General features: G+C 35.5%; 6 protein-coding genes and 1 pseudogene across 7 annotated transcripts in view; 3 read left to right on the top strand and 4 right to left on the bottom strand.

The window, feature by feature from the left end:
* The window catches only part of LOC132186917 (N-(5'-phosphoribosyl)anthranilate isomerase 1, chloroplastic), a 3,170-nt gene extending 549 nt beyond the window's left edge, over window positions 1-2,621 (bottom strand). The window contains exons 1-4 of the mRNA XM_059601035.2: window positions 2,400-2,621; window positions 1,218-1,280; window positions 733-1,097; window positions 488-651 (exon numbers count right to left, since the gene is read on the bottom strand). Of these exons, the coding sequence (XP_059457018.1) occupies window positions 488-651; window positions 733-1,097; window positions 1,218-1,280; window positions 2,400-2,409 (602 nt within the window). The 5' untranslated portion in view covers window positions 2,410-2,621. The remainder of the gene's footprint in view (window positions 1-487; window positions 652-732; window positions 1,098-1,217; window positions 1,281-2,399) is intronic.
* A 3,381-nt stretch (window positions 2,622-6,002) lies between these two features.
* Window positions 6,003-9,187, bottom strand: LOC148585168 (zinc finger CCCH domain-containing protein 29 pseudogene; annotated as a pseudogene). Its single transcript, XR_015912750.1, has 2 exons — window positions 8,987-9,187; window positions 6,003-8,405 (listed from the first exon to the last, which is right to left on the bottom strand). The product of XR_015912750.1 is annotated as a zinc finger CCCH domain-containing protein 29 pseudogene (transcript).
* A 15,197-nt stretch (window positions 9,188-24,384) lies between these two features.
* LOC132187671 (2-oxoglutarate (2OG) and Fe(II)-dependent oxygenase superfamily protein) lies at window positions 24,385-26,770 on the top strand. Its single transcript, XM_088517736.1, has 3 exons — window positions 24,385-25,121; window positions 25,237-25,567; window positions 26,397-26,770. Exons 1-3 carry the CDS (start codon window positions 24,580-24,582, stop codon window positions 26,640-26,642), a joined length of 1,119 nt encoding a protein of 372 aa, XP_088373862.1. The 5' UTR covers window positions 24,385-24,579; the 3' UTR covers window positions 26,643-26,770.
* Window positions 26,771-31,429: 4,659 nt separating this feature from the next.
* Window positions 31,430-36,406, bottom strand: AL1 (alfin-like 1). Its single transcript, XM_059601008.2, has 5 exons — window positions 36,186-36,406; window positions 36,012-36,044; window positions 35,348-35,570; window positions 31,940-32,060; window positions 31,430-31,812 (listed from the first exon to the last, which is right to left on the bottom strand). The coding sequence occupies exons 1-5, from the start codon at window positions 36,277-36,279 to the stop codon at window positions 31,561-31,563; spliced, it is 723 nt and encodes a 240-aa protein (XP_059456991.1). The 5' UTR covers window positions 36,280-36,406; the 3' UTR covers window positions 31,430-31,560.
* Window positions 36,407-37,123: 717 nt separating this feature from the next.
* Window positions 37,124-42,864, bottom strand: LOC132186996 (protein SMAX1-LIKE 8). The gene is made up of 3 exons (XM_059601136.2): window positions 41,521-42,864; window positions 39,928-40,171; window positions 37,124-39,291 (listed from the first exon to the last, which is right to left on the bottom strand). Exons 1-3 carry the CDS (start codon window positions 42,711-42,713, stop codon window positions 37,396-37,398), a joined length of 3,333 nt encoding a protein of 1,110 aa, XP_059457119.1. The 5' UTR covers window positions 42,714-42,864; the 3' UTR covers window positions 37,124-37,395.
* A 15,471-nt stretch (window positions 42,865-58,335) lies between these two features.
* Window positions 58,336-63,711, top strand: LOC132187584 (Protein kinase superfamily protein). Its single transcript, XM_059601937.2, has 7 exons — window positions 58,336-58,781; window positions 59,778-60,615; window positions 60,900-61,179; window positions 61,456-61,563; window positions 61,857-62,135; window positions 62,332-62,475; window positions 63,343-63,711. Exons 1-7 carry the CDS (start codon window positions 58,505-58,507, stop codon window positions 63,514-63,516), a joined length of 2,100 nt encoding a protein of 699 aa, XP_059457920.2. The 5' UTR covers window positions 58,336-58,504; the 3' UTR covers window positions 63,517-63,711.
* A 3,339-nt stretch (window positions 63,712-67,050) lies between these two features.
* LOC132186786 (Haloacid dehalogenase-like hydrolase (HAD) superfamily protein) lies at window positions 67,051-70,294 on the top strand. Its single transcript, XM_059600848.2, has 6 exons — window positions 67,051-67,563; window positions 68,742-68,870; window positions 68,963-69,083; window positions 69,176-69,257; window positions 69,608-69,761; window positions 69,841-70,294. The coding sequence occupies exons 1-6, from the start codon at window positions 67,270-67,272 to the stop codon at window positions 69,973-69,975; spliced, it is 915 nt and encodes a 304-aa protein (XP_059456831.1). The 5' UTR covers window positions 67,051-67,269; the 3' UTR covers window positions 69,976-70,294.
* Window positions 70,295-71,295: the final 1,001 nt, after the last annotated feature.

The raw sequence follows: 71,295 nt of genomic DNA, 5'->3' as shown, positions 1-71,295 counted from the left end.
TATATGTTATGATCAAGCAAAACCAAAAGTTTATATTATATTCTTGCGCAGAAAGAAAGATTTAAAATAACATTTATCTATTTTAAGTTGCTAAGAAGTAGGCATGTTAAGCAAGTTGACAGTCAGAACAGAGCAGAAGGATCTCTTAGGGTGGCAGGTAATAATAACTATTCAATTTGAAATTTACTTTCTGACTAGACACACCAGACAATTTCTTGTTTTGTTTTAACTATATCTCCATATTATATCTGCAAAAACTGTCCCAACTATATGCCCAAAAGCAGCCAACTCTCAAAACATGGATATTTTTTGGTCGGTTAGAGATGACAAATCAAAACCAATGAATCAGGAACTAGAATAATTGCATGATATAATTCAATCATCTATGCATATACCTTAAGATGATAAACAGTGCCAACATATAAATGCATGATCATACAAAATGAAGTGCAATAATCGAACCGGATGAAGAGACAATATTTCTTACCTGCCACCCTTTGCACTATCCACAAGAATCCAATCGACTAGAGAGCATTCGTCATCAGAAATTTGGTTTAGAAGGTCTCCATCTTCATTTGCATGAAGAACATATATTATTCGTTTTTCTTGCACTAAAACTGGAAAAGCAGCTCGAGAACCATTTCCATGAAGCTGCATCATCTCAAAGCATTACAATGCTAACTAATTTATTATACTATATGCAAGGTGATGCAGATCAGACAAATTTTATACCTGCACATATTCAAGATTTGAAGAATCAGAAGCTCTTAATATGGTGTCTGTGTCGTCATCCACAAACACTCCAACAGGCTTTGCCCCATATTCCCTTGCAACTTTCGAAATCTCCTTGGCAACCGAAAGTGAAACAGAGCGTTTTGAGTTGGGCCAAATAATCATCCCAATGAAATCAGCACCAGCTTCTGCTGCCATTGCAGCATCTTTAGCTGATGTAATCCCACACATTTTAACCAAATGCCTCTTCTTTTCATGTTCCTCAGGACTGAAGGAGACATTTTCTGACTGGCAAAACTTGCAACTAATTTTATTCTTTGGATATAACCTAATTCTTGACAAGTTCAGTTCTCCCTGCTTTACACCTGCAAGTACAGTTGAGAGATAATCATATTTTCAACATCCATGAAGCCACTCATATTAACAAACACTTATCTTGTATATGCCGTAAAGCAAACATAAGGAATGAGAAAATAAAATAGTACCAGTGATTTGCCTTCTGTGCAAATTTACAACCTTCGGCTGAAAGTGGCTTCCAATAGTTAGCCCTGCAAACATAAGATTCTTAAGGTGAAGACCTCAGGTCAAATGTATTCCAGCCACCATCATACAGATTATGTAAAGCAAAATGATTACGGTTGCTTGACTGAATTCTAATAATGCAACTTACTTACATCTTTCATCACATAAAAACTACAATGCTTTAGTTAGCTATTATAAACGACGACTGAGATCAACATAGATATATGAATTTACACAAAGCAGTCAACTACACGTCTGGGTAGCCTTACCTTAAACACCAGAGGTCCCCAACCTAATGAAGTGGGGATAGATAAGCCGTAATTAGACTAAACAACAATGTATTACCAAAAAACATAAAGGGTAAGCAACAAATAAGCCAGTGATCCATCATGGTTATGGAAATATAAGATAGCTTATTTTGCCGAGGACTAGCAGGAGGCCTCCCTGCTCCTTAAGCGCATCTATGGGTCCATAAGAGTCCCCAGCATAGCCCAGTGTTAAGGCAGGAGACTTTGATGTTGGAAAGCCGATATTGCAAGTTGCAACTGAGAGTCGAGATTCTGACCACCATAAAATATGGTGAAAGTCATGGACTCATTGGTAACTGGATACGTGAGACATATATGGATATTTCCAAGGAAAAAAGACACAACCAAGAAAAAAAGATTTGAAAGAAAGAAGAGTCAAAAGCCAAAAAGATCAATGATCAATGATCCTGGCAGTCACAATGTTTAAACTACAACTAAAAAGCCATCAACAACTAGCAAAGTTCTTCTTTTACAGAAAAGCAACCCATCTCACTATCCATTGATGTAATCATACAGAGAAGGAAAAAAAAAAAAAAAAATTATCCCAACGAAAAAAATGCCTTCAACATATTCACCACCTAGAACAGATTGAAGAGTGAGACTACTACGAATCTACGACCAAGAATATCATCGAAAATGCCTTTGGAACAGTATAATATATAGCGAGAGCTTGACATCAAACTTATGGATATCTTGAAGGTTCAATGAAACATAAAGAACTCGAGTTACCAAACAGCATTATAAACTATATAAAATATCTCTCTGAGGAAATTCACCAAGTAGTTAACGTGCAATGCAATAACACACACACATGAAGAGAGAGAGAGAGAGAGAGACCTGAAAGCATATTCTTTTCCGAGCAAATTGCAACGTGCTTTCAGGAGGCGCCGGTGCCGAGAGCTTGGAAGTAGAAGAAGAAAGGAGCAAAGATAGCTGAAAAGGAAGGCGATGGTCGATTTTTGTCTCAATGCACCCAATCGACCACTTGTGACGTGCGCATACATTACCAGAAAAGGAAAACAGAACACCTTTGGTTGGGCTGGCTCAAATACAACGTTACATAATCAGGTTTGCTTTGGCGCCCCCCAGGCCCCAGATATTCGGGAACCATTTCAATGGGTTTTTAGTTAGGCTGTGGGCTAAACTTTTGGCCCAAAACTTAAAGTTGCTAATACGATATGTTCTCCCCAACCCCATACACCAAATTTATCCAAAGCACTTCGATTTGTACCGAAAACCTAATTAATTAGCAGTATTACACGTCAGACTAATCAATTAAGTTCTCATTTAACATGACATGTGTCAATTGTATGTGTCATATGACATAGGTACTTCAAATTACAAATATAAATAAAAATTAAAAACGAGTAAAATAATTATTTTTTTAAGTAATTGTACCCTGTGGCAAATAGAGTTGGAACATAACATATCAATTCAACATATTGAATTGACATGTGTTTAAAATAAATATAATTTTCATATATATTTTTAATTCCCATATACATTTTTACTATAATATATAATTCTTGTATATTCTAAACACATTAATTTAATAAATTAGACTAGAAAAAATCTGTTCAATTTATAATAAGGGTCAGTTCAACCTATCCCTTCAACAAGAATCTCTTTCAGCATGTTGAATTGTTGATAATGTTGTGTTGGGGGCATCACAAACGCCAGGGGTACACGTTGACAGCAAGAAGCTTGAAAGAAGCTTCTTTCCAAGTGCAATCATATGATATTTTAATAATTGTATACCTCAAAAAAAAAAAAAAAAAAATATCATAGGTTACCGTATGGTCGAGAATTAACCTCGTGGGCGGCTCAATCATAAACCCCAGCTCATGCTTGTAACATATTCTCTCGTGGAGCGACTAAAGAAAGACGGGGGTCAAAAAGTTTGGGCCCACGCGCTATTTCATGTTCGGAGATAGATATAGAATACGACATAGGCTATTATAGTCACGTTCAAATAAATTAATTATTTCAAATATTAATTTTTTACATTTTTTTGAATTAACAAATAAAAGGTTAGACCCTTCTTGTCTTATACGACCCTCTAATTCTCGGAAGAAGATTCTCTTTATTTCACTTATATGTTATTTGTGTTGTCATATTATTTAATAAAATTTAAATAATGTGATATTATATATACCGTTAAATACTCTAAAATATAATTTAAATTATAAAATAATTTCTCTTTATTAAACTAGGATCAACTGTCCACCAAACAAATAGTACAATGTTTTTTTTATTTTTTTATTCAAATAGAGTACAATATATATATATATATATATATATATTTTTTTTTTTTTTTTTTTTCTAATTTAAGAAGGGAAAAGGGACTACAAGGGAGGGTCCTTCCCACTCTGGATCCGGATGGAAGAGAGAATGGGAGAACCTAAGGGAATGCTACCAAAAATAAGATGGGTAGCGGCCCATTTGGCTAACGCATGTGCACGATAATTGGCACATCTAGACACTTTCGCAGCATACCAACTACGAAAGGGGGTAAGTTCAATACAAATATCAGAAATAACAGAAATAAAATGCCAAGAAGAAAACAGAGCTGGCTGATTCACTGCTAAGATCACCAGGAGAGCATCACCTTCAAGAGAAAAAACATCCAAACCAAAGGACCGAGCCAGCCTAGTAGCAAGAAGAGCAGCCATGGCTTCTCCCAAAAGGGCATCTGAGGAATGGAGCTTCAGGGTGGCAGCAGCTAAAATCTCCCCAGAAGAGTCACTAATAACTGCTGCAGCAACAGCAAAATTGCCTTTAATGGCAACATCAAAATTCCCCTTTAAGCAACCCACAAGAGGAGGAATCCACAAGGAGGGAAGAGAAGCCTTCTTCCAAGCCGAAAGATGAAAGCCCAAATTTGAGTGAAGATGCTGCGTAACCTTAGCCAGATCAGGGAGGAGAGCCTCATGAACCAATTTATTTCTGGACAGCCAAATTAAATCCAAGGAGAGAGCAGCAAAAAGCTGAAATTGACGAACCTCAGCACAAGGAATAGCCAACTTTTCAGCTGGATACACAACAGCAATAATCCACTCGTGAATAGGCTTGGACGAAAAGGCGGAAATAACATTTGGCCAAGAAGAGCTACTCCAAAGAGAACAAGCCAGATTACACTCCAAGAAAATATGGGTCAAGGTCTCTAGAGGACCTTTACAGAAGGGGCACACCCATGCATTAGAATCATCAGAGACAACAAACCTACCAATATTAGCCCTTGAAGGAAGCAAATCCCAAGCAATCTTCCAAAGAAGATGCTTCAAACGAGCTTGAAGCTTGAGGCCCCAAAGAGCCTGCCAATTTGCCGGAGAAAGAGGAGAAATTCTGCTAGATGGAGTCAAAGAAACTTCACGGGCAGATTTCACAGAGAAAAGACCAGAAGGAGATGGCGCCCAAGACCATCTATCTGCTGAGCTAACCTGAGAGATATGAATGCTGAGGATGCTTGAAACCGTAGAAGGAGAGAAAAGATCTCTCAAAAGATACAATATATGAAGACAAGTCGAAAAGGTTATGTAAATTAGACTCCGTGATAGAATTTGTCCGGGTTAACAAAAGTATTGTTAGGAATATTATTGCTTTTATTACAATTTTTTTATGTATTTTATATAAATTATTAAACAATTAAATTTATCTATCAAATTTTGTTGCTTATTTTTATAAATAGTTGTGCAGTTACTTGTACAAAAACAAGAACTTTAGTCGTTTGCCTAATGATACTTCTGGCAGCTAGGGAGTTGGTAGAGACTAAGGGTAATGCTAACTACAAAACACATTTATTCTGTAATTTGTACCAAGAACGACTAATGTAAGATGTAGGTGAAATCTGCATTAGGTGTTTGTTAATGTCTTTTCTTAAGGTTTGATAGACATATATGCAGTGTTGTTTTTGATGGGACAACAAATTCATACAAAATTTGGCCATCAGTGCCCACTAAATTTCAGTGCGCCATTGGCTTGGTTATCTCCCACTGTCCTTCAATGGTGTAAAGTAACAAAAAGTAAGCAGGTTTGGAGCCAAACTCGACAAAATTTCATGATCTAGTAATCAGCATTTCCAGACTTTGGCTTTGGAAGTGCAGTGAGCTAGGAGCTACGAACCAATCACTATTTTTACCTTTATCAGTGTCTTGTACCCAAAAACAATTTCTTCGGAATTTTTAAGAGATAAGTAAGAGATGAAAAGAATCTGTTTTGTTTTTGAAGTAGATACGTTAGAAAGCACAAAGAGGCGCAATCACAGTATACATGGAAGTGTATAAGAAAAAATACCAGCAAAGATGTTAGCATTCAAACAAAGATTTAAGAAAACCATAAGAGTCTATCAGAACGAAATAAGGCACGAAGAAAGGTATACATACATTTTCCAAATGAATGTTCACAATTTGATCATGGATACACAAACTACTTTCTTGCCACTGATTCGTGTATCATTTCAATATTAATAAATAGACCCTCAAAGGAGAGGGTAAAAAATACAAGAATATGATATAAATAAATAAAAAATCACCATCTTTGCTCCATCGATCTTTCTCAATATTCTAACTAACCTAGCAGGAACAGGTTTTTCCTGCACAAATTTATAGGCCTTGATTGACCTGAAATTCGTTTCTCTATGGCCTTTCTCACTTCTCCTATCTCTAATTCAATTATTGAATACTAAATAGACAAAAATAAATAAATTCAAAGAATATCAAGCTTCGTCAATATAATGTAGGAGCAAATTAGGCAGAGATGTTTTCCTTATGCCACCATCTGCTCCTGCTCTATGTACAGCTGCTCGACCCACGGTGGAATCATCTCATGACCCCCTTTAACATGATTATACTGCTGCTGCTCTTTGCGAAACAGCCCAGAACTGTCATGAGAAACATCTTTAACCAGGGAATTAACCCAAGAGACGTCTGGCTCATCAACTGCAGATGGCATGAAGGTTCTAGTTGTTGCCACATTGTTGTCTCGGAACCCAAAAGAAGCAGACTTCTTGAGCTTGCTCAGCTCATCTCCTTGAATGCCCCAATCCAATTTCCCAGTGGGTGAGCTCCAATCTGAAAGACCAGAGGACACGGTAGATACAGAGTTGCCAGCAGCAGTGCCAGCAGCAGTAAACCCACGATGGTTCCCTGCTCCACGATCAACAAAACTCTGGCTTCGCTTTGCAAAGGCTGCAGACCTGGAATTCATCACTGCTGCTGCAACTGCAGCAGATGAGTCAAACCCAAAGGATGAGGGTTTTCTCACCGGAGAGGAAGAGAGATTGGTTGGGTAGCTTGCACGAAGTTGGTTCATGTTCTGGCGATTGTAACTGGGTTGTGGAGATTGCAACTGGGTTGGTGTCGAGGATTTTAGTGAAAGTCCTTGCAATTGGGACAACATGGAAGAATCGAGAGATCCAAAAACATCATCAAGGTTGTTAGGTTTCAAATCTCCAATCCTGCTGAACTCCTTATTCCAGGGGGACGGCGACGAGAGACGATTTATCTCGTCAATCAATTGTTGCTGCTGCTGCTGGTGGCTAGCATAACTTTCTAGCCCAAGCAATTCCATCTCCAAATCCAAATCCCGAGCACTCAAAGCAGTCTTTAGCCGGCTACCTGGGAGCTGCAAGGCAGGAGGAGTGAGATTAATTTTGTTTTGCCACAAGTTCCCACTCTTGGGAGATGAAGCAGCTGCCAGGGGAGACATGGGTGGTGTTGAAGTGGTAGGCATCGGCGAAGATGACGAACTGAGAGCCAATGGACTCATCATTGTCATGTCTATTGCACCAGCTGAATGGGACTTTGGTGAAGGCATCGCTGAACCTGTGGAAGCATATAAGGGGCGCAGTTCTTCAGGCTTGTGAGCAAAGAAGCAGACTTTGCGCGAGCACCCCATCTCATCCTTGCAAAGCCGGGTTCGGTATTGCGCAGGATGAAGCCAGGATTCAAAAACACCATGTGCATACTCACAAGCATCCGCCTTTTGGCATGTCCCTTTTCGGAATTCTGGGCAAGGAACACAGCTATAGGGGTACTTCCGTGGGTCTCTTCTCCTCGCATTCTCCCCGGGATGGACAAAGGGGCACTCTGTCCAATCATGGGTATATGCCCTTGAGCAAGGCTTCACCTTGAAAGTATACATCCTAAACTCATCCGTCCCATATATCCCGTTGTTTATGTCGGGCAAGGACACGTCGACAGGGTATTCTTTCTTCTCAGCTCCTTCCTTCGATAACTGAGGCATGGCCATCTTCTGCTGCGCTTCCTCTTGGTTCACAGTTCGATCACCTTCCCCCACTGAATTATCGCCATTTAGCAACAACTCCATCGCCTTCCTTCTTGAATTGGAGGATGACTTCAACGCACGGCCAATCAAATCAACAGGCTTATTTCCATTGGCATTAACACAATTAGCATCAGCTGATGCATCAAGCAAGAGCTTAACAATCAGAAGTGAAGAATTGGTACCACCAGCAACAGCACAGTGGAGCGCAGTGACCTTATCCGAACCACAAACCCTGTTGACATCAACCTTGGTAGTCTCAATTACATACTTCAAAACCTTAGCGCTACCAAACATGGCAGCAATCATAAGAGGTGTCCTCTCTTCAAACGCCATCTTCTTCGACCCAATTCTTCTCCCATACCAAAAGCTTGCATCGTTGACATCGAAACCCTTCTCTTCTACTTCACTCCTGAAGGCCTCGAGATCATCGGTAGCAGACAATTCAAGCAAAACCGAGCAGTCACAGAAAAACCCATCTCTCTGTTTCTGAAATTCGCCTTCCATGGCAACGCTTCTGGAAGAAAGTCTACTCTTTGAACCAGGACACATATCCAAGTCCTGAAAAATTTAACAAAGAGTAATTTAGCATTCCTTACAACAACAAAAAAAGGTAAATTCTTAAAACAAATTCTAGATTATGATAGAAATATCAAGAAAAAGAGCATCCCAACTCGATAACCCCTGCCCAAAACCTATATGCGAAACTTGAAGTAAATTTTCCTCGTTCATAAATCACAAACACAGAAATACTAGTATTACAACAAAATCTTACTTATAACCAAACAAACAGAGACTAAACTAACAAATCGAGAAATTAAAAGCAGAATAACGAAATTCAGAACGTGTCAGCCGTGTTCCAAGTCCAAGCCTGAGAATTGGTCTCCTACAGAATACTCTTTTTCTTTCAAAACCTTTAGGAGAACAAAAAAAAAAAAACTGAAAACTAGAGTACAAAATTCCAAACTAGAACGGTACTGAATCAAAATTCCAAACTTTGGTCCCAAAAACTCGAGCCCCACGATTTTTTTCCGGAAAAAAAAATCCATCAGAACAACCCAAATTCAACAAAACTTCACAGATCAACTTAAACCATCAAAACCAACACTTAATTATTTCACCAAAATCAAACAATAACATACCTTTGACTACGTTGTGCGATCTGGGTGTATGAGAATTGCAGAAAAAACTTCGGTTTTTCTAAGAAGACCTCGCTTGCGAAGCGTGATATACGAGGAGAGACGAGGCGGTCCTTTTTATGTGTTTCTTGAAGGCCAAGGACTCGGAAGGAGAGGGGAAAGTGAGACTTTTCTTCTTCGCTCTTTCCTTGCTTTCCTTACTGGTCAAAGTCAAAGCTCCAACTAGGAGGCTTGGTTTTGTTTATTGAGAAATTAATCCCAAATGAAATTCAAATTCGAGTCAAATTCGCAACGCCTCCTTCAACGTGTATCTGACGGCCTTTACGGGTTTCCCGTCACGTATCCCTATTTCACGCGCGCTGACGGGCGTTTTCTCCTCACCCGTCCATCGGTCAATTTGGTGAATTTGTTCTGTCGAATTTTTTTTATTATTCATAATAAATGTCGAATTTGCTTCCAAAAATATTTGATAATATAGTTTAAGAATTTGAGTATTAAGTCTGATCAAATTTCTTATAGTTTTTTTTAAATTGTCAAATTGCATAATTTAAGCTATTTTTAGGCATTAAAACGCTTAAAAAACTGATATGTTATACTATTTATTTATAATTATAAGGGATCCTAATATTCATTAAGTCCGCTATCATATTTATTTTTAAAGTAGATGCATCTCGCCTCTTATTTTAGCTACTATATTTAATATATTATTCTTTTATTCACTTAATAAGTTGTCTGAAGGTGCATTAGCTCGCTTTGAGCGCGAGTAGAAGATAAGCTTAGAGATGTGGACGAGAGTGGGGGGAAGGGTGAGTCTGGGTGACACCTGACAAGGAGAAAGAGATTTGAAAGTCTTGAGGTTTGAACGCGTTGGCTTTCTGTGTTGGTGGGTGACACCATTTGACACCGCGACAGGATACTCTCTGACTCATCCTTCCACTATGGACGCTCGAAGTTGCCTCTCATCTCATTACCTGTCATCCCATCAAACAGTAACAACGTTTTCTTAAAGGAGGAATTATAGATGTCAATATTTTTTAAAAATTTAATTATTAAATTTGTGAATTTATGTAAATTTTACATAAGTTAATAATAAATCTTATAAATTTAATGATTAATCTATTGAATTTATAAGATAATATAAGTAAATATAAAAAACTTATTGACACTTAGCATTTCATTTTTTTTAAACGAGTAAAAGGATGCTGACGTGGCTGTATAAATAAGTTTTTTTTTTTTTGTTAAAATGACATTTTTATTGTATCACTATTATATCTTCTTCTTCTTTTTTTTGGGTTCTATTCAATGCGAAGAAGAGAAAATGAGAATTACCAAAAACAAAAACAACAGAGGCGACAAAGCCTTCTTGAGAAGAGTTAGAAATTGATTGAATAAATGATCTGGCCTATCAAAGTAATTGATACCACCAACAATAGTGGTTAAGGTAGACAAATTTTTGTAAACGAAACAAAACTCCAAAGAATTAACAGCACAACCATCAATAGTCAGCTTAAACAACCATTCATGACCATAAGTGATCAATGGAAAGAATGAAAGCTCTGTAAAAAAAAAATATTAAAAATTAAAAATTAAAAAAGGTTAGCACAAGATACTAGCTAGAAACATAAATACATAGAAGATAAGATCCCATAATAGAAACCCCAACAAATGGCATGGCGGAGGAAGCAATGGAGACACAGTTGTGGATCGGCATTGTCAGTGTAATTTTTAGCATTATTTTTTTCTTTTTTTCTTTCAATGAATAATACTAAAAATCACACTTTAAATTGATATGTGACATAGTGTTGCTCCTATTTTAAAACACTCCATTATCCTTTTTGATTTTGTGGAATGTGGATAAAGTGGACAAACATATGGACAGTATTTATTTTAATTTATATTTTTATATAATGTGTGATACCATTCCATATTTGTTGGGTTCACATGAAACTTATATAAAGTTCAGGTTCGAGTCAGAGTGATAAAGAATATATTGGGATCAACTCATTGACAGGTCATAGGTAGGCAATCTTTGCAATCTTTCAATGTAAAGGTGCTGTAACCTTTTTGGAAAAAATAAAATAAAAAAAAATCATGTCGGTTTTAACTATTGCCAATTTTCTCTAGTTTATGTAAAAGTGCAATTAAATTAAGGACCTTCAACCTCGTTTTTAAAAATAACATATGTCCATTCATACTTTTTAAATAATATGTGAAAAGTACATGACTTTTTAGTAAATATTCATTCAATTTTGTCCTTGCAATTAAAAAATATATATATTTTTCACAAATAAAGGACACATGTTATTTTTGTAAACTAGGTTAGAGAAATTTTCTCCAGTCTAATTTAGAGGAGAACTTGTCCTTATTAACCAACTTGAAAAAAAAAAAAAAAAGGCAAGCAATCAAGATGTTGTCCTTTTGGTTTGTTTAAGACATTCAAGGGAAATATATTGTTGAAGTCAGATATAATGAAGCAGGCAACGAGACCAACTTGTAGAATAAGTCCAACACCCGTGGGTGTGGATAAGATAAGACCAAGAGTACTTGCAAAGGAATGACTCTTCAACGTGCCTTAGAGATTTTTATTGAGATTGAATTGGAAAATATAGTTCTTTAAAAAGGGGGAATTGAAGGAGACCTAGAAGTTCAATAGAAAAGAATTGCTTTATTTTAGTATTTAGACTATTTCAGTTTATCTATCATTTCAATTGTGAAGTTATTTATACTGGGGAGACACCATAATCATTCTTGGTGCAAAATTGGTGTGGCTCTGATCTTTGCCAAGTTATTTCTTTAATTGTTCTCATTTTTTTTACTTATCTGATCCTGCATCATCCTAGTTTTCCTTTCCCTCTGATTGTTTTAGATGAGTTTTTATTTCAATCATGTTTTAGATTAGTAGCTTCTTTGTTATTCTTATTCTTCTTCTCTGGTTTATTAAATTCTGCCAAAAATTAGTTGGTTTTTGAAAGATGGACATAAATTTCCTACAAATCAAACGAAACCAGTGTGTTTTTCTTAATTAACGTGTGAGAAATATAAATTTTTTAATAAAACTATTAAAAAAAAAAACATGTATTTTTCACATGCTCAAATGACGTACGACAATTGTCCTTAAGGGGTAACTTAATCGATTGTAGACCATGTCTAATAAAGCTGAAGTCACTAGTTTGAATCTCCCTTCCTCCTACCCTTGTGTGGACATGTCAAAAAAATAAATAAATAAACAGTACGACAATTTTATAGAGCAAATTCATGTCCGAGATGAGATTGGGTTAGCACCATTGTTCATTTACAACAGTAGAACTTGTTAGCCCATATGGGCCTAACATTGAGCTTTGCATGAGTTAAGACTAGGCTGGAATGATATGATAATGGGCAAATATTTGTTGGGGATTCCTACTTTGGGCTGATCTGGAGCCACTTCAATATGATCACCGGACTTAGGGACCAACGGGAAGAGCTGGAAAATGGGATCCATGGGTCTTGTCATCTGGATCGGGCTAGTAAGGGCCTTCAGACATATATAACTTAAAGCCTATTCTGGCCCATGGATGATTACGGGTCTTCGCCATTAGACCCACTATCCTTGTCGAATACTGGAAATAATTTTCTAGTTAAAAATAATAATAAAATGAAAAATCAAGTTTTACTTTATTGTTGGAACAGTTTTCGAGATGGGTGACTCAGCGATCAGAGAGATGCAATTTGCAAAATAATGAGAATAGGATAAGAGCTTGTCAGGGGGCTGGCGGGTAGGGGTGTAAAAAAAAACCGAGAAACCGGTTGGGAAAAAATTGGTAACCAAGGTGCCCAATTCAGGTTATCAGTTTTGGGGTTTTTAAATACCCGGTTATAACCGGGTATATATAATAATAATAATAATAATAATATATTTTTAATTTTATATATATTTTCGAATTTAGTATATTTATTATTATTTTTAATTTTTTTGTTTATATACTTGTTTTTATTGTTTTCTTCGGGTTTGTTTTTGACATGTTAATATTTACTATTTACTATTTAGTGTTTAATCTCATAAGAATGAGATTTGTAGTTGAATCGGTTGATATATCATATATGTAGTCTATGTAAGCTTTTAAAATGAAATTTTAGGGCTAAGGCTAATTGTTTTTGTTTTGTTTTGTTTTGTGTCTTTTTTTTTTTTTTTAAGGGCACAAAATGGTTAAATTAAGCCCAAAAAATATGCCTAATACCTAAAATAAGCTCAAAATGCAAATAAAAAAAAAAAAAAAAAAAACCGGTTATCCAAGTACCAACCTGAATTGGCCGGTTATTGTATAACCAGTTAACCAGGTACCCAGTTCCGGTTTTCAAAAATCAAAAACTGGGTGCCCCAGTTCCGGTTGCCCTTTTTGGCCAATAACCGGGACTGGGTTTTCATCCCTACCGGTGGAAAATAGCTCCGATGCCTAAGTCAATCAATGTTTTTCACAGAAAAAGCAAATGAATTCTTTTGAGAGTAATTAACTAGATACTTGGTAAGAGCTTCCCTTTTACAGGCATTAAGTAGTGGTTATGGTCGAGTATGCCCCTGAATTCTTGGCCCCCATGGTCCCGAGGAATCCAGTGTGAACAATGTTGAAATCGTGGATAGTGGCAATCATGGGATCGTTGGATCGTGGGGTCTTGTTGAAGTCTCGGTCTCGTTCATACATAATGTGGGTTGGTGCTCTTAGCTCAGTCACGTTCATTGGTTGGCTTGACACTTTAAGCTCGGCCACGTTCCCTTTGAACATGGCTTTTACCTCTAGATGATTGGACTTCCATTTTTCCCCCGGGCTTGCATAAATACTTGTTCTAGGCCTTTTATCCATGGGTCTGCACCCAACATGTACAAAAGTGGTTTTTTTTCTTCTTTTTTTTACATGTCCACATAGAGAGTGAAAATGGAAGAATGAGATTCTATCTCATAACTTTCACTTCATGAGGTGTCTTTGATTGAGCTACCTTGAAAACATGTACAAAGGTAGCTTTGATTGCTGGGAACAAGTCATTTATGGGTTAGGTTCATGTCTTTGTTGTTTCTTTTTTCTTTTTGTCTTTTTGGAAAATGCCCATGTGCCTTTGTTCTAATTTTGTTCTTATCTACGCTCTTACTTTACATACCCAAAAAAAAAAAAAACAAAAATACAAATACAAATAAAGAAGTCTTACATGTAATGCAAGCGAAAATAAATAAATTAAAAATTAGCAAGACATTTTTTTTTTTTTTATTGTTTAGAATCTTCTAATTAAGTCTTCATTTTAGATCTACAAAAGTGATATTTATTTTTTAGTATTCTTTATCTAAAAAATTCTAAACAAAAAAATGTCTTCTTAATTATAGTTTTACTTTCAAATTAAGTTATGGAGTGCTTGAATCATTGTTGAGGGCCGAACCACTCCCAAAAGAAAGTTAGTTTGGAGGGTAGCCGACCACCCATCTTGGCCCAATTTTTATTTTTTATTTAAATTTGAAAGTGGAATTATAATTTGATAGGGATATATAGATTGAAAAATAATGGAAATTTGTAAGACCAAATCCTTTTTTTTTTTTTTTTTGGAAAAACCAAATCATTTTGTTACCACATGAGGATATTTATTTATAATCTAATTTATATTTATTTACTACAAGGTCAAATCATAACACCAGTTTAGTAATTTACTCATAATCATGATTGAAGTTAGAATAAATATCCATTAATTTTTTATTTTTTTTTAAGGGAATTCTTTCATCTTCATTCCATAATAAGAGATTCAGAGCGTAAACCTCTTACAGAAAAATATAGCCAAAAGTTATGAAAAGTAGAACATAGTAAATACACTGAAAATCTAACAATAAAAAACATATCTACTTCCTCCTATTCAACCCATGTGTGTGCACATTTTATTTTAGGAGTAGATCTGTTCTATGTAGATCGACTAAATCTAAATACATTGATAGGTCTTATGTCTAAATAAACAAACTTTATTGAACAGAAGACCCCACTATCTAAATACATGGGCTCCATGTAATGTTTAATCCGCAAAGTTAGCAAAGAAAGTTTCAACCATTGAACAGAAGAAACATGTGTGGTTAATTAAGGCTCAATAATTTGCTGTACACTCAGCAGGAACACATCCGATTTTGGATTCCCTTTCAACTGAATTATTCGATGAATATCTCCGTCCAATCGTTCCAAGTTTGAGCATAAGAAACATGTGCTCTTTGTGGTTTCGCTTTCAATGTTCAGAGTTGAATCCTCATACGTCGTCGACAGCTAAAACTAAGCGATAGATAATCGGCATGTCTCTGTCGTACGCAGCGCAAGTTGTCATGTCCATATCATGGCGCACAAGTGGCGCACAATGCTCCCCCTCATTTCACATTACACGTACCCACTCGCATTAATTACTATTATATATACCAATTGTTTTTTTTTTCTTAAATAAAAAAGTAAATTAAGCCAATTTAGTCTATTACGACTTTTAAAAACATATATTAATTTAATAGATTAAATTAAAAAATATTCAGAATCGATGATTAGAGATAAATAATTAGGTTTTTTTAGGTTTATTTATGTTATTTGTATTTAGTTTATGTTTTGATTAATTTTATGAGAGTTAAGGGTGTTATTTTGTAGTTCAATAAATGGGTTTACCTCAAAGTTAAATTAGGGTTAGAGTTTAGTCATTGAGTCAGGTCTATATAAGCATGTGTTTTTGTACTCCAATGGGGGTGGACGGAAATTTGATGAAAACAGATTTTGATTTTTTGAGGTATGACTGTTCTTTTTTCGGCTCTCTCTTTCCTGCTGTTCTTTTACTTTATTCTAAATTCTTCTTTCATGATTGAAGAAAATTCATTCAACCTAAACGGTAGAATGATGATTTGAGAATGGTATTAAACTCAAAACAGGAGCCATTATGAATTGGGTTCGAGCATCTACGTCAGGTTAACGAAAACCATGTGCTTGAACGTGTCAAAGCATTACTATTTACTAGTCCCAAAAGAAGCGTATTAAAGAAATATGATTTCCACGATTGCTTATCTCATTGGTATCATGCATGCACCAATTGATATGGTCCCAATCACAGGGTGTGAAACGCAAATTCTGGTCAATGCTTGTGTTTCTTTAATTCCCTTCTTTAATTATGGTTAATGTGACGTTTTTGTATGGTTGTTGTAATTGAAAAGATCGATAGATTACTATATATATTTAAAAAAAAAAAAAAAAAGAAGATACACGACAATATATGCCACATGCTAGCTAGCTAGGCTTGTTCGAATTACCCTAGTGGATAATACAGACTATAAGGTTTACATTTAATCCTATATTGTTTAAGTCTTCAATATGCTCGAGGTTAATTCAATCATGTAAATATTAATGATACATTTTTATCTAACGACATGACCCCTTGATTAGTGTTTTTTTTTAAAAAATAAATAAAAAATTAGCTAAAATTGACATATATGTATTTTGAAATGGTTGTATAATACAAATGTGATATATAGCATTACTCTTAAAGATTTGAGATTAGTCATGGCGGCGACTTAGGATAAGCTTTTCGATAAGCCATGGTGTTAAAAATTGTTTGGACAAAGAAGGGACGTGTGTTTTTGGCCATCCTTTTCACAGGAATCTTGAATAAAAATGATTAAATAGTAGAGATCCATCATCAGATTATGATACATGGTATGCTAGATACATTTAACCAAGATATATTTAAAGCACTAGTCGAGATCTGTCAAGCTCCAACAGTTAATTATCCTTGCGATGTAACTTAGATCATACAAGATGATCATGCAAGCTAGTGATTAAAATTAAGATGGATATTTAATCAACCGAAAGAGTAGTGTTGGAAAGATGGTGCCGAAAAGAATGGTAATAGTTAAGACCCCATCATGTGCAGGAGAGAGAGATCAGAGAGATATTATATTTAAGATGATGAAAAAGTGATGTAAAACTATAGAGGAGGGGTTAATAGTAGGGCCTTAGAAGAACAAGTTTGTTTCCAATCCGCTCGGATAAATCTAACTTGAACTCGATTAATATATATATATATATAGTAGAAAGTGAACACATGCAATATTGTGCTCGATTATTAAATGAAGCATATCGGTATAAACTCGATTCAACTCAATTAACGCTCTTGAACATAACTCATAAATAAACCTAGCTTAACTTGTTAGCTCATTCACACACACACATGTATAACATACTTATTTCTTAAGAGAAATGTTATTCCTACTTTCACATCTCTTGACATGATATTAAAAATTTTGGGAAACCTCAGTAAGCTCCCTCAAACTTTTAGCCGATTTGACAAACTCTTCCTGTACTTCAAACTCTCTCACTTTACCCCCCTTGAACTTTCAATTTCTATCATTTTTCCCCCCTCTATTAGTTTTCACCATTAAACCAACATTTTGTACCCATTATACTCTCAACCAAAACTACGTCGTTTTGGATTTCAAAACTACACCGTTTTGGGCTTCAAAACTACATCACCACCCAGCCCAAAACGACGTCATTTTAAGCATATATTTTTTTTTTTATTAAAAAGCAATATATATATATATAATAAAAAATAAAAAAGGGGGGGAAATCGGGGTGGCTCTAATCACTCCCTTGGCTAAAATGGGGTGGCCGAAACCACCACAGGACCTTGGGGGTGGTCCGGCCACCCCCAAAAACACCCGATCCACCTTTTTTTTTTTTTTTTTTTGGCTTTTTGGGGGTGGCCGGACAACCCCCAGACTGGCCAGGCCACCCCAATTTCCCCTTTTTTTTTTTTTTTCTTAATAAATAATTTTAATGTCTAAAATGACATCGTTTTGGGCTGGGTGGGTGCCCTAGTTTTATGGCACAAAACGGTATAGTTTTGGGGGGAAGGTATAATGGGCATAAAAAGTCAAACCATTTGAATTTAATGTTAAAAAACTAACAGAAAGGTCCAAAGTGAGAGCAAATCAAAGTTCAGGGAGGTAAAATGAGAGAGTTTGAAGTACATGGGGTGTTTGTCAAATCGGCTGGAAGTTCGGGGGAGGGGCTTACTAAAGTTTCCCTTAAAAATTATCATTGGATTCAAAATTTAATAGTGATTTATCTCAAATATAATAGTAATTTTCATAGTCATGCCAATAAGTTTGCACTTGAGAGTGAGAATGTGTGTAGCATTTTTCGTTTCTTAAATAATGATATCCTATATAAATATAAGATTTTAGTGTATAAGTATTAACATACTAACTAATTAGTTAATATATACTAAGTAAATGAAGTTAATTGTACTTAGTATTATAAAGAGTTGAGGGGAATATTTCATATTCATTCATGTAAAAAAGATCAAGAGTGTAAAACTCTTACGTCAGAGAGTATAAAACTCTGATAAATCATAGTTAAAACTATGAGGTTACAACGTCATAGAAACACAACATAAAAATCTTACAATTAGTCAATCACGTCTTATCTATGACTTCAACATCTGCTAACCTATGTCCAAACTCTAGTTATAGAACAGATCTACTCTAGGCATACTCAATCTAATACATAGGTAGCCTATATTTTCAACTTATATTTTCCCGGCCATGGGAGCAAAACCCTTACATCGAAACTAATCATCATCGACCAAAAGGTCAGGACAAAAACCTTTACCACAAAGATCGCTATGAAAGCAGATCTAAGGAGAAGTCAAACCATTATTCAAAAAAACAACAAAACCACAGTTAAAAAACCAGCAAATAGCTACAACAGCCAGGGCAAAGGAGGCAAAGCGCACTGGCTGGCGCGTGGTGGACAAGATGGAGTCATTTTGTACCAATGGCCAGCTAAGGAGCCGGGGATCACAGTGGGCTAGCGTGTGGCTGAACAAAACTGGTTGAGGAGACTAGGTCTAGATTTAAAAAACTAGATCTAAAGTCCAACCAATTTCAAGGAGGTGAAGAGTGGCGCATTACGGTGGAGGGCAGACAAAGGCAGCGCAGCATGAGCAAAGGGATGGTCGGAACAACTGAACTGGTTAGAAAAACCAAAAAAATAAACTAAAAAAAGAAAAAAAAAAACAAGAAGGGGAGGGAGAAGAAAGAAGAGGGGAGCCCTCCTCCCCTAAGGTCTGATATTTTATCTCTAGGTTTTCTCCTAGAGAGAAAACCTAGAGCCGGCCCTAATAGTACTATAAAGAGTTAATATACTATTAAGAATTAACCAATACGGTATGTTGATATGCTAACATGATTAGTTAGTTAATAATTAATATGTTACTGTGTTAGTGTATATTAAATATAGTTAGTTATATACATCATATCAATACATGTGTGAAGAGGTGAAGGAGTGGGTTGTAGCCATGGGAAAAATAGTAGGTCAAGTGTATGAAGAAAAACCCCAAAGAATCAGATGAAGAAAAATTTTGACGTTTAGTCGTTTAGCTCTGACAAGTGACACCATAAACAGTTTTGAACCAAGAATGGTTTGATTTGATTCCCGTGAATGTTATGTTGACAACTAACTACTCACTTGCTATCTAATCATTATCTTTTTCATCTGAATATTTTTCTTACCGTCATCTTCGTTGATCCTTATCAGATATTGTCGCAATAATTGATTACAGGCGCCATAAATTGCTCAATTAACAAAAAGGGTTTTCTTTCTTTATTTTTTTCTGTGGGTGTACGTACGGAGCACAAGGATGGTCATTTTGGGGGTCCGGGCCGTGATAGATGCCGGTTAGATTATTTCATGCTCTCTGATCTAACCACAGCTATGGATTCTCTTATAAGCTAAGCAAAGATTTTAATAGACGTACGTTTTTTAGTTGGGATTATATAACTTTTTCCTCACACTGAGCTATCAAATCACCTTTACCTTCACATTTATGTTAAGCGACTACTCTTCTTCAAGAAAAAACCAACATCTCTCATATCATAACGAATGACTTTGTTTTACGTGCAAAATTGTCACATTTTTCACACATTTCGTGCACGTACGATAGAAAACTGCACTTCTACGTTTTGGTTGATGTGATGATTACATATATATATATATATATATATATATTGGTTCGCTTAGGTTGGACGTGTAATTGGCAAACGTCACACTGTTAAATTATCCGCTGTCTAAAAAAAAAAATTCCTCACTAGATAAGAGCCATTGGCTCTATCTAAGGGCCAAAATAAGATAAATTTGGATGAGAAAATGTTTTATCACTCTCCAGTGTTGAAGATGGGGAATACACTCGATCAATTGTCCATTGTTAGGAGAGAGACTATACGACTAACAACCCAATGTTAAGTGAGAAGAATACGCTTAACAACCCAGTTATGTTATGAGGCTGAATGCGACCAGCAACTCATTATTAAGTAGAGGAATACGCTTAATGACCCAATGTTAATAAAGAGAATAAGACTAGTGACTCAATGTTAAGTGGGGGAATACGTTTAAAGAGATCAATATAACTAGTCACCCAATGTTAAGGGGGAGAATACAGTTAACAAAACTATATATATAAAAGCTTCATTTAAGACAAGTTAGACTTTTGAGGAGAATTAACCCAAGCCAAAAGTGGCACCCCCTTTGATTATGCGAGAAAATGAATTAGAGACGATCTAATTCTTGTAGAAGAGAGGGCCTTAATATATAAATGTCATTTTTGTTTCTGTTACCGCTATATACGGCTCTATTGAGAGGATTGTGACACTTATTTTTTTATTGTTTGTTTGTAATTTTGCACTATTATTTTCGTTTTGAATATATTGTTGGGAAGCGTACATCTTTTTCGGTTTTTGTTGTTTATCATTATGATTTCTTACTTTCTCTTTCTTCTGAATCAAGAGCGGTAAGAATCCTCCTTATAATCTTTTTCCGAATTCAATTTTTTTTTTAAAATAAAGTAAACCCCGTGTAGCGTGTATATATCCAAACACAAGTTTAAAGATTTGCTCCATATTCCGTCTCAATTTTATAAAACGAAATTTCTTAATTTCTGTCCCAGCTAAGGTAGTTCAGGGAGCTCGGTACCCAATCAACTTTGTCGCCATTGAAATTGAATTGAATTTATTTTAAAGAAATATATATTTTTTAGTTAATTATCCCACGGTACGGGATTAAACCTGGCCTACAACCTCTTACGTACCAACCCACGCTCAACCGTGGAGGTGTCATGTTAGCTAACTGGGCATACAAGTGTAATCAATCCAATTAATTATAAATATATAAAATTAACCTATCTAATTTATATGCACGTTTAATTTATAAAAAACGATCAAATACGTATTATAAAATATAAATAGCTATTATTTAATTAGGGAGGCGTTGAATAGTACAAAGAGCATTATTCTTTCTTCTTCTACTAAAAAAATCATTTTGCTTTCCTGCTGAAACCGTACTTTATACAATACACAATATATATATATATAAAGATTTGATAAAATAGATATAAATTGGTGGGTTAGCCACAGGCCGGCCCACAACTCTAATTAATTAGTCAACTGAAGAATCTCACGGGCAAAAAAATAAAAAATAAAAATATATAGTTGAAGAATAGACGCTTCCAAAATAAAGAAAAATGATGAAATCCCAATGAGCTAGTTAATTAAGATAAGTTATTTTTCTATTTAAATGAAGCACTCAACTATTAGATTGAGAAAATCTCGCTAATCAGGCCAACCTTTAAAATTATATATATATATACTCTAGGAGGGAGTATATTAGGGTATGAATGTATCATAAGATTGATTTTTTAACAAAGGATTAAGAAATTGTTCGGCCACTCCAAATCATTCATCGGAAGTGACTTATTATTATTTGGACGTGATCGAACAACAGTTACCTAATTATTTTTTCTTTTTTTTTTGGTTAATTATCGGCATTTTTTTCACCATACAAGCCGTTCATTTTAAATGAAAGGCTGTATTTCACCGGATCCAAATCCTTGAATATCAACCGGTGTGTCTTCATCTAAACCGTGAAAATAACTTTAAATTCATGAAATTTGAGTTTGAAGGGACTTTCATGTGTTGGAGCAAAATGATAGACAGCCAGAAGATCTGTGTCCCATCTTTAGACATGTTCGTCCACGCAGAAACAGCAGATTCCACACATTAACATGTGGTTCAAGTATATATGCTGATATATATATTTATATATATATATATATAGAGAGAGAGAGAGAGAGAGAGAGAGAGTACCAGTACTGCAAATCTGCAATCAAATTTCCATTCTAAGATTAATTGCAAGAGCTGGGCCATCCGCTTTCGCTACATCGTCTTGCCGACAACTCACAAACTGAAACTTAATTGCAGGTAGCTGGCTATGATCATTTCTCAGTTCCCCTGTAGCTACCTTTACATAGTAGAGATTTTCGGCAGGCTAGGTTCATTCCAGCGTCTGCCAAAGTCTGACGTGACCAATTTTTTTGTTTTATAAATAACATCAGATATTTTGCTGCTTCTTTTTTCTTTTTTTTTTTTAAAAAAAAAATTGAAGAAAAGAGATATTAAAGGAAAATTTAAATTTAAGGTATTAGTACTAAATTTAAGGTATTAACACCAAATTTAAGGCATTAGCACCAACTTTAAGATGATCGAATCCCTTTTTGGTGATACAATCCCTAAAGAATTAACCTTCCACCTCTAAATTTTAATTTTAAATACAAAAATAAATTTTAAGGCATTAAAAATTAAATATTAACTCATAAAATTTTAATTAATAATAAAAAATGACAAATTTTGTTATTATTATTATTATTTTAACGTTTGTCCACAGCCGCATAACATGACTCACTTTTACAACTTGTGTCGCACAGAAAACAATTTGGAAGTTTACTAGTTTTGTCTTTTGTAAACGAAGACAGTTTACCTTTTCTCCTGCAGTTATATTTTGCAGTAAAGTCCATGGATTGGAATCTATGCTATTTAAATTTCAGCCGCCTTTAAAAAATAATAGGAACTAGAGATTTGTGTTTTTTGGGGGTAAAATTCTAAAAAAAATAATTTGAGGGTCAAAACTTAAATTTTATGGTAAAGTCTACATACCCTCTCAAACTATCACTCAATTGATAATGTCTTTCCCAAATTTTCAATTGTAACAATGTCCTCCCAAACTACTAAAACATTGTCAATGTACCCCCCAAGACTTGTAATAAGACAAAAATGCCCATATAAATATCTCAATAAGACAAAAATACCCCTATAAATTCACAAAAAAAATTGATTTAAAAAAAAAAACGAAAAATTTTAATTTAAAAATCATAGTTTTTTAAAAAAAAACAATTTTTTTTAAACGAAAATTTTTAATTTTTTAATTTTTCTTAACGGAAACTTTTATTTAAAATTTTTTTTTATTTAGTTTTAAAAAACGAAAATTTTTATTTTTTAAAACAAAAATTTTTATTTTTTTAAATTTAAAATTTTCTTTTAACAATTTTTTTTTTTTAAAAAGGAAAATTTTCAATTTTTATTAAAATAAAAATCGATTTTATTTTTTAATTTTTTTCTTATGAAAGGATTTTTTTAAAAAAAATTGGCCATCGTTTGGAATTTTTTTTTGTTAGTTTTAGGTTTTTTCTAGAAGTTTTAGTATTTTTGTTTTTAATTTACTAAGGATAATTTCATCATTGGGGGGAACATTGACAATTTTTGGTAGTTTTGGGGGAACATTATCACAATTGAAAGTATGGAGGAAAACATTGTCAATTGGATGGTAGTTTGAGAAGGGTATGTGGACTTTCTCCTAAATTTTATAGGAATTTTATAAGTTTTTTTTTTAGGACCATCACCTGGCCTTAATTAAGCCTTGGGGGGACCAGGGTCCCCCGTTTGGGGGACCAGGATCCCCCTATGGTTCTACCCCTGGTTAGAGGGTTGAAAGATGTTACACGTCATTCTTTTTTTTTTTTTAGCACGAATACAATTTTTTAACAGTTTGAAATTTAGCTGTCCAAATAATTGAATGGATGGGTAGTTCAAAACTTACTTAGACAAATAAGTTATATTAATTATCCATTCAAACCCGCATCCTACACTACTCAAAATATCTTTCTTAAGCTACCCAAATTTCTATAAAATCCGACAAACTGAATTTGTGGTCTAGATAGAAGTGGGAAACCAATAGTACGAAAGGCCAATAAATACTTTCGTTATCTAATTTAGTGTGTGGTATAGATAGAAGGAAGAAAGGAAAGTAAATCAAGTTGTACACGGCGCCGAAACGGGGACCAATACTTCTCAAGCTTCATCCTCCATGAGTTATAAATGGGGGAAATTAATTGATAAAGTTGTGCCCCAATATCTCTATCTTTCTTTGTATTGTATGTCGGCCCGTCAACCTCAGCAAATAAACACAAACACACACAGACATAACATAATGTCATAAACCTTCAGTTTCTGGCTCGGTCGCATGCACAGACAAATTGGATGACCTTCCACACAAATTCACGCCCTTTAAAAACCTCCATATATTTCACGTTTCTCTTTCACGTCCATTTCACTTCCCACTACTCATCCTCCTTTTTAACTACCACTCCCATACTATCTTCCCCATCCCCATCTCTCTCTCTCTCTCTCTCTCTCTCTCTCTCTCTCCTCTCTCTCTCTTTCTCCCTCACAAGAAATATCGATCATGAGTTGCATAACAGATTGGCCGGAGCCAATAGTTCGGGTCCAATCTTTGTCGGAGAGCTCGGTACCCGAGATTCCTGACCGATACGTCAAGCCGCCACCTGAAAGGCCGTCCTTTAATTCGGATGTTGATGACGCTGGCGGCGATGTTGTTGTTAATAATAATAATAATAATAATGATAATAATAATATCCCAATCATCGATCTTCAAGGCTTACATGGCGACGACGAGGCTCTCCGGGCCACCATACTCACTCAAATATCTGAGGCTTGTACAGAGTGGGGCTTCTTCCAAATTCTCAACCATGGAATTAGTCCCCAACTGCTCGACCGTGCCCAGGAGATTTGGCGCCAATTCTTCCACTTGCCAATGGAGATCAAGCAATCTTATGCCAACTCACCAAAAACTTACGAAGGCTATGGCAGCCGCCTTGGCGTTCAAAAGGGTGCCATTCTTGATTGGAGCGACTATTATTACCTTCATCACCTTCCATTATCGTTAAAGGATTACAACAAATGGCCGAGCCTCCCGGCTAATTGTAGGTAATTTAAAATGTTATTTAGTAGACTATTATATATATATATATATACGTACGTAATTGAGTTGAAAGATTAATGGGTAAATTTGTGTTTTTTAAATTGGTCATGTTTAATTTAGGGAAGTGATAGACGAGTATGGGAAAGAAGTGGTGAAGTTGTGTGGGAGGTTAATGAAACTTCTGTCGATAAACCTGGGATTAGCAGAGGATGCGCTTCAAAATGCATTTGGCGGGGACAATATTGGGGCGTGCCTGAGGGTGAACTTTTATCCCAAGTGTCCACGCCCGGACCTGACACTTGGGTTGTCGTCGCACTCGGATCCCGGCGGCATGACACTGCTACTTCCCGATGCCCAAGTCCCCGGACTTCAAGTACGGAAAGACAACAAGTGGATCACCGTCAAGCCGGCCCACCACGCTTTTATCGTCAATATTGGCGATCAAATTCAGGTGCATGTTTCTTCTTTTTCTTTGACTTTGAATCTGAGATTACCCATGTGTTTTTGGCTAGAATTCATCAACAATATTATGCCACTAGCTCTATTAACCAGTCATCAATTAAACTGTGGCCACTTGCATGTTTTCATCCCTTTTTTTTTTTTTTGACTTTTTTTTGTTGGGGGGGGTGGTGAAGTAGGGGAGGGGAGAGTTTCAAACCTTCATATGATGGAAGAAGCCTCACGCGGCACGCCCCATGATGAAAATATCAATGCATTAATACTTAATCAATTATTAATTATTTATTATGCATTATTTAGGAACTTCCTTTGCCCAATATATTTTTACTTTTGGGAGACAAAAGAGCTTTTGATTACGTTTATTGCTTAAGCAATGCCATGTTATTAATTAACATGCCAAGACAATTGAAATTGGTGGTGGACAGTGGACATGCACCTTGACCCCAGTGGATATTCCCTCACAATTCACAAAGTACTATTTTTTTTTGCACCCTTTCTTGGTAGTAATCCCTTTGCCAATATATAGTGTTTATATATAGTTCGGAGTAAGATAACTTTTATCGTAAGTAACAATTCAAATAATATTTATCATCTCAACCACTAAAATATAGACGATTAGATAAGTTTGCAAGGGATTGTAAAAGAAGTCATAGTTCATTTTTCCCAATAATTTTATTCCCGGCCACTAGAGTATAATAGTAAAACTAGTACCAAGTCTTTGTTAATTCCATTTATTAATTATTTGCTGACGTCTTCTTAATTTTGACTACATAAGAGTCATGTTCTGTTTTACTTAATTGTATGTTTTAATGTTTGATTAGGTTCTAAGCAATGCAATATACAAAAGCGTGGAGCATAGAGTGATAGTAAATTCAGCGAAAGAGCGGGTTTCTCTGGCCTTCTTCTACAATCCAAAGAGCGACATACTGATAGAACCTTTGAAGGAGCTCGTGGCACCAGACAAGCCTGCTCTGTATCAACCGATGACGTTTGATGAATATAGGCTTTTCATAAGAACGAGAGGTCCCCGTGGCAAATCACAAGTGGAATCACTTAAATCTCCATAACAACACTGTTTAATTCACTGTAAATGAGTACATTTACATGTACATCAATCAACCCCTTCTTTGATCATTGGGTCAACTGTACATCTTGTAATCATGAATGCATTCATTCAAACAACAAATTTGAAATAGGATATACAAAAAATTAGAGATTTGGTCGATCGATTTTCATCTAATTGGTTTGTATTCAGCTTGAGTTCATGAGTTTCAATTGGAATCATACCTTTAAACATGTGTTTCATAATAAGACGCAAAAGATACGTGTTTCAATCCTAATAGATTCAATTCTTGTCCAACTGGTTTATCAAGAAGGTTCCACAATTAAAATTACTTTTTATGACACTTTTTTTCCACTAGACAATATTGGTATTATGGCAGCAGGTGGCTAATAAAATATTTCCTTAACCACTTATTCTTAACATGAAGATTAAACTATTGATCTTGTAGTACACACATCACTAACTACCAACTACCGGTGTAGTACAAGTTTGTTTAATGAGAAATGTTGTATATACTTTTATTCCCACACTTATAAATATATATTCCATAACGTGACATCAAAAATCACCATTAAACTTTTGATGAATTACTATTGAGTTTTAGACCTGATAATGATTTTTACTACTATGTCAGAGACTGTGCACTTGAGAGTATTGTAAGAATGAGAGCACGTGTATAATTTCTTTTTGTTTTATTATCATTTTCTAAAGCCACTTTTTATCTTACAAGTTGGGGAGGTACACGTGCTTGATTTTCTGTGTACAACAACAACAAAAGTATTACTATATGTTCGATAATAATAGAGTAACATTAAAAACTCAGTACTTTATCTAATTAAAAAAAATATTTATGAAAATTAACATCTGAATCCTTACGCAATCGCATATTTAAATTATTACCCAATAGAATTGTTAGTATAACATTACGAAAGTGAATAAATATGATACATACAGGCAAAGTCGTATATAGCCTGCTATATATAGGCTGTCGGGTCTTCTTTGTTCTCTCCATTTCTCCCTCGTACTCTTTGTAAAAGACAAAAATGAAAAAACGCATAGAGGCTGCAGCGTTAAGATGAAAAGACAAAAAACCCAAGGCTTCACCCTTTACAATTCAACAATATCGAAGGCAAGAAAGGGTAAAACTTTTATTATATGCAATTATGCGTCTATCACTGAAAAAGACAAAAACACGTAAAAAAGTCTTCAATCCTTTGCATTCTAGAAAGGGTAACACGGTAATTACATTGAAGGCCGATTTTAGATAATTCAGAGTATGACATTTATGTACGTATATAAAAATTAATGAGTCATCCACCATGAATTATCCTCTTAATCTAGTGATCAACTGAGTAAAGATTGACTGAAAAAAATTACAGTATTAAAAAAAATAATAATAATTAATATCATCATTGGTGCACAACAAAAGGCATTTCTATGTGATCTTCAAACTTATCATATAGACATATATTTATTATGCTCAAGTGTGATCTTGGAATACCTTTTTTCACTGACTTATTCATCTCTATTAGTCTATGAGAGCTTTAATTAACTAACACTAAATGTGATGATATTATAAAATAATCACATGTATATCTTTCTTGTGTTAATTTTTCTCTGTTCTTGCTCAATTGTTTAATGCATCAATCATGTTAAAAGTCATGAATAGTGCACTCTAGGATCCTCTAAAAATAATATTTTTATTACCAAATTTAATCACATGTTTGTGACTGTATATCCCTTTTTCTTTATTATTATTTTTTAAGATATTAAATTGAAATAGCTCATAATCTTTGTTTTGTAATGGAGAGGTCTTCACCTAATTTATTATTATATACTAATTAGTGGAAAATATATTGTGGTTTACATCATTGGTAGTTTAGTTGGTTTGAATTTTTGAAACCTTTGAATGGTTGTTTACTATCGATCTCACAGTATTCAATTCACATGTATGAGGCAATCCTTGATGCTCCTCAACAGTTGATGTGTCTAAAAGATTTGTCTCCATAATCCAAAGAGGAATGTAATCCTCTCAACTATGATTTGGTGTTGCCTCTTTAGTTTGTCTGTCCCACTTGAAAGGTTAAGGTCCTGTTTTCAATACTTTTGAGCAACCAAATACATGAAAGTGATTCCACCCGTGAATGTCGGGACGGAGTTTTTCAAAGGATTTTTTTTAAAAAAAAATTTCAGTCAGTAAAATTGTCATGTATTTTTTCAGTATAGAGAAAACTCTACTAACCCAATTTAGAGGAAACTATGTCCATAAGTAACAAAGTCAGCTATTTCCTTTTTCTTTTGAAAGACTCATATTTTTTGAAAAAAATTATATATTTCCATTGTTATTATTATCTACGTAAAACACGGGGGACATGAATAAAAATAGGAATTTGTGAGAGGCCAGGATTCTTCTACCTCTACAGAGGGCTCCACGAGCAGACTTCTTGCTCAGCCAAGAAAGGGAGAGAAGCTTGAGGAGTAACTAGGAATGTTTGGATAACTGATATTTGAAAATAATTCTCATGCAGCATTTAAGAAGCAAAAATCCTTTCCCATAACTTCGCCAAACCACCCCAATTCTTTCTCTATGATTGCTTGCTGCCATCTGTCGAGACTTCAATGGAAAAGTATTCTATCATCCAAGTCATCATTTTTTTTTTCTTGATCTGTCAGCAAAATTCTTCCAAGTATCAAACTCTCATGCGACAAATTTTCCCATTTCTTCTCATGTTATATCGCTTTTAATTATCTCAAAACCCACAACCTTCCTTTCCCCTGCCTCCTCATTTTTATTTTAAATAAATAAATAAAATAAAATTATGTCGTAGTAATAATCTCTGCAAGAATGTTAAAAGGAAAAAAAAAAAAAAAAAATGGTATGACCTATGGTTCTGGGAAAAATTGGCACGCACATACACGTGTACTCCACCACCCAATAGAAAATGGCATGTGAACTCAACAGGAAATACTTGCATCCAAAGTGGTGAAAGATGGGCCCCCAAGTCACATGTTTGCCATCCAATACACTTCTACCATGTCACCTCCGATGATAAGAATAAGATCAACTGTTACTATCTACATAAAACAGAGGGGGCATAAATACTAACAGATAATAGTGGGAGGAATTCTCTTGCGCGAGTGGCCTTCTTGCTCAGGCAGAATTTTCCTGCTTGAACAGAAGAGCTCCTCTTATATATCCTTGCCCAACTCTTAAGAGGACGAATCACTTCTATAGTCACATTCGAAAAATTCCACTGACCAACTTCATCATTTTTGTTTCCCATAAAATGATGTGACCTACTACTATACACATTCATCCACTGACCACTGACCTACTAAAGAGTACTCTAGATTCGCACGCTGGAGCAAATGCTCAAAAAATTGTAAAGTCACATCCAACTGACATTTGTTTCCTCGTATTATCCAAATCTTCTAAAATTTAAAAAAAGATGGTAAAATTTATCTACTAAAGGGCTCATAGAATTCTATCATCAGTTTCATTCTGGAACAATGGGTTTACTACAAGTAAGATGGTTTGAGCATACTTTAAAGCATGAAAAAATGGAAAACCATGACATATAAAAAATATAGGTGTAGTTGATGATTATTAGAATGACTAACAAAGATATAAGACAAATGCTACATGAAAATTCTAATATGATAGTGAAAATTACTATTGAATTTTCACAGCAACATTAAAGAGTTGGAAGCACAATCAATAAATAAACAAAAGAAGGAAGGTAAGAAAGCAGTTGGTTGGAAGGTGTGATCCTTTCATCGTCGGAATAATTACCTCAGAATTGGGGGCCACGCCCTTGCCCTTCATTAAGACTGTAGAGTAGTAGTGTTCATAAGTCACACATCAGCACCAAAAACAGAGGTCAAGGAACATGTTGGTTGAAACAAAGGATCCTCGGCAGAGTGGTGGGAATGAGTGTAGATGTCACCTGATATTCAATGCATAATGCATTCACTGTTTGTCAAATTCATCGTGCATGCTCTGAACCCAAGGCAAAGGAGTGGATCCAGCGCATAAAACACCATCAGCTTAAGAGAAGAAACACATGTTTTCGGTTCCCCTCCTCTTTCAGAATTTTAACCAACTCCTCAAGAGTTATTTTATGCTTTCACCTCTAGAATTCAAACAATTTAGAAAATAACAATAAGTGCATTCACATTGAACTAGGCAAAATTTCTCTAAATTTTAACCAAAACAATAAGCCTCTTTCTATATTTAACTACCAACTTTTTCAAAACCCCATACATTTCAGTCTCTAAAACTCTCTACTTTATTAAAATAATCTTTTTAATAATATTATATTCATTTTTTATACTATCTCAATTTTGTCTCTCCTCCAAATCTCTCTCGCGTCTCTCCAAATTTCCCATTTTTTAACATAACCTCGTAAATGAAATTAAAACAGAACAGAGAAGAAACATTGTTTAATCACGTGGCACAAAATGATGTACCCCTTGGATCAATCTGAGACTTCAAAAACTAGCAGCTTATACACACAAATGCAGAACAGAAAAAAGCCAGTATTGGTACTACATTAGAATTAACTCTACCAGGATGACAGAGTTTCAACTCATCACCAATTGTGGTATGCCACTGGATATCATCCAGATGCTGTGAAAACATGACTAAACTATTACAATAAGACATATTATAGATTAATTGCAAACATTTAGCACTGAGCATTTGTGATTAAACTATCATAAAGCAGTTTTCTATATTACACATACATAAGAAGGAATTTGCGTCGAAAAAAGTGAATACGAGCTTCAACCAATGCTAAAGAGTACCTCTTAATGATAAATATTTGATGCTCAAAGCCTACTGCATATACCATCACTTCATTACAACAAAATCAGTGACCAAAACAATGAGGCTAACCTCTCCAAAAGCTTTACATTGGATACTACTGCTTGCCCCTCTTGGTGCTGCAAGAAGGGCATTTGTACTGCTTGATACTTTCTGCCCTGGCAGGAGTTATCTTCACACACTTCCCATGAAACCACCTCTCGCATATGTCACAACCAATCCAAAACTCATCAGCATTGTAATTTCCCCCACAGCTCCCACAAAGGGTTTCACTGTGCTCATCTTCATCCTCTCCAAAACTTTCGTCAAGTAACTTAGCATTGCTTCTCATCTGCCCATCAATTGATCTCTACAAAGCAAAGATGGGTTTCAAACCTAAAAATTGGTAAGGAACAGATTGAAAAGGAAAGAATAGAAAGTTTAAAGGTTTTTATTACTTTCATCCCTCTGGGAGAAAAAAGAAGAAACAATTTCACCTTTGTGCTATTCTTGGCTTTGCTTCCACTATCCATACCGGGCTTGTCTTTTGTAGGCTTCCTTCCAGTTACGACTTCAAAGACAGTGGGCAGATCATTTATCATGCTAAATAGACGCTTCCTGTTGAGTGAAGGCGTATAAAGTCTCAATTAAAGTCCCTAGGACATAACATCACTTGAAACAAGATGCGTGACATACTAGACGAAAAGGGCACAACGTGGAAAGGCACTATGTATCAGAACCAGTGATACATTAGACAAAAAGAGCACAAGGCGGAAAGGCACTATGCATGAGAACCGATGACCATTAGCAGCAATGCCAAGGGTTTGCCACCATCTTAGCTAAATGATTTGAAAAGATATAAGGAAATTAAAGGGACAAGAAGTAGAGCAGAACAAAGAAAATTGGACAGACAAGCAAATTATTCCAAAATGTGAGACAGCATGCTGTTGCATATAATGATCCTAGATATAAGTTATATCATGTGATCTCAACTATCCAGATAATATGATCATTTGGTTGTCCCTAAGGAGTGTGATGGTCTACAACAGGAAGGAAAAAACAAACTGGGTAGAACATTACATTAAAAGACTTTTCACAAGTCTGGAAGCATATGACATGTAGCATCCAACAGAACCTAACTACAACATCATGTGAACTTCTTCTATAAGAAGAGCATGGCTAAAATATGCTTCCAGCAGAATGAACTTTACACCTATGGCTTCTCCAAATGAGTACTTTTTCCCAATCTTTAAAAATACACTTAATACTTTGCACATACATCTCAATGCTATTAGTTTATGAGGATGATATCTTCTTCTTTTTTGCAGTAAAATAAGCATCAAACTAACACATGTAGCCTTATATTATTGACGATGGTTCATTTGATGATGAGTATTATGAACACAATATCCACAAGTAAATTTAAGCAATTTAATTTTTGAAACCAAAATCCAACACACACACCCCAACCCCCACCCACCAAGGCTCATCTTGATCTGCATAAAAGGGGGGAAAACTTCACTTAACCCTCCTGAAGTTGCATCACTTTGTCAATTAACCCCCAAACTACAAAAACTCTCAATTTAGGGTCACATTGCAAAAAATTGAAAGTTCGATACACTAAATTGGAGGTTTTAAACTTTAGAAGGGTATTTGCAAAAGTGATGAAAGTTCAGAGGGGTTTAATGAAGTTTATCCAAAAAAACACATAATGAAAAGTCCACACTTCCCTCAAACTATCACCCGATTGTCAATGTCCTCCCAATGACAACAACAACAACAATAATAATAATAATAATAATAATAACCCTAGGTTGGCCAAACCACCTCCAACACTTGGTGATGGTGGTCGGACCACCGCCAATCATTTTTTTGGGTGACTTGGCCACTCCCGTCTGATTTGGGGATGGCTCGGCCACCCCATTAGTTTTGGGGGTGACTGATCCATCCTTAAGGGTGGTTTGACGACCAACCCTTCTTCTTTTTTAGTTTTTCCTTTTTTCGATATAAGGGTATTTTTGTCTTATTAAAAAAATTATGATAATTTTTGTATTTTTGCTAGCCTGGGGGACATTGACAGAATCTATAGTTTGAAGGGAACATTGACTATTGGGTGGTCGTTCAAGGAAGGTATGTAAACTTTTTCCAACAAGCAAAGAGGAAAATAACAGGACAAAGTAGCCTGCCAATTATTGGTAACTTGTGTAAGATGCTTAAGAAGACGTAAAAGCTTTTTTCTACATATATTCCAAAAGATTTCAGTTTCCCAACTAATTAAACAGGATAATATAAATAAATACAAAAGTTACAGCAACGGCAATGCTTTTCCAAAAGCTTCTTTTCTTTTCCCTTTTTCGCCTGAGACTTTCTCTTATTTTTCAAAAGGTGAATGAATCGTAGAAGAGGCATACTATTAGTTTTGAGTAGGTAACACTACAATTTAGGCAGAGGAACAAAGAAAACAAACTGTCATACAAGACCCTAAGGGTCAAGAGCTGCTAACTAATCACCCTACTGGGGGCTGAATCCACTTTCAGGGCAAATAACACTTAGAGCAGATTCTCTACAGATCCACAGCAGAATTTCAATGCTCCAGCATATATATATATATATACACGTAATTTTGGATGCTCCAGCATATATTAACCGCTTAATTGGCCAACTCCTTGGGTAATCCATGATCAAGTAAGTAGCAGATTACATTTACCTATATAATAATAGGGTTAGGTAATGTGACTTATTAAAAAAAATAGGGTTAGGTAATGTGGTTCAACAAAAGGGTGACATATTTTAAAGAAAGTTTCAACTCTACTTATCAAAAAAAAAAAGAAAGTTTCAACTCTTGTAACAGCACGAGGATTAAAAACACATACAACTAACACACTTGACATCCCTTACCACTGGGCCACGCAACTTCCAATGATATGTGCATCTTTCTTGGTTTTGTCTACTGTTATTAACACATCTGATTAGCACAACCTTGTATCTTTGCCAGTTGTAAATGTGGGTGTTTATGTGTCTATGCATCTTTACTGCTTAGCAGTAAAAAAAGAAAATCCAAATATGAAAAGATGATGTTTGGACATTATGGAGATAGAATTATAGGCAGAGATAATTAACTGCAGCATTGAGGCGCTCTTTCTCTCAAGAAAACTGAAGCTCTTGCATCTCCCTCACTCTGCAAAATGCTTAGCTAGACTCAAATACAAACTAGCCTTTAAAATTGTTATACAGATTACAAGTTTCACGCTTCAACTAAAGCAAACTTCAAGAAGAATAAACTCTTTATGAAGACAGCAGAATACAAGTTCCTTAAACAGAATAACAATTCCAATAAAGAAAATACAACGCTAATCAACCTATAGAATTTGGAGACAAGATAAAACAGAAAACACGTTCTCCCTAGATACAAATCTAAACCACAACTCCACAAGGCCTTGAAAACTGTCATCACAAGTTTCACGCTTTAACCAGCATTAAAGCAAACTTCAAGAAGTACAAACTCTTTATGTTAACAGCGGATACAAGTTCCTTAAACAGGATAATAATTCCAATAACAAAAATAATATGCTTTTTTTTTTGATAAATAAATTGATGAGAGCAGAGGGGCGTAACCCTAGTACACAGGAGAAAATACAATGCTTATCAACCTAGAGAATTTGGAAACAAGAAAAAACAGAGAAAAAAAATCTCCATAAGGCAGGCATATTCAAAATTCACTAGTTAAGACAAATCTGTGGTGTGCAGGAAAACATAAAAACTCATTGGCCTAAACCTCTGCGAAAACGTCGAGGGCTACTAAAGCAGTAATTGTAATATGTAGCTCATCAGCACTAAAAGACCAACAAAACGCAATTCACACAAAGCATATTGACCTAAAACTGAGGTGAGAAAGAACAATGTACCTCTCATTGCGATTAAGCCGAGCACCAAAGTAGAAAGCCACAGAGAGCAACCAACAATCACTGTGCACGGCAACCAACGAAAGCCAGTCTGTGCGCTTCATCCCATCTCTTGCGAAATTGATCCCCAAAGCTGGCTCGGGAAGCTCCGGTGGAACTTCCTCTGCCGGCAGAGTCACCTCCCACGACTCATTGGGATGTCCGTACAAACACAAATTCTCCTTCTCTGAATCTCATAAAACCAAAACGGTTGAGATAAAAAGAAGCCATAGTTTTATAAATAAACCATAAATGCAAAGCGAGTGAAGCAAATAGAACCAAGAAAAAAATAAAACAGTACTAAACAAGCCCTAAAAGCTACCACTAGCGCTCTGTTTGGTTTATGAGAGAATGAAGGAAACCAGAGAAAATAAGGATAAGTGTAGAAAGTGCCAAGCTTTTGTAAATTTCCACCCAACTTTAACCCATTTCGACTATTTCCCTCACTAGTAAGTGACATTTTCATCTCTTCTAAAACCAAAACATCACAGTGAAAGGTCCGAAACCCAAAAAAAAAAAAAAAAAAAAAAAGGTCAAAATATTCCTCATTTGTCATATTCCACACTTTCTCGGCACCCAAACAGAAGCTGAAAAAAAGTTCAAAAAAAAAAAGCCAAAACGAACTAACCTGGATCGCAAAGCGAATAGAATTCGTCCACATCTGGAAAAAGCACACAAACAAAAAATAACGCCAATGAAAATCAACAATCATGCATATAAGTATACACACATTATGAATGTAAAAAAAAAAAAATTAGGGTTTTGAGGAGAAAGAGAGAGAGAGAGAGGCAGTGGTGGGGACCGTAGGTGAGGGCGCGAATGAGGGCGGAGCGGCGAGCGGTGTAGTCCTTGAAGATCTCTTCGACAGAGCGAGGGCTAGCGGAGATGGAAGCCATTTTCACCGCGAAGTAATTACTGAATGGTCGACCAGGATTTTGGGTTAGGGATTTGCATTTTTCACCACCAGCATCGACGGTGTACGGTCGCTGTGTGAGTGGCGTTTTCTGATTTGTCAGCAAAAAGGCGTGCGAACTCAATGGCTAAATGGCTATTAGAGTAATTTCGGTCTTATACGACATGCCGCTTTGCATGCATGAGCAATATAAAACGACGCCTTTTAGAAGTAAATTAGAGGCCGACGTTTATATCATGCACCCACCAGAAACGGAAAAGAATTCGAGAGAAAAAAAATATATCGAAAATTGGACAAGGCAGGAAATTCGGTTTTTGTCTTTGTTTGCTTTGAAATATCTCTCGGAATTGAAAATAAATAATTAGTGTGGGCTAATTTCATTAGCCATCATAAGGGCACTAATCAAACAACCTTGGCCGGTCATGTGACGTGGCAATCTCTTCCAAATAAAAATAAAAACTAAAACAAATCACTTACTCCTAAAACAAACTGTCCCTAAGAGATAGCTCAATCGGCTAGGACCACACTTAATGAAGCGGAGGTCACTAGTTCGAATTTCCATCTCTCCTCTTGTGCGGACATGTAAAAAAAAAAAAAAAAATCAATCTAACTAACATGTGCACTCGATTGTAAGTAAACACAATAATTTTCAATATCCGACCAACTAGAATAGTTAGCCATGGAACATGGAAATGAGAGGCTATTGGAGTACCCACTTATCCAAGTTAATTTAATTATTTAATTAATACTTTAATAGAAACTATGCTATTTTATATTTACATTTACATTTGAAAAATGAGGTTGAAACTTGTTCACTAAATGATATATTTAAATAACGATGATAATTAATTCACAAACCTTTGCAGAACTTTTATAAACACAAATTCTAGGAACAAAATTTAGGATAGAGAAACCAAGACAACTGATTTAGTACATAGAATATAACCCCACAAGCACTAGCCACAGATTACATATCATACACAAAGCATGGCCTGGAAACGACCCAACAAAATATGGGACTAAGAGGCTAAAACAAGGGTAACTAGATGCTAAATGCTAACATTATACATCTAATTACAATACTAAGCTTTCTAACATATCAATTAAGAATAATTCTAGGGGGAAGGCAAACTCCAGGGGCTAGTTCCTCAAAAGTAGAAAGTTTCACAATTGAATGAGCAGTGAGGCTGTATCTCTTAGGAACTTCTGCAAATGCCCTGCTGAGGACTCGTTCCACCCAATCCTCAACCACTCTGTTCCTGTCTGATATACATGCAGCTGAAAGTAATTGATCCATGACTTTAGAGTCAATATCTAGTGAACAGTCCGAGCCAACAATCTTGTGGAAGCTCTTCTTGATCTCCTTCAATAGTATGTCGGCAAGTGCATCGAAATCAAATGGCTTGAAAACTACTGTTTTATCCACCTGATCAAAGAAATCTTGCAACCAAGCTTTGGAGTTATTGGAGATGGAATTGTTGTCAGAGTTTCCGTCATCGGTGTCGCGCACCTCAATCTCTTCAGCCGGAAGGTTCAAATCTAGATGCCTAGTTGACGTCATGTGAGCCCGTTTGGCCATGTCTGAGATTTCAGGCTGCCCCGGAGATTCATTGCCACCGATAAGCTTCCTTTTATTAAAAAAGGTTGGACTGGAGATGTCTTTTCTCATTGTGTCAGACACACTTATGTTTTGGCTTTTGGTATTGTCTCCAAAGGCATGTCCAATTCTTATCTGCATTGGCCAGCCTTTTGCTCCTAATATTCTTTCCTCAGAGTAGTTTGAGGACTCCCTCCCAAAAGTGCGAAGATTTTTTCCCTTTGAGAATGTTGAAGTTGTCACAAACATTGCATTATTGATGCTGATTTCTCTTCCATGTGAGTCTGAAAGTTTACCAGTCCGAATAGCCTGAGACAAAAGATTCTGAGCTGGCACATCAGCTTTATCTACATTTTCAAGGAAGACAACAGACCAGGGTTTCTTGCTCAACTCCCCCGCAAGATAATCAACAAGAGTCTTCCCCCTGAACTTTACATCATAGCCATTCATTTCTTGGCAATCAAAGATCGAGTTTGAATAGATCATCTCATCTTGGGAACTCAAATCCATACAAATGAAATGTTCCCGGCTTCCATGTAATATCTCAGCAAGGGCAAGAGCAATTTTCTTCTTACCAAACCTATCAGGTCCGATGAAGTTGAACCATATATCCGCTCTCAGACTTGCTCCATGGCGCTTTTCACTTCTTGTTCGGCAGCAGGCTATTGTTTGGCTAATAACACAAATGGCTTCATCTTGCCAGCCGACCCTCTGAGTCAGTGCTCTAAATAGTGTCTTGAACTCTCTTGGGCCAAACTGCCCACCGTAGTCAGGACTTGAGCAGGATGAAGATTGAGTCAGACGATTAGAGATATTCCCATTGACCAAATCAACGTCTGCAGAAAGGCAACCTGAGAATTCATGTGAAAGCTCTACTAGATTTTTATTTATAGATTTCTTTGGCTTATCACTAGTGGGAGAAGAGCATATTCCCAGTCCTAAATCTGTCGTCACAGAAGTTGCAGATGTGGGAGAGGTTCCACTACCATCACCCACACTGGAATTGGATAAACTGCGTGGAGAATTGAGGCCACCTGACTCAAGATCTTCCCCTTTTGAAGGTTTTTCCCATTGTTTGGATAGCAAACTCTCATTCTTAGCCTTGCTAACCACAGTAAAAGGACCCCCTGATTGTAATGTAGCAATCTTTTGCACATCCATGGACGTGGATGAATCCACATTCACACAGTTGGTTTCACTTGAAGATGCATCTGTGTTGTGGCTGCTGTGATTATCAGTGTTTTCCTTCTTGTCTTCAACAATTTGAAAGCCCAAAAGAGTTGGAAATGTGTTTGCTTCAGGGAATTGTTGAGTTTGATGAAGACGATGGCATATATTGTCCCATTTCTTTTGTACTCCGGTAACTTTGGCACCCAATACCACTCCATCATCTTTGGTCTGCACTGAAGAGATAATAAACTGGTTTTTAAACAAATTCTGTAGAAGATTCTTAAACTTCTAGTGAAAGCTTTCATTGTTCACACAAATAAAATAGCATCACCTGGTTCTGGAACCAAACCATGATAGATAGTGGACCTTAACCACTAAAAGTCTAAACCCATCAAGTATGTCATTTTGGACATAAATATCACCCCTTATTTAAGACATAAAGGTCACCTATTTACATACTTATCTACCACCCTCCCTCTCCCCTCTCCCCTCATTGAATAGACAAGAAAAAAAAAAAAAAAAAAGACCTTTTCTATCAACCAGCTGAAGCTCTTTCAGCTCTTTCAAGAAATCATATCTTTCTTTGCACTAATGGACCCATTATAAAGGCTTAAAGGCTCACACTGCAAGAAGATGGCAACCTATATCGGTGAACAATGAAATTTCCCTATTGCAGGGGTCATGCATATTGCACATATTAGCAATTAAACCCTTGGTTCCAATGCCCTACTCATAAGAGAGAAGAAAAAAAAAGCCTTGTTTCACACGCCAGTGGACACTAGTTGACAAACAGGAGCATAGATTCAAGTCATTGTAAGGTGAAGTCAGGCTGCATTTGAAGAATTATATGAAAGGGATACACACCTTCATATCCAGTCCCTTGTTAGTGCCAAGTTCAGTCATCTGCAACCAAGAAGGCAAGCTAGATTTGGATTGATCTGCAATTGAAGCAGTAAAGCCTTCCTTTGAAACATCAATTACTTCTTGTTCACACTTTTCATTGCACTGATGACAACGGGGAATGCAGCGATATGAGCTACTGAATGGGACCTTTAAGTCAGAAGGTGTTGAAAAGAATCCACCAAATGGAACAAATGAGTCCATCAAGCTGAAAACATATCATGACAACATAACTGTTAAATCTAATGGGCCATATGTATCCAAGTCAAATTTTAAAGATAGTACAGATAGGTAGTCCAAACATATTCATATTGCTCAAAATCACAACTAAACCTAGTCCTAACAAGTTGCTAAGGCTCTTGCCAGTTGCAACCCTGGCCAACTTTTATTGATTGAGCATACATGGTGGAGTATGAGCAAGTAAGCAAACAGTAAAAGGTGCTGCATTAACAGATATTTTGCAGTCTTAGATTGCAAACGTCATGCCAGGATTGGGTAAAGTTGGAGATATCAGGTGGTCATACATCTGCAGCCAAGACAAGGACTAGCTATGGGTTACAGAAGAACCTGAAAAACTCCATTTCAAGAAGTATGTAAAGTGTACAATATAAGAGTATAACATTAACAAAAAAGCTGCCAAGACACCACCAGCGGAAAAAACAGAGCGAGAGAGAGCCAAGGGAATTGATGAAAGAATTGGAGAGAAGTTAGTCTATGATTATGGCATCAATCTAATTCTATTTCGAATCATTTGAGAGGCACTGCCAATTGATACCCTAACGTCCAACTACTGCAGTTGAATCCTGGACCACTTCATATAACATGCCATACTGAATAAGAACGTTAACTGGAGAAAGAAATTAAACACAAAACTCATCTTAGCTCCTAATTTCCCTAAAATCCTATAATTCACCATTGTAAATGTTAATACCCTAACCAGTGCATCCCTGGCAAGTTACATGGCCAGGTAATCAACTCTAAATGATGTAGAAAAACATGATTCTATATATTAAATAAATTATAGATAAGATAAAATAATATTTAATACTAAACTGAAATAAATATTCATGTGTAGTTTAACACGGGAAAAAGAAATTCCTCAAATTTTGTACTCATACATGATAAGATAATTCTCACTCTAAAATTACTACATATAAAACAATATCCACCAATTCGACTACGTGGGGTATAACCTCACTCCTCCAAAGATTGTGATTTGAAAAAAGAAAAAAGAAAGAAACGTTGGAAACTACAAGCCACAGCAAGACAAGATAAAAATTTAAATTTCAAAAGTAAACAAATGTTATATATTCAGAAATTTGATTAAAATAGTATCCCCAGTTCTTCAGAAGTACAATATGCTAATAACATAATATATGACTCTAAATTTAATATTGCAATAAGAGCAAGGCAATGCAATATTAAATTTCAGAAGCAAACAAAGATCCTACATGCAAACTCATATAACGACTTCAAAAAATAGAGAGCCCTTGAATATAATAATACAAAGCAAAACCCAAGAAGTACAGTATAAACAATAAATCCAGACAACTTTACCTGGACCTGGGGTATGATTCAGCCATGGAAGGCGGCCTGAGAGAAGTGATGGGTAGAAGCTGCAAGTCCCAGTCCTTCTCAATGGATGGAAATTTATTCACAAACTTCAAATACGACTCGTAGCTCGCGGCTGCACCTATCAACCATACTTTCCCAGCATGAAGCTCCAGCAACTTCGTCAGTTGGTCAACGACATGGCTCACTGCTTCACCTGAGGCCTCGTCACTCACAAAAGCCTTCAAGTCTCCGAAATTCACGACCAACCCAGGTCCCAAACTTTGCTGCAGCATCGAACCCACCTCACCAAACCTCAAACACACAGACCCTTTATCGCTATTCTCCGTGACGAACTCTGAGACGTCGTTTTCAATGCAAATTACGTTCAACCCAGAAAGCTCCACAGGCAAAACGCTATCTTTTCTCTTCTCTGTTGCCTCTGTGAAGCTCTGGAGTGCACTGTAGGCGCATACACCCACAAGCAGAGGATTCCTCCCCTTGTTCCTGTTCATCACCTCCCCAATCCGCCTACAGTTCTCGTCTCCGCCGCAGAACCCGGGAAACCCCGAGAACGGAAAGGCGAAGCTCCGACGAGCTGGAGCCGGACCCCGGTCCGAGTACTCGCTCAGATTGCAGAGAAACAAAGGCGGACCTCTGGAGCGCGAGTACCTGAGGAGCTGAGGGAGAGGGCGAACCATAGCTAGCTTGATTTCGGAGCTCCGAAAACCTGCTTCGCCGAACACCCGGCTCACCACCGGGTCATCGAGAATCGACAAAATCAAATGCTGGAGCTCCACTTTGACGCACGAGATCGATGATTGGTTTGGAATCTGATGGTAGAGATGGAAATTCTCGGGCTGTCTCCTCTGGTTCGCTTGGGAGCGCTTTATCGCGGCCATGAGCGAGTTCGACACGGGCGGGTCGTCGGAGAGTTGGGTGGAGGCGACCCGGTCTAACGAGACGCTCAGGCACAGGTCTAAGGCCTTGAATTGTAGGCGGGGCGAGTAGGCTGAGTTCCTTGCACGCGCGCAGGCCTCGCGTAGGGTGGAAGAGGGAAGTGAGAGGAGCGCTGACACGGCGTGGAGCGACGTCGTTTGCCCGTGTCCCCGTCTGCGCGCGACGCCCACGGCCTCGTCTAGCGCGTGGGCCGCCTCCGGAGTCAAGCATTGCCTGGCCACACTAACCGGCGTCGGCATCGCCGGTGAAAATAAAAATTATTTATTCCTTTTGACGTTCGTTTCCGTTAGTTTATTCAACCAAAACGATAATGTTTTAAAAGTAGTTTAATTCTTTTTTAACAAAAAAATAAAAAAGCTTGAACTTGGGGCATAAATTTATGTTGCTTGTAGGGGCTCCTAATTATTTATCGAGGACGAGGAGGAGGAGGAGGGGGGGAGGGGGTAATGGTGGTGTGAGGTGGGGCCTACGGAGAAGAGGGTGGGGGTGGGGCCTATCTGGACGAAACAGGCGGTGAGAATAGATTCTGTACATCACATATCTTTTTCTTTTCTGTGTCTTGGACTCGAGTATCATCATCATCATCATCAACGCCTATGCTTTTCTCTGAGACTGAGAGAGAGAGAGAGAGATGCCGCGTCCACTTACACTTTGTGTGGGGGCAACAATGACAGTCAGCGTCACTCTCTCTCCTTCCATGTAATTTTGATCGTTTTCTCTTGGAGGGTGGTGGGAGAATCAGCTGACATGAGTGAGTTGAGTTGATGATGAGTCACGGCAACCCAACTCAGTACCGTTGCTTTTAAAGCAAGTTGAGCCCTTTGATGTCGAAAGGTTTTAGATATTTATACAATTTTTTTTTTTAAACAAAAAAAAAATTCTTAATTATTGAAAAATAAATAATAACGCTCTTCAAAATAATTTAACAAAAATATAGTAAGATTTTCTATAACAATTAGAGCATTCTACCGACTAAATTTATTTAATTCTTAAGTATTGGTTTGGAATTCAATGATTTGATATTAACCATATCAACTATTGAGGTGATATACGACAAAATCCTAACCGTTGAATTCCAAACCAATGGTTGAGAATTCCAAGAATCTTGATCATAATTTTCTTTAATATATATGTTATTAGATTATTAGATTAGAGTGGTTTGTTAATTATTCTTTTGTTTGGGTCTAAACTCTAAAGGCAAAGAGACATGGCAGATTCTTATTAGTGAGACATTTGGGTTTCAATGGGAAGAAATGAAAGAAAGAAAAAAAAGTGGAAGAATAAAAGTATATAGGTAATAAAAGCGTGACTTAAAACTGCATGGGAAAGAAGATTTGAAGAAAGAAGCGAACAATACCCAAAAAAAAAAAAAAAAAAAAAAGGGAAGCGAAGGCATAAGTTCAAAAGGCAATATAAAAGGAATGGACTTTTTAGCTTATGTGCCCAACACGTACAACTTCATATTCCAAGTTCCAACCAAAACCAAGCTTCATCATATATATTCTAAGTTCCAACCAAAACCAAGCTTCATCATATTCTGTGTTTGTTAACGCGTTTTAAATGGTGTTTTTTGTTTTTTGTTTTTGTTTTTAAATAAAAAAAAGCGTATTTTAATGTGACTTAAATGTAAAAACAGTCTCAACAGTTTTTCAAGTTTTGAGGAGTGTAAATGGTTAGTTTGTGTTACACTCTATGTTTTTTGTTTTCATTATTCTATTTTCAAAATAAAAAATACTAAGAAACAACCCTAAACAAATAGCACAGAGTTTTCTCTACACTAGGTTGGACGAATTTCCTTAAACCTAATATATAAAAGTGACACGTGAACATGTGAAAATCACATATTTTTTTAATAGTAATGACAAAATTAGAATAAATTTTATTAAAAATTCATGTGCATCTCACATGTTATTAAAAAAAAATGACACATGTCACTTTTACAAACTGGATTGAAAATTCCTTCAATCCAGTTTGAAAGAAAACTCTGTCCAAACATAAAATACGCCTTGAAATAGATTTTTGGAGAATGCTATGTGCTCTTATAATGTTCTCTTAGTCCTAGGTAGATATTATTTCTTAAAAAGCAAAAAAGAAAATTTTCATTATTTTTTTAATCAAATTTTTAGAAAATAATATTCACGTAGATAACACCTACCATTTCAAAAAACATAATTTTTGGAGCTTTGAGTTTGTGTTGCTCTTTGTTTGTTTGTTTGTTTTTTTTTTTTTTTTTTCAAAATAAAAATATTGAGAAACAACCCAAAACACATTAACAAACGAATAATGTTTTCGATTGTTTGCTAATTTCTTTGGCTTGAGAACCGAAAATAAAAGACAAAAAAGGGGGTTTTGTTTGATAACATTTTTCCTTATTTTTACTTTTTAAAACAAAAATATTAAACAATCAACTCAAAATACACATAAAATATCTTCTTCTTTTTCAAATTTTTTTTTTTTTAAAAAAAAAAATTATAGAAAAAGTTATTAACAAAAGGAGCCTTTGTCTTTAACAAACACCACCTTGTAAGAGAGAGAGAGAGAGAGAGGAGACACGGTTCAATTTGTAAAGGTTGAGAGTGACGGGGAGAGAAAGAAAAAAAACCCCCCACAAGCACCACACACATATCATTCATCATCATATTGGAGTGTATGAAAGCATTTGTGTTGTTTTTGGGGTTGAATCATCTTTGCGAGCGTGGGGGCCTCATCAAACCTTTCTCAATTCCTTCTCTCACACCCTTACTATTCATCAACACACTACTGAGGGGGGGGTAAAAAGGAGTTTGATTTGATGTGTTTTTTTGTTCCTACCTTCTTTCTTCCACTTTTCCCAACCTTTTCAGCTGCTTTTTCTCCTAAATGCATATATTTAGTCTCACCCTCCCCCTCCTCAGATATGACCTATCCCAGCTACCTTATAGACCCACCCCCCCGGCCCCGGCCCCAAGGCTCCAACACAGTTGACTCAACCAGCCAACTATTGCATTTTCTCGTTCAACAATAATTTCCTTGGTTACTGGGGTGTCTCTCAAGTTTCTCTGCCTTATCACTTCAAAATATCTAATTACATTATAATTGGAATCTCAATCTCAATTACTAATAAGAAACTTAATGGGAGATTTAGCACTTAAAAACATTTTTATAATTTATCCTTTTAATATAAAACTAACTTTCTAGTGTGTGATAATTATAAATTATCCAAAATACTCCAAACGTATGTGTGTATATAGTGAATAAAAATATAGTTTTCTCTTCGTAAAGACACCTACGACATATTGAGATTGTATTAAGAAATATCACTTTTGCTTATAGAAAAAAGCTTAAATTAGTTTTTTTTTTTTTTTTTTAAAAAAAAGTTTCATTCTTAAGTTTTAACCAAACATAGTTTTGGGCTTTTATAGAGGAAAAAAAAAAAAAAAAAAAGCTACCCGTTTTTCATTTGACACGACTTTCTATGTACTAAATGCATATTTTTAAGCTTAACACAATCTCAAACAGGCTTAAAATGAGTTAAGACCGAGCTTGAAAATATATTTTGCAAGCACTATTAGAAAGAAAAAACTTGAGATACATCTGAGAGCCTTTATTAGCATATTGAACAGGCTACCACCTCAATAAATTTTGATGTTTAATACAATAAATTTAAGTGAGGTATTTTTTTTTAATTAAATAATATGTATTTTAGTTCTATAGTTTTTTTTTTTTTTTTTATTGTTGAAGTAACACTATGAATTCTTGTTCAACTTTCTTTATTTGTATGTTTTGAAAAGTAAATTAGCAGAGAACAAAATTCTCTCTATTTCAAAAATTATTAAGCGAAAGTCACTAATTAGAATCATCGTCCATTTTTTTTTCTTTCTCTTGTTCAGATATGTCAGAAAAAACAAAAACCAAAAAAGTGATTAAAAAATTATTCATCTCACACCTCTCGTTTCTTTTCTTATTTTTTCAATTTTTAAAATCATCATTGGATATATGATATATAATACGCCCACATGAGAAAATGAAAAAAAATCAGAAGATGATATATAGCCCGTCTGATTTTGATTTGTCAAGAATCTTTTAATACTATTTATGAAGAGATTTTATTATTTAAGGGACTCATACGTTTGAAGTGTTAGGCAGCCATCTAATTAGCTGTCTATCCCTTGAGCCCCACCCCCACCGGTGTAGGGGGGGGGGGGGGAGGAGAGAGAGTTGCGTGTGCCTTATAGCACTGTCGTTTTCGCATTTATGTTGTTGCCCTCTCGACGGCCAAAGAGACATTTATACATTCTTTGTCTCTCCAAAATCATAGGTGTATGTATATTTAAGAAAAAAAAGGAATTAAATTTTGTGAAAGAGAAAGGGGAAAGGGGAATATATAGGAGGAAAATGGAATCTGGGATTTATTGTAAGATCTCTTGAGCTTGGAATCTTCACTTTATGTTTCCTTTTTTTCTGCTAAGAATTTTGCATTATTTTCCTTATTATAATATGCTCGAAATTGACTTGGCTTTAGTATTCGGTACAGTACTCATTCACCACCTAGCCTTTTCAGCCAATCAACAGCCTCCAAAGTCATCGGCTAGCTTACTTATGAAGTCTATATATGGAGACTGAAAGCAACACCACCATACACACACACCAAAAAAAAAAAAAATCGGTTCAATTATTTATCAGACAAATTCCTGGATGGTTGAGCAATTTTAAGCTTTCATATATATATAGAGAAAGCCTATATATAGGATCATTGGTGACAAAGAGCGCAACGGGGAGAGCGCAACGGTTAATTGTTCGGCTTCTATACCAAAACCGTTCTCGTCTCTTAGATGTCTCATATAGTGATGAGATGTGTATATAAAGTGAGCATTAGGGTTTTGAGTGGACATCTTAATCACATATTTATAAAGCCTTAAATATTCCATCTTGATTCATCGTAACGAAATGGAATTTAAAAAGCATCTAAATTGGTCTCTATACATGGGTTTAGCCCGACCAGATCACATTAATGCGTACGTAATAACAAATAAAATGTGCTTTTAGAAACATGTCAATAGCATAGCATATTCCGCATTAATAACGCTTAACGGGTCTTGCCGACGCCGCTTATATTTTTGTTAACAAACAATTTCTAATAACTAATAAAATAGGAGGAGAAACTAACAGGTCTTGCTGACCCTAAAAACTAATAACGCTTAACGGGTCTTGCCGACACCACTTATACTTTTGTTAACGGATAATTTCTAAAAACTAATAAAATAGGAAGAGAAAATTTTAAAAAAATAAATAAAAAAATTGAAACAAATCTTGAGGTTGCAATAAGTCATAGTCTATAGATGCTAATGGCATGAAGCTAAAAGATTTGGGTAACCTAGAGTTGATGATGTGTACGGAAAGCAAGCCAAAATGTGGACAAAATGGGGGAGAAAATAATCGCAAAGGTTGGTCTGTTAGGGGACCAACACCTATTACCAGTTTCCTGTTTGATGGGGCATCACTAAAAATTAATTTAAAGGCATAATATTTTTTTTTTTGTGTGTGAAAAATATTCAACATCGCTCTCGCTTCGCTGTTGAAAGCTGCTTTGCACCTTTACTGTATAAAACTTTATTTTTCTTTCTGTATAATAAAAGGGTGATGGGATTTGACTTCATTTTCTTTATGGGCCACCTCCTAATGCGCATGAGTTCCATTCCTTTTGTCACAAATTTACTGCTCATAATATATATATATATAGTTCTGCTTTCCTAGTGGCCTTTCTCCACAAAGTTATGATTACTGGGGCCATTTCCGCATCATTCACTGGTTAATTAGTAATCTGGGAGATTATAGTTTGACATATTTTCATTCTCTCCAATCTTTGCTATATGTAATTCCTAATGCATATTATTTTTTGGGATTGATTTGTGTTTTGTGCAAGCGTACACAATATACAAGTTGAGAGTACCATGCGTCATTCTCCTCGCTTATTGATATGGCAACCCCACCTTACGTCTCACGCATATTAGATGCAAATTTCGTTGTTTAAGATGTTGAGCGGTGGCCCATGTGATGATTCGTATAATTCTCTAAGGATTATAGCAATCTAAATATGACATGGGGCATAGTGGAGAAAAAAAAAAATAGAAGAAAAAAGAGAGGAGAGTATACTTTAGTTGTATTAGACTAATAATTAAATAAACAAATTAACCATTTCTTATTATTTTAAGCTATTGAGAACTTGGTGTTAGAACAAATATACTGAATTCGAACCTTATCTCTATCAATTATTTTACAAGTTAAAATATCATTATTGAAAAGTGTGTGTATATCTTTCAGAATGGGCTTATGGCTCGTGGTTTGTGACGGTTGCTGTTAGGGACAGTGGCTCATCATTCATATTACATGTATGTGAAACAAATGAATTCATCATTCACATACAAGTAGTGCTTTTTAACACGTTGACACTAGACTATTGTGCTAAGAATTTTGTTAATGGGAGGAACACGCAATTCGCTAGTTTAGCTTTTCCGTGGCAAAATATTCACCAAAACTTTAAAGTACATACAAGTGTTGCCCTAATTGTGCGGAGGGGATAGATGCCATTGCCTTTGGCACACCGCAATGAAAAGGATTGGCAAAATTCTCCATGAAAAGGAATTCAAACCGCATGACTGATAATTTTTTATACGACTTGTGAATTTAATATGAAATTAACATGTTATATATGGTTGAGATATCTCAACATGCGATATTTAGAATTGAGAATTTTTTACACGGCCTCCAAAACTGATATAAAAAATTAGCGAGATAGTACGACTCAGAAACCCAACACGTGAATATGATTTATCATCCCTAATTAAAGGTATGCAAGCTGAGAAGAAAAAAGAAGCACTCGACAAGGTGGAACCAACATCAATAATAATCGAAAGAAATTTAATGGGCAGTATATATTGCGGGTTGTAAGGTTTAGTAGAAGTGGCCACGAATATTATAACGTGCTGTGTCACCTTCCCTCTCACTTGGCAACTGAAAATGGGATAGCAGTTAGCTCCATCACTTAAACGACATGCATGTTTGCCGCTTAAAAGGTGATTGGATATCACTTCACTCTTTCATTTTTATTTTTTATTTTATTTTTCTTCTTTTCTTCTTTTCTTGTTGAAAGTTTTAGTATGGATATAATATTTGATGAATTTTCTCTCTTTCTTCTTTTTTCATTTTTTATACATGTGAACTTAAAGTTAACCAATATGTATTTTTATGTGTTTTTTAGTTATATAACTCAAAAACACATAAAAATTAATGATGGAGCTAAAGTGACACATCAATAAAAATTTTATTGACGTGTCGCATTTCGCACGTCAATAAATTATTGATGTGTCATTTTCGCATGACAATAAATTATTAATGTGTTATTTTGACACATCAATATTTATTGATGTGGCATTTTAACATGTCAATAATTTAAACGTTAATAAAGCATGTTTTTGTAAAAATACTTGAAGATTTAGTCATAAATCAAATTTTTAGGTTTTATTTTAGAATTATATTATATCTCTTCCAAACAAAATCAGGGTTTTTGTCAAGCATGTCTATTATGCAAAATAATATAATAAAAAGAAGCAATAATGCCAGAAACCACATTTCTGTCAATAATGTGAATAAAAATATAATTTATAGCGTTACTAAAAAAAAAATATGGAAAAAGAAGAAGAATCACAACAATAATAACAATAAAGGTGTTGTGATTTTCCTTTTATGCTTTTTGTGAAATAATTTAGGTACTTTGGCTTCTTTCTTTTTCATTTTCTTTTTTGGTGGCAATACTTGGGCAGCTTATTTGCTATAGATGGAAGTGCTGTTGGTGAGAAGACACTAATTTGAGCACCAAAAAGAAATTGAGACGAAGACATGACACCAATAATAATAATAATTTTCAAAGACCCCGACAGAGAATTACCCCACTTACCAAAAATAAGAGGCCCTCAAGACACCAACCTAAATAATTTAGGTCATAGTAGAGCCAACCCACCAATGCCCACCCCACACATAACCCTTGAAGAACCTCCCCACTCGTATCTTCTTTTCCATATTTGGTACCTATATATGTCCTCAGATGTTTTTTGTACCCATCCATTTACTTTAATTATTTCAATTACTCAACTTAGGGGTACCGATTCCTGACTAAGTGTTGAGTTTGAGTTCAATTTTAACTCGATTCATTTTAATTAAACGATTAAACCTTTTAACTTTAATTTATTAATTTTGTGTCGAGTTTATGGGTTGTGTTAAAAATTATCAATCATTATGTTGAGTTCATGTCATGTTGCGACATATGTATAAGACTATATAGGTAAACTCTATGCCAACTTGTTTAATTAAATGGACCGGACCCTTTAACTTTAACTCACTAATTTTGTGTTGGATTCGCAAGTCATGTATATAGTTGTCAGTCCTAACTCATGTGAAGCAAAACTAAGAAATATTCCTTACAATTTGTTGCTCAAAGAAGAGAGACGAGTATAATCGTAAGAGAGTTGTGAGAGGAGAGTTTTTGCTCCGAATAAAAAGTCTCTTGGAAGGGCCCTTCTGCTCGGGCGAAAAAAATCCCCTCTCAAGTACTTTTGTCCCAAAAATAAAAAAATAAAAAATAAAAATAACAGGGAGGGAGGAGATCCCAGTCAGAAGCAACATCAAATAATTTGTTTATTTTTATTTAAAAAAAAGAAAAAAGAAAAAGAAAAAGGTGTGGGGGGAAAAATACAAGTGGGTGAATTGTATGTGGGGATTCCTATTCGTGAGTAGGAGATGCGTATGAGGATGTGGAAGGGGGAGGAAGTGATCCATGAACTGTGGAAAAAGTTTTTCTTTTGCACGTAAAGAAACAATTATGGAGAGGTGGAAAAGAGAAAAAGCGAAACACGGAAGAGCGTTGAGTGTGAGTGGGTGGGTGGGCAAGTGGTGCTGCTGCTTGTCTTGGGTTTTGCCATAAATAGGAATATATTGTTTGGTGGTAGTGCCCAACCTCTTTCCCTTCAATTCCATTAGTCTCCTGACCTTTGACAATTTTTCCCTTTTTTTTTTTTTTTTTTTTTTTTTTTTCTCAGTTACATCCACCACCATCTTTCTCTCATAAGATTTTCCCCATTCATTATTTGAAAAGACACAACAACACCATTAAATTATATAAATAGAGAAATGCTAGAATCACCAATATTTTTACTAAGAAAAGCTTATCAAACTGATATATAATTTATTCATTAGAGATAAATAAAATAATTAATGAAAATAAATGTAACGGATACCACTACTACACATCAGTTTGGTACTTTGGTAAGCATCTATTGATAAAAGATTTGGTACTCATAACATTTCTCATATAAATAACACACCCATTACCCATTACCCCATTCCCTCCCCCTCCCCCCCAAAAAAAAAAAAAATGACTTAGTAATACTATACACTATATTTTTATTCTACTTTGTTGTTGTGACATGGCAATGCCAATCAACTATATATATATATATATATATATATATATATATATAAAACAAGGGTTAATTCAATAATTAATTGATACTGGCATGTCAATAGGTAGGGTGATAGTGGTGGAATAAAATTGTAAAATTATGGTTTCAACTGTTAGTTGTTTCATAGAAACTGTTAAATGTACACATGGATTTACATCAAAGCCAATCATTTGTTGACGTTTGGCATGATGGATAGATTTTGCGTATTGTAAAAAGAGAAATGATATAATTTATTCATTTTTCAATTATTTTTTAATCATCTCCATAGTGGATGGATGAATTTACCATTGAATTTGTGTGGGTTCTACATGAGTCCACAAATCTAATGGTTGATCTATTAAATTTCACAAATAAAATGAAAAAAAAAATAGAAAAAATATTGATGGGAATCATTTCTCTTGTAAAAATATAAACTTACCCAAAAATTTAGACAATAAAAAGTTAAAAACAAGACAGCCCACAAGGCACCCCTACTTCACGAAGATGGATACCAGGCCCAATAAGGTGAGCTCAAAGTGTAGAACAGCAGCCCAAGCTTTTCTTGGGTTTATTCTTGGAATGTGCACTTCAGGCCTTGATCCGAGCCTTCCATTGGTTAAACCCACATATGTTATATGTTGTTATATATAATCTATATGACGTGGTGATATGGTAAATACTCGTCCTAGGCCTACTCAAGCTCATGGTTACGTGGCATGCATCTAAGGAACCATATTTTGAGTAGTGATAATGGAGATGCTGGCGTGAGTGACTAATCACTCACACGGTTTATTATAATATAAAATATTATTAAAAAAAATTTATAAATAGTAATATTAAAAAAACTATATTATAAAATAAACTGGTGTGAGTGATTGTTCACTCACGCCGGTGTCTCCATTATCACTACTCATTTTTAAAAGGAGAACACATTCCCATGAGACATTATCTACATTCAGTTTTCTAAACACATACTCACTTAGGGATTGGAGGTTTCCCACTGACCCCTCCCTTTGGCCAGCACCACTCCAGTGGTTTTTTTTTTTTTTTTTTGGCAAGAACCTTGTTGTCGGCTCGACCGTATGAAAAATTGCTTCAACATAATGTATTTAGATTATCATCGGACCAAGACCCTTGTTTTGATCTAGATCTGTGTTCGGGTTTCCTACAATTTACTGGTTTAGACTTCCTTAATTAAATTGGCACAAGTTTTCACAAATTTAGACGAATTTTATCTAATTTAGTTTATTAAATTAACTGCATTTTTCATAAAAGAATTCAAAGTTTCCCTTTTGATTTTTAGTTTCTCACAAGCATTTTAAAAGAATCATATTCTAAAAGCAGTTATTTTTTCCATACGAGAATCACATTCTCTAATAATATATATTAATATATATTAAGTTAATAGACTAAATTGAATGAATTTCCTCGAATCTAATTAAAATAAATAAATAAAAATTATCCATGAAATGGGCGATAGCCTCTTGTTCTCAATTAAAGCCCAACAGTGATGGGCTCTGTACAGAATGACTGAGTCCCATTTGGACTAGGATTAGACCGCACTGCTCATGATGCTCATGCATTGCACTTGAAAGCTTTTGGGCCTTATTTTTGTTCGATAGTTTTAGACCCAAAGACTCAGCAGTTTTTTTATTTTAACATTTTACCAAACAACAAGCGAAATATTTTTAATTAAAAATATGGAATAAATTATTGAGTCAATATTTAAACTCAATAATTCATCTTTGATACTATGTAAAATCACTGCTTATTTTAAAAAATTAAGTTAATAGAAAAAATATAATTATTTAATTAACAACTTTACATTATAAAATCTATCTACATACTTTCAATAGTGCAGTTAACAAGTGGATTGATAATAGAAAAAATAATAATAATAAATTGGAAATTGTTATTAGTAGCTCTCATGACTTGTCTATGTTCTAGAATTTGATATTAGTCTTCTTCCAGTTATATTTTTTTGCATATTTAACGGAAATTGGAACCATCTACTTTCAAAGATGCTTCAAAGATACGGGAATCTCATTGCTACAACTCCATTGAATTTGAAACAAGATAATTTTGAAAATTAAGAAAATAATCAGAAGAACAAGGCAAACATGACCACTACCTTATCTCATGAGGTGAAAACAACCTTAGAAATTTGTTTGGCCAACGATTTTGGCAAGTGAAAAGTAGGGTTTTTAAACAAATTATAGAAAGTGTCTCCTTTGAAAATGTCTTTTTAAATTGTGAGAAAGGGGTTAGGTTTTCAAAAAAAGCATGATTTTAAATGCCAAACCTAATTTTATTAAACGCTTAACTATATTTTTAAACATCGTGTTTCCAAATCACGCATCTTGAAACCGTTATTTTTAAATTTCAGCAAAACTAAATGGACCCTTATAAACTATGGAGGCCTAAGTTCATCACTATAAAGTGCCCTATAGAGCTACATCTCGCTCTCATTAAACTTGTTTGTTTTGTTTGTGTTACATACGACTTTATTTATAGGGAAAATAAGATAGGTGAAGTGAGCTAAGAAAAGTGATTCTAAGATTTGATTACATACAACTTTAATAAATAACCTATAAGAAAAATAATCAAGGCTAATATATATATATATATATATATATATATATATATATATATATATATATAAAATAAACTAATAGTCTAAAGAAGGGGAATTTATGATTGAGATTCAATGTTATCAAGCTACCTAAATAATACATAACTTCGAGTGGTCTAAAATTGTCATTGATGGGTTAATCCTGCATCCTAGGCTATTCGAAGTAGGTGGACCCTGTATACTTTTTTCTTAGGTTGTTCGAATTTCTGTGTTATTTGGACAACCTAATAACACGGGATCCCAATCCCAAAATTGAAAACTAATTAAACAATGATGGACAATAAAAAAGGGTCATCTATGGTTATAATGACGTCACTAGTTTGCATTGAGGTATCATGTGAATTGTGATATTTGAATTTATCTTCTAAAAAATTTTAGGCGATTTCTTTTCGGGGGGCTGAAGGGGGTTATTGCACTCAAAATAAACTTAAAAGTCATCTAAATGATCAAATGAACTGATATTCGAACAATAATAGAATATTCTAATTGGATTATTTTAATACAACAATTTTCAACATAGCCTAATTCGGTTGGTTCATTACCCTACCCAAACAATAATTAAAACCAAAGTTTGGTAATTGGTAGTGGGAGGAGGGTCCTAACTTGGACCAAACCCCAGTTGTAAATAATAATGTGCTGAGTTGATTGTTGATACTGACCATTTTGTGAGTTTGCAAACTTCGATTCTTTATGAAAAATGTTTGTATTATTAGTTCTCAACAAATCTCTTATAAAATTATGTGGCGGTCCAAAACGAGCAAAATATGGACCGCCAGTTAATAGTTGACGTAATAAATACTATTTAGATTACACGTTAATTTGTAAATATGATAAGTATCACAAGACAACCCACATTTTAGTTACTATAGCAAAAGGTATAATACCTTTCACAACACTCCCCATTTATGTTGGACGGTTTTTATTATGGTTGCCAATTTTTTATACGACTTTCGAATTGGACATAAAAAAATTAGCGGATTAGGGTTTAAGGGTCTGACCCTTTAAATTAAATGTGTTGGGTTAGAATTGACTTATTTAGTCTTATACCCATGCCTCAACACACAATATTTAAGGCTAATAATTCTGGACACGACTTACAAACCCAACACGTAATTAGTAGATTACGGTTAAATCTTATACCCATATCTCAATAATTACCACCCCTAGCTTTTATGGGTAAATTTAGGTAAAAGCTTGCAATTCATAGCAATTTTCTGTAAACCTGGATCTTGGACTAGGGCATTGTGGATTCACCAACGGGCAGTTAATTTAAATTTGAAAACTCAAAGCAACAGTCACTGAAAAAAGAAGGAAAAAGAAAGGAATATATATGGTATTTATAATTAGAGAGAGAGAGAGAGAAAAAAAGAAAAGGGAAAAAAGAGGGTAATCATCCTCCACCCTGCTCACATGGAAAAGAGGCTAGAAAGTTGAAAAAGCTGTGTGTCTCTCACACTGGTCCTGAGGAAACACCATTATGATATGGTGGTGGGTCGTCTTACCTATTCTCACGACCCCACGAAAAGCTGGTTGCACCAAAGACATAACAATTGGACCCACCAATAAAAAAAATTCTGACCAATCAAATTATTAATGTGGCCCTACATCAGACTACGACGTTTCATTGGTTGAATTAGGATCCTATACTTCGGTTGTTTGCAATTGAATTGCAGTATAATTCAGGCAGCTGGGGTTGCAGCCTACAGGCTCACTTACTTATTTCATGCAAATTCCAATCTTGGTAGGGATTGAGATTTCTTGATATTAAATTGTTTGAATTTTATAGAAATTTGATCGGTTGTCTAAGAAAGGGAGGTTGTGGGGGCTCACGTGCCTCAACAAGTGAATTGAGCATCATATGCTATTAAAGATAACGGATTATGCAACCCCTTTTCTTAGGCTATTTAGATTTCACAAAATTAGATAACCTAATAATAAAAATCTGCAGGCATCTCACATAGGGCCGTAGAATCTATTTACCTCGGACAGCCCCAATCTTTGTAGGATTTGTAATTCTCTTGTAATTCGACAATCCAAATTTAAAAAAAAAAAATCAAATATTTTTGTGGAGCTCACTTGTCCAAACATGTAAATCTCATGTCATGACCGCATAAAACAGGTAATTTTTGCTGCCCATTTTCTTAAAATGCTTGAATTTCACAAAAAAATCAATCTAACAATAAAAATTTGCACGCATCTCAAGAAGGCCACAAAGCCCACTTAGCTCGGGTAGCTGCAATCTTTGTAGGAATTCTAATTCTTTATTATTAGATTATCTAAATTGCACAGAAATTGAACATTTTTGTAGAGCTCACTTGCTCAGAAAGAACAAGTAAGTCTCACGTTATGAGCGAAAATGATTCTCTCTAGTTGAATTCAACGGGAGAGGAGCTGGTCCCTTCTAAATGAAAGGCAGAATTGTCAAAATAATTATAAAATAACAATTTTACCCTTCTAAATGAAGGAACCGGTTCCTCTCCGGTTGAATTAACTGGAATTGATTCATTTCCTGTCATGAGTGTTTAAAACAGGTAATTATTGTTGCCTTTTTCTTTTTTTTTTACATATTTGTATAAGATGAGAAGAGGGATTAAAACTAGTAACATCCACTTTATTAAACATAATTCTAATTGATTAAGTTACTTCTTATAGACGCGAACCATTTTCTTACAATGCTTGAATTTGACAAAAAATCAAACATGTAAGGTAAGAAAAGGACATCCTCGTCCTCTCTGCAGGGGTATCCGAATTGCTTATCCTCCCTGGATTGTCGTATACGGATGACATTTATTCTTTTTAATTAATAATTTTTTTGGGTGGGGCGATGCTTTGTTGATGATTTATGCAGACCAACCAAAAAGAAGAAGACGACAAAGCAATTTTAATTTTAATTTTTGAAGCTTGTGTATAATCCAAAATGGCATAGAAAGAACATTCCAACCACAAACTTTTACAAACCAAAACATGCTCATCACCAAACGTTTGTCTCTTTACGCAATTACAAAACGACGTTCGAATGGAAATTTCCATAACGTAATAAGCTTATAATTGTCCATAAGAAAAAACCAAATATCAAAAGCAAAAAAAAAAAAAAAAAAAAAAGTATAAACAATAAAGCCAACCAAAAAAATAAAGAAAATCACATTGCCCAAGATTTCTTTCCTTTTCTTTTGCCTCACTCACATATTCTCAAAGATGGAAAGTGGAAAAAATGTAAAAAAAGAAAAAAATTGAAATGGTCCCAATTCTTATAATGATTAATGCTCCTACATTTCCAAATATAAAATGTGAAAATTACAATAAATTTTAGATTAATTGTTATTGAATTTGGATTCAATTGTAATTTTCACGGTCACATTAAGAAATATACACTTTAATTTTACTATCATAGCCACTGTCACGTTAAGAAATATACACTTTAATTTTACTATCATATCCTTGCTTGCGAAACAAGAGTCATTAAAAACTCAACAAATTTAAATAATTAAGAAAATTTCAAATAAAATAATGCTACATCATATACCCTTCATCCATTGTCCAGATAATATCAGTGTCTATTTATTAAAAATAAAAATTCACCATTTTGATCTAAAAAAATAATGCTACATAATATAATCTAAAAAAGGAAAAAAAAAATTATGCAATGATTTTCCACGTGTCAAAAACTAAAATAAAAAAGCAGTTGGGGCCCACGAAAGCAAAAACCTCAAACCCTCACCTTTCACTTTTCAAAGTCGGTAAGACACAACCCTCATGTCTTCCCATAGCTTGAGTTTTACAGCACACACATCAGAAACAGCACAAAGGAGAGAAGGAGTCGCTTCTCTCTTTCTTCATAGAAGCATGCAAACCCTGAACGATGTCATAGTTTCCATTTCTACCCTTCTCTACTCCCTTAATTCCCCACTTTTGACTTTTCGCGGTCATGGCCGTCTCGGACGTCGAAGCAGTGCTAGATTTCTTGAGGAAAAACGGCTTTTCCGAGGCCGAGTCCGCTCTCAAAGAGGATATGATTGAAAAGGGTGAACTGGGTTCTTTTGATTTCGAGAAATTCTTCTTTCCAATGGTGCCCCCGCCCCCGCCGGTGAAAATTCCGTCAAGTCTCAGGCGATCGGAGACTCCGGGTGGCGGGGAATCTTCTAGGTCCGAGGACGATGAGTTTGTCAGCTTGGGGTCTTCCACTTCGGATGTTTGCTCTTCAGGTGCTTGTTCTTTTGCATTGAGTCTATATTAGTCTTTGTGTAACAACATGCAAAGTAAGTGTAAGATTCTCTCGCTTCTTCAACTTCTTGTTGATCTTCTGTTTGGTTTCTGAGATAACTGAGGAAAATGAAATAAAAGAAATGTTCTTATAGTTCGATTATGCTAATCTGGTGTATTAATCACTTTCGGTTGAGTATAATTTTTTATTTATTATATTTTTTTTGTTGGTCCTAGATGATGAAATATATATTATGGCTCAAAAATCAAGATTTTGTTTTCTCTGGTCAGAGTAATTTATGGTTTGATGCTCATTTCTCTGTTTGGTTAACAAAGTGTTCCGATCTTAATTCCCGCCGGTGGTATTATAATATAACTTAAATGATTAAAAATTCATCAATTTCTACACTTTTAAAATAAGCGGTGATTTAGTATGCCGAGGTCGTCTTGAGTTCGAACCATGTATTTGTCATTGACCTCTCATTTCAATTAAATATTTTGAAGCTTTTGATGTAAGCATGGTTTTGTGAGAAAGCACACAATTGAGACTCTACTTGAGCCTTCATAAGACAAGGTTGTATTTAGTACTGTTTTTTTTCTAATGAATTCTCAGCAATCAAATAGGAATCGTTGTACAGCACTTAAATTGCTGCTCTCTTGGTCGCATTGGTAAACTTCATTGGTTTCATTATTTCCTCATGTATGTCAAGTTGTGTATTTCTCATCTTTTGTTAGGAGTAACATGAAGTAAACCTAAATTAGTTTTAGTAAACTGGCCCGTTTTGATTGTGATCCCACTGTACTATAAGGCTAGAGTCATTCTTTTTCTCCAGAAATGGAGTAAATTAAATTTCTCCACTATCATTCTGTCACTACCACTTTCTTTTCTATAATTACCCAATTGAAGAACCAATTCATTTGTCAACACTTGCTGCTTCATCACCACAGTGTTTGTTGGTAGTGCATTGCAGCACTCTCAAAAGTTTTTGTTATTTCAGGATTCATAAACCCATATGGAATTCAGTCAACATCCCAGGATAATTCTGAAGCTTCATCAGAGAATTTATCTCAATTTGACACAGCACGCGATTATCATGATTTTGACATGCAAAATGACCTGTTTTGGTATGATGAGAAAGATGATAGTGACTTCATGACTCCCTGCTTTGAAGGGCCGGACTTCTTTGCCTGTCCAAGTGAAGATAAGTTTGTCACGACTTCAGAGAACGAGAAGCAACATGAGAACTCACTGGATAAGAAATGTCTTTTTTACCTTGCTCCCCTGAATGATGAAAATGAGGTTCATGTGGTGGATTATTATCATTTTGATAGAAATTATAAGCTTGGAGGAGGCATTCAAGGGGAGACCAAAGGTGTTGCTGCTTATGGTTGTTCAGACCCCTTTTGCAAATGCGGTGCAGAAGCTGGAGGATTTTATGATGGGACTCCTGTAGAGCACAACTACCCAAGCTCTAAAGAAACTGATTTGAATGATTGTCAGTTAAAGGTTGCAGAGGATATTCCCACTGATTGTGACTCTGCTGCACAACATAACATAAACAAGACTAACTACTGTGCTAAAGGGGGTTCCCCAAAAGACTGGGTTGGAGGGTTTAAAGGTTCCCCTGACTTACATGTTAAAGTTGCTGAGAAAGATTTCATACCAAATGGAATTGACAGCTTTGAATTTGAAGAAGGTGGAAAAGGAAATGCAGAACCCCACGAATCTGACGCACCTGCAGAAGGGGAGGATGTTACTGATGAGCTTCTTATGTATAATACTCATGATGATGAATATGAATTATTTGACCTAAAATTCATACACAGAAAAAACAGGTTCGTTGGAAATCGTTTCATTTTTGCTTTCGGTTGCATCATGGTTAATTCTTAGTTTCAAGTCCTCAAGAAATTTTTCTTTGTTTCTTGAGCAAAGGTGTCACAATTTATCTGGATTGAAATGACTTGTTCTGACTTAGGAGCATACAATGCCTTTTGAAGTTTGATTGTAGTCACAAATGCTTCATGCCATCAGTTCTCTATTTTGATAGAGATTTGAAGCTTGTGTATTTGCAGGTTGATATGTAGCAATCAGTTGTACTCACGTATTATGCCATCTACAGGACTGGATTCGAAGAAAACAAGGATCTGCCTATTGTGCTGAATACCGTCATTGCAGGCAGATATTATGTGACAGAGTACCTGGGTTCGGCTGCTTTCAGTAAGGTTGCTCAGGCCCATGATCTTCACACAGGAATGGATGTTTGCCTGAAGATCATTAAAAATGACAAGGATTTTTTCGATCAGAGCTTAGATGAAATTAAACTTTTAAAGCTTGTCAACAAGCATGACCCTGCCGATGAACGCCACATTTTACGTCTTTATGACTTCTTTTATCATCAGGCATGTCCAGTATTCAAATAATTCATTGTGTGTTTGTTTTAGTTGCTTAATGTGACTGAAAGATTACAAATGTAATTTACTGTACCTAATGTTCAAAACCATATGATTTTTGTATGTCTGCTTTTGGGTTTGGGTATGTATATAGACATCATAAAAAGGCTAGGTACGATAATCCTGTTAGAATGATTGATTGCATTTTTTACAATAGCATGCTATTTATTTATAATGTAGCTCTTAACGTATTGTAGAACTTCGTTCTTGGTGAAAATAATGCAGGAGCATCTGTTCATTGTTTGTGAACTCCTCCGGGCAAACTTATATGAATTTCAGAAATTCAATCAAGAATCTGGCGGAGAAACTTATTTTACTTTGAGCAGATTGCAGGTTTGTTTATTTGGAAAATTTACTTCCAGTGCCTTTTCTGTTTGATTTCTTCTGTTAGTTTGTTTTGTCTAGACCTTTAGTCTTAAGGTATGAGTGCCTTGGCTCAGACAGTCCATATTTCTGACCCAGGATTTATAGCTCTTCCAAATGAAGACTTTTTGTTTGTTAATGTGCAGTTATTAGCCATTTTACTAGCATGGAAGTTTCAGCTGGTTGAAGCATATATTCAAATATAGAAGTGAAACAACCACCATGAAACTTAACTTTATGCTTCAAACATTTCCTCTTGACAGGTCATAACCCGTCAATGTTTGGAGGCATTGGAATACTTGCATCACCTGGGAATTATTCACTGTGATCTAAAGCCAGAGAACATTCTTATCAAAAGTTACAGAAGATGTGAGATAAAGGTTATTGATCTAGGAAGCAGTTGCTTTAACACGGACAACTTGTGCCTATATGTACAATCCCGTTCCTATCGAGCTCCTGAAGTAATCCTAGGCCTTCCGTATGACCAAAGGATTGACATGTGGTCTCTTGGCTGTATCTTGGCTGAGCTATGCTCTGGGGAAGTATGTCTTCATTTTGCTTTGTCTCTGTTATTAAATTAAAGTTAGAATGTAATAGTACTATATGCTTGCTTTTGAGTAAAGCCAATTTCAGTTCTCTTTGTAACTGTTGATTCTGATTTTTTGTTTGCTATCAATATCAAGAAATGCATCCTCTAATTAGTGAGATATTCTGTGGGCATATATACGTGTTCACCAGGTGCTGTTTCCAAATGATTCGGCTGTAATGATCCTTGCGCGCATGACTGGGATTCTTGGCCCTATTGATCTGGACATGTTGGAGCAGGGGCAGGAGACACACAAGTATTTCACAAAAGAATATGACCTTTATCACATAAATGAGGTTTGGTTCCCATTTTTTCTGTCTTGATATGTGAAGTACATGGTTTTCTCTGAACAAGATATTATGAATTTTGAGTCTTGCTTGCAGTTGTGACACATGACATGTTAACTCATTCTCTTGTTTAGTGAAAGAGCATTATAAATCCAAAGTTGAAAACTTGTTATTTTTCATGCCACTTGTTATTCATTTTATTTGAATTTAAATTAAAGAGAGCAGTTTTGGAAACTTATGCTTTCTGTCCTTTTTCCCCCCAAATAAATAACATGAAAATACCCTTCTATCATTAAAAAAAAAAAAAAAAACAAGACGGAGTGGCCTCGAGCCACCCCTCTTGTGGTAGCTCACAGCCACCCTGCAGCCACCCTTCTATTTGGGGTGGCCACCCTGGTCAGAGGGAGTAGCTTCACGGCCACCCCCAATAGAGCGGCATGGCTCTATTGATATCTTCTCAAAACAAATCTTAGGTTCTGAAATATTTTCTCAAAAAAAAAAAAAAAAAAATTGATAATCTTAAATAGGACTAATAATATGGCTGAGAGAGTAGTATTTTGCCCAAGAAGAGGCTACAGAATGAGGATCTCTCTTTTGGAGTTATGAAACTATATTAAATTATGACGTATAACCAAAGAAGAGGCTACAGAATGAGGATCTCTCATTCTTTATCTGTAAAAAGGCAGAAATACTTCAGAGAAGTAGTATATATTTGTAGACTGTTAAATTCTTTTTTCTTTCTTTTTAATGTAGAAATGCAGAAATACTCGAGAGAAGTACTATTTATATATATGGTGATGGATTGAAAGTGTGAACCTTTTCCTATTAGTCAGTAAGGAATTACACTTGAGCTCACATATGACATGATGTGTTCAGGAGACAGACCAATTGGAATACATAATCCCTGAGTCATCCCTGTTGGAGCATCGCCTGCAGGTTACTGATTTTGGGTTTATCGACTTCGTGACAAGCTTGCTTGAGATCAATCCAAAGAGGCGTCCCACAGCAGCTGAGGCACTAGAGCACCCATGGCTCTCCCACTTGTACTAGGCCGCTTCTTGCTGAAATCTATGGAGTTCTTGTCGGATTATTTATGTCAGTTTTGGCCTCTTAACCCGGATTGCGTTTCAGATTTCAGTTTTGTTTGCGCATATGTTGTTACATGGGCTTTTTTGTACTGTACATTTAATTTATTAATTCACACATACGTACTTTTTGTACAAAGCTTCTGCTCAATTCTTTTCACCCTTGGTTGATGACTATGAGGGTTTGTAAGAAGTTCTTCTTTAGAGCTATTTGTTCTATGTGCCTACTCGTCCCATCCAAGTCGCAAGCGAGGAAACGGGACCGAGATTCCTTGCAATCGGGTAGGCGTTTTGTTAGGCAACCTATCTATTGAATTGCCTCAAAAACCGTCATTTCCAACTATCCATTTCTTCGCGGCTTGCCAAGAAACCATTGGTTGGACTATTTATTTAGCTCTTTTTTTTTTTATCATTTCTTTTCTTTTCTTTTTGTAAGTTTGAAGTTTGTACTAGGTCTTTGCTGAGCACATAAGCTCCTCATTTTGTATTGTATATTTTTTTTTTTATTAATGCAATTTGTTTTTAAAAAAGGATAAAGGTCCACTTAGGATAGGTTTCTCACTCAACCTAATCTATAATCTGAATGCTTTATGACTACCATGATAAAGACACGGCTTGGAAGCACATGTAATTTCATATATACCAAATTCATGCACGTCCAAGATAATGGTCAGCTCAACTCATCAGAGGTTTCTCATTCAACGCAACCTTTGATCTTTATTTATACACTTATCGTACACCAAGTACTAGAAATAGTGAAGATAGAAGATTAGAGAAGTTCACTGAAGTTCAGAAAACAAATTGACAAAGTCTAAGTAATGGTGTATTAATGTATAACTGATGAAGCGTCATCCCTTTCTTATATAGGCTGCTTGTTCCCGTCTTCCTTTGGTTGGGCTTTGGAGGAGGTTTTTGGAATGATAAAGCCGTTATTTGACCTAGTGAGAGAGAGAGAGAGAGAATTAGTTAGAGTATAAAATAGAATGAGTTGCGGCTTTGAAGTTGAGTCATGAAGGAGGCGATCTATAGGCCGGATTAAAATGTCTTGGTACTATGTATGTGCATACTATTAAGCTATTAAATACTAATAGATTAGTGGAGCCGCCAAAAAAGATAAATGGTTACCATTGGGTCAATGTCAATAGAGTGAGCTGTCGTAGATGTCGACTGCGAAGCGTGGTGGTATGTTACAATCCTAATGTCCCTCATGAATTAAGTTTAATCTTGACTATATGTATATAAACTCTTAGACACTCTACCCATATAAACTAATTTTCAAGAATAAATTATACTCAAAGTTTGTATAATTGATCCACAAAATTTCAACCAGTAGAGATAAGTTCTCAATAGGTGAGTCTTAACCCTAAGGGGGGTAGCTATACCAATTTTATTTTATATATAATAAGTGCATGGTATTGGGTACGCTCGAGTGTAGCATATCATCTCCCTCCTATGAATCATCACTAATAATTACCAAGGACAAAGTCTTAAAGAGGGAAAGATTGTCTCTTCTGATTGGCGGATTCTAAATCCAAAGCCTCCATCTTCTTTTCGCTTTCCTCCTTTTGTCCCTAAAATCTTTGCAACCCCACGCTTCCCTGTAGCGCGTGCAACTCTTCCTCAATCATTCCGCAGCCCCGACCCCATCCATCTTCCTAGTCCTACGCCAGCTTTCACATATTTTAATAATAATATTCAGCTACACAAAAAGGAGCACGTAAAATGAAAATCAATTATTATATAATTAAAATTTGATGTTATTATATATTATTTAATTTTATTTAACCTAATTTAAATGAAAATTTTGTCCAAGTTTATTGAATGTTTGAAATTTTAATCGAACTAATATCTGAATTGTAATTTAAAATATTTCATAATCAAGATTATTGGGGAGTTTTCTATTATTTAAAAATTAATAAAATTCATACAAGTTACCTTGAGAACTAAAAATCTATTCATACGAATCAAAGGGAAAGGAAGTATCTTAACACTAAAAAGACTCATAAAATGGAGTTTTATATTGAAACTATAAAAGATAACACAATATATTCCATATAAAAATAATAATTATTAATATTACAAGCATATATTGCACATTGTTTTCATGAAATCATAATATATGAAGACAAATGAATTTAGTACCTAATAAAATCAATATATCAAGTTATGATTCTAAACGTGCACTTCTCATGAGTTCATATATTCCATTTTAAAAAAAGAAAAAAGAAAAAAAAGAGTTCATATAATATAATGAAAAATGCTAAATACTATACCATAATTCAAATTCTATCACACTAGACTGATGTGGTAGTGCACATCAGCCTCTCTTTTTTTTAATTTTTTTTTTTTAATAATAGCTAACATCAACCTAATTAAATGGGGAAAAACCATAGCCTCTCTCTAGTCCCTCTCCGGTGAAACCCTGAAGAGGGAGGGATTTCCATCCCTCTCTCTTCCCCCTTTTTTTGTTCTTTCTTTCATTTTCTTTGCTGTGGTTTGATTTTGGAACTTAGCAGCAACGTCCAGATTCAGCAACAGTAGTAGCCGTCCCTTCTACCTCGTCTTTTGGCTTCTCCTCGCACTTGAGTTTCATTGATATTTTGTTGGGAAACTTAGATCGGCTCCTTGTGTTGCCGATCTACTCTTTTGCCGCTGGCCTAAGCCCGTACGTGCCACTACCCACTTATCCCCAGTGTCACTATGCCCTGTAGACACTAGACTTTTTCTCTCTTCTTTTTGGCACGCGTCAGATGTGGTTTGTGTGCGCCGGAGTGTGAATCTTGTGGATCTCACGCGCTTTGTGCATGAGCCTCACGTGCTCGTTTTCCTCTGCCACTTTCTTGCTCGATCTTGCCATTGATGCTGGTTTTCTTTGTTGTGTTATCCTAACCTTTGAGATGATGAGTGATAGTTTCAGTGTGAGGGATTTATCTCACGACTGGGTCAATAAAGCTTGTTTCTTTATAAATAAGACTTATCCATGTATTCAGATCTAGTCTGCTCAGAATATATCTATCCCTTATATGAAGTGTGCACACGGGTTGGATCAGAGGAGGTAGATACTTTTTTATTGTTAAATTTTTAGTGTATTTACGATTTTGTACTTTTCATAGTTTTTAGTTATGTTTTTTTTTTTCTGTAACAGCTTTATGCTCTGAATCTCTTATTATAGAATGAAGATGAAAGAATTCCCTTTAAAAAAAAAAAAAACTAATTAAATGAGATTGAAATAGAAGTGTAGTATGTAGATAGTAGCATTGCACATTTTCACTAATAAAATACATTAAGAGTTATAAAAGATCTTAATTCAAAATTATAACTTGAAAACAAGAAATAGAATATTGTAAGAACAATAAAAAAATTTAGTTTATTAAATTAACATTTCTCTTTAAAATTTAGAATGCTCAGACGCACCAATCCATTTTTGTCCTTAAAATAATACTGGGAAATGGTAATTCAAGCAAATATCTCAACAAAAATGAAATTAAATATTTCTGGGCGATATGTCCCGCTCTCCTCAACAGCGCGTGGCCTTGCGTCTATCGTTCTCGAGGAGAACCATGACTACATCTCCGAGAAAGTCAGAGAGACGAAGCTACAGAAGCAATTAACGAACATATCCAAGGCTGCAGACAACGGTAAAATCCCAATAATACTTCTCTCGCCTTCTCTTGGAGCGAGAGAGAGAGAGAGAGAGAGAGAGAGACACTCTTTCGCTATGCCCATGACCGAGTTGACTCAGGCCGAGGTGTACTCGCCGAGGTCTCTGCAGGTATGGCGGACACTCCTCAACTGGTTTGCCTTCTTCTTCCAGATCTTCTATCAGATCCTCAGAGCTCTTGGTCACCACCCCATGCTCTCTTCGGCTTCCTCCTCTTCTTCTTCTCCTTCTTTCAAGCCCTTGCCGGTCGTTGAGCTCCCGGACGACGACTCTCCGCCCACCTCCGCCGTCGAAATCCCCACCGCCGCCCCCCCAGACTTCGATTCCGACGACCGGTCCGAGAAGCTCACGGTACGGCCTCGTCACATCTCTTCTTTTTTTTTTTTTTGGGAAAAAGTTCCTTTTTTTTTTTCCAAGTTTGAATTTGATCTGGCTTTTCGAGTGTTTTTTTGGTTTGTTATTTTTCATTTACTTCTTCTATGTTTACTTCTCTTATTCAATTGGATGATTGGATTTAAATTGTGTAGAAATAAACGGTTAAAAGCATTTCTTTTAAGCGGACAGGATTTAGTTGTTATATTAATAGCAAAGGATTTTAGCTTCCTAGGAGATTTTAGGCAAGTCTTTTTGCATGGTTCTTAGGTGCAAATTGGGTAAGATAATTGATTGCTTTCTGGTATATAAAGACAAAAGGCGTTGCTTTATATATTACTTAGAAGAATCGTTTTATATTTGGATTAGAGTTAAGTTCTGAGTTCATTGTGTTCATATGCAGGGAGCTTAATAAACCCAAACCCAAACCCTTTTGTTTTAAGGTCCAAATTTTAGTGTTGTGCTTGGGATATATTGAGGACAAGAAGAGCCACTTGATTTGGGCATAAATTAGATGTTAGTAGTACTTTGTGTTTGGTTTGATCTTGTGGGTGTGTTGTAAATTTCCACTATGGAATGATCAAAGAATGCCCCCAACTCATTATCTTGCTTCAAGGAATCTTAGCATATCAATATCTGTGGTATTTTTTTACCGTTTCCTGTCTGCTACCTTGATTCTCTGCCGTGTGCATTTAGTTTGCTTCCCATCTATGCTTTAGCTCTGGTTTCTTTTTCTTAGAGATCTTTAGATGTAATAATGTGGTGGAGCTTTGCTCCTAAGTGAACTGATAATCAAATTTGAATGATAGAATTTTCTTTTTTGTTGTTGACTTTTGACTTCTGGTTGTACTTTGTTGACATGGGAATTGGGATTAATTTTCAAATTTTGGGAATTTATGGAAAGTTCATAAATTAGGTGTAGGTGTACAATGTTTTGACAGTTTTAAACTTCGGATGTCCAAGTTTTTTTAAGAAAGTTTAAGAACACGAGGGCAAAATATGCCAACCTCAATTAGTTTAGGTAAAGCACTGCAATTGAGCAAAAGAGAGCGGTAACATAGATTTTCTATCATCTTTGTTTTGAGTTTTTTTTTTTTTTTTTAAAAAAGGCTGCTACCTGCTTCTATAGATATGGCAACTGACAAATTCACCTGCAGGTAGTTCTTGACTTGGACGAAACTCTAGTATGTGCATATGAGACAACCAGTTTGCCAGCTGTTGTTCGTAATCAAGCAACAGAAGCTGGGTTGAAATGGTTCGAACTCGAATGCATATCTTCAGACAAGGTGCTTTGCATAGTAATCATTTTGTATCTAGTTGATTATATAACAGTGATTCATATGAAAATATCTTGACATCTATATATTGAGATTTGAAGGAATGTGAAGGAAAACCTAAGGTCAATTACGTTACAGTTTTTGAGCGTCCGGGATTGGAAGAATTCTTAAAAGAAGTTGGTGAATTTGCTAATCTTGTACTGTTTACTGCTGGTCTTGAAGGTTGGTTATTACTTAAAATTTATAGACTTCCTTCCCACTTGTATTTTTCCCCTTTGCTCTTTTATGAATGGTATCTTTATGAATTCTCACAGGTTATGCTAGACCGCTTGTTGACAGAATAGATAAGGAAAATCGATTTAGTCTTCGACTTTATCGGCCTTCAACAATTAGCACGTAAGTACTGCTTCCTTCCTTTCTGGTCCTCTCTCCCTTCCACCTCCTCCAGCCTCCCTTTTGTAATTCATAGTCAATAACCGGGGAACCTTAATGTGAATTTTTATTTGGTATACCTGTCTTTTTGCTGCTTTTGAAAAATCGTATCAATGTCTCACTTCAACACCTTTGTCTTCGTCCTACTTATGTTTCATTTTCATTATTTTCATTAAATCCAAGCTTTTGGTGAAGTGTGAGGTTTTAGGGTGAATAGTGCTATAAGGTTGGAAGAATGAAGGTTCAAAAGGTCCATTGAGCTCAAAGTAAATTTGGTTGAGTTTGGTAAAACCTTTGATTCTGCAAAATTACAGGGAGTATAGGGAGCATGTGAAGGATCTCTCCTGCCTATCAAAGAATCCATGCCGAGTTGTTCTTGTTGACAACAATCCATTCAGTTTCTTGTTGCAGCCACTGAATGGAATTCCATGCATTCCATTTACTGCTGGGCAACCACATGACACACAGGTACCAAGATTTGGATTTGATATCATTTTAATTCCATCATCTTCTCTCCACTTATTTTATCGTTTTACTTGGTGACCAGCTTCTGGATGTCCTCCTTCCACTCCTAAAGCACCTCTCTCAGCAGAAAGATGTGAGACCTGTGCTCTACGAAAGGTTCCATATGCCTGAGTGGTTTCAAAAGCAAGGAATCCCTAATTCTGCTTGGACATTGTAGAATAAATAGTGTGTGATAATGAAAGCCGCCATTCTTTGTACAATATGCTACAATTTGTTTGTTCAAAGGCAGCATCTCATAATTGGACTTCAATTTTTGTATAGCATCAATTTGTACACAAGAGGTGATGAAGGCTCCCCCTTCAAAGGTTTATCAAAAAGGTTTCAAACTTTGCAAGTCATGGTCACATGTACACCATTAATGTATTTAGATTTGTCAAAACTCTGATTGTTATGTTACTTCATTTTTAAGCTTGTGATCCTCTTGATTGTTCATGTAACTTGTCGGATTAACAAGAGTAAGTCTATTTAGTTGACTATTATAGAACTATCATACAATTTGATGGAACGACAATGAAAATCAGTCCATGATCAGTACTAGTAAAGAAAAAAAAATTTCAAGTATTGATTTTCACTGTCATATTATATTAGTTGTATAACAGTTGTATAACAGTCATATAACAGTTTACTAAATAACATTACTCTATAAATAATTTTCAACCGTTTATTTGTCCCCTACAACATTTCTTAATACTATAAGAAAAAGAGTAATGCTAGAAACTACGTTTTTATCCCACTACTATTCAAACCCTTAAAAAAAAAAATCTAAAGGTTGATGGCATTGTTATATCAACCAGTGAGATAAAAGTGTAATTTTTAGCGTTACTATTAGACAAAACAGAACCGACAATTGTTTTCTTTTACATGTGCAGTGCATGTTATGAGATGTGGATTACATGAACTTGCGATAGTTATGGGATGAACCAAGAGCTGAATGGGACTGACATGAGAATTGCATCCATAAGATGCATGCCTAATTTCACATGCTTAGATTTATCTCTACAGTCTGTTTTTGAAGTCTATTTTTGCTTTGTCTTTTACCAGCCAATATTCAAAGCACCCATCTCTTTTTTCTTCTTTGAAAGTAGAGGTGGTCCTCATTGGTATGCAGGTATTAATGGTAACCCTCTTAGTGAAGATAAGCCAAGTTGCCCAATCTTAGCCTGGAGACCATATGAAGATTATGTTACTATTCATATTACTTAACTACAATTCTAATCATAAAAGCTTTTGGACACCTCCACTTACAAGCTAGTTATCAAAGACGAATTTTATTTGAGGTTTATATTATTTGATATTAAAGCCGCGGTTGAGAGCATAAGATTAGCCCAAATGGCCAAATGCCCAATTTTAGCCTGCAGACCATACATGGTGTGGGCTAAGAGCATACATAGACTAATCCCAGAGTGCTTCCAAGAGCTGCTTTTCATATCCTACTAAAAAATTCACGCCTTGAGGCCTAATCAGGTCTCACTGCCCT

The sequence above is a fragment of the Corylus avellana genome, chromosome 6, assembly GCF_965113065.1.
Source record: "Corylus avellana chromosome 6, dhCorAvel1.hap1.2, whole genome shotgun sequence".
NCBI classification, from domain to species: Eukaryota; Viridiplantae; Streptophyta; class Magnoliopsida; order Fagales; family Betulaceae; genus Corylus; species Corylus avellana.
Note: the sequence above shows the minus strand (reverse complement) of the source record. Positions and strands in the feature narration are given on the sequence as shown.

Excerpts from the sequence above, each read along its gene's own strand:
- LOC132187671 (XM_088517736.1), top strand. The coding sequence starts at position 24,580 with ATGAGTTGCATAACAGATTGGCCGGAGCCAATAGTTCGGGTCCAATCT. Across the intron at positions 25,122-25,236 it reads AGCCTCCCGGCTAATTGTAG|GGAAGTGATAGACGAGTATG; the intron begins GTAATTTAAAAT and ends TGTTTAATTTAG. Across the intron at positions 25,568-26,396 it reads ATATTGGCGATCAAATTCAG|GTTCTAAGCAATGCAATATA; the intron begins GTGCATGTTTCT and ends ATGTTTGATTAG.
- AL1 (XM_059601008.2), bottom strand. The coding sequence starts at position 36,279 with ATGGCTTCCATCTCCGCTAGCCCTCGCTCTGTCGAAGAGATCTTCAAG. Across the intron at positions 36,045-36,185 it reads CATTCGCGCCCTCACCTACG|ATGTGGACGAATTCTATTCG; the intron begins GTCCCCACCACT and ends TGCTTTTTCCAG. Across the intron at positions 32,061-35,347 it reads CGGCTTAATCGCAATGAGAG|GAAGCGTCTATTTAGCATGA; the intron begins GTACATTGTTCT and ends TTCACTCAACAG.
- LOC132187584 (XM_059601937.2), top strand. The coding sequence starts at position 58,505 with ATGGCCGTCTCGGACGTCGAAGCAGTGCTAGATTTCTTGAGGAAAAAC. Across the intron at positions 61,564-61,856 it reads TTACTTTGAGCAGATTGCAG|GTCATAACCCGTCAATGTTT; the intron begins GTTTGTTTATTT and ends TCCTCTTGACAG. Across the intron at positions 62,136-62,331 it reads CTGAGCTATGCTCTGGGGAA|GTGCTGTTTCCAAATGATTC; the intron begins GTATGTCTTCAT and ends CGTGTTCACCAG.
- LOC132186996 (XM_059601136.2), bottom strand. The coding sequence starts at position 42,713 with ATGCCGACGCCGGTTAGTGTGGCCAGGCAATGCTTGACTCCGGAGGCG. Across the intron at positions 40,172-41,520 it reads GAATCATACCCCAGGTCCAG|CTTGATGGACTCATTTGTTC; the intron begins GTAAAGTTGTCT and ends ATATGTTTTCAG. Across the intron at positions 39,292-39,927 it reads ACAAGGGACTGGATATGAAG|ACCAAAGATGATGGAGTGGT; the intron begins GTGTGTATCCCT and ends TCTTCAGTGCAG.
- LOC132186786 (XM_059600848.2), top strand. The coding sequence starts at position 67,270 with ATGCCCATGACCGAGTTGACTCAGGCCGAGGTGTACTCGCCGAGGTCT. Across the intron at positions 67,564-68,741 it reads ACCGGTCCGAGAAGCTCACG|GTAGTTCTTGACTTGGACGA; the intron begins GTACGGCCTCGT and ends ATTCACCTGCAG. Across the intron at positions 69,084-69,175 it reads GTTTACTGCTGGTCTTGAAG|GTTATGCTAGACCGCTTGTT; the intron begins GTTGGTTATTAC and ends GAATTCTCACAG.